Source organism: Nicotiana attenuata, unplaced genomic scaffold (assembly GCF_001879085.1).
Source record: "Nicotiana attenuata strain UT unplaced genomic scaffold, NIATTr2, whole genome shotgun sequence".
NCBI classification, from domain to species: Eukaryota; Viridiplantae; Streptophyta; class Magnoliopsida; order Solanales; family Solanaceae; genus Nicotiana; species Nicotiana attenuata.
In genome coordinates this window covers 310,524-382,612 of record NW_017670241.1, presented here as the reverse complement: position 1 = coordinate 382,612, position 72,089 = coordinate 310,524, and the positions used below count along the sequence as shown (strand labels likewise).

The following is a 72,089-nucleotide window of genomic DNA, read 5'->3' as shown; positions in this document are numbered from 1 at the left end:
TTCTGATTTTTTAGCAATATATAGGCAACAGATTTGCATATTACAAACCTATAGGCATGATCTCTAGATTGTTGGCGCAAAGATGTAATGAAACGACCCCAGAATCATGAATTAACAACGCTAATTTTATAGACAAGTTCCTTAGGCAGGTGACAATGTCCTGGAGGCATGATATCTAGTTGTTGGCAACTGAAATTGATTTTATATAGTTTTATCCCTATAGGAATGCTATCTAAGCGAAGCAGTACAAACGATATGGAGCAGCTGATTGATTATTAGACCTTATATCCATGGTATCTATATAAGCAGTACACTAAAACAATTGAGGCAATTGATAGATTAATCATTCGAAGTCCTATAGGCATGGTACCTAGGTAAGTAAAAATATTGCTTTGTTGCGCCCTATAGACATGTTATCTAAGAGTGCACAATAGCGGAAACAGGTATAGCAAATACTTGAAATAGCATGTATTGGCAAGTTAGGTGATGTGTGTGCGTGTGACTCCTATAGGCAGGCTTTCTACACATGAAACTAAAAACATGTAGAGCAAATAGCGAATAGATTACATAGATCCTATAGGCATGCTTTCTAACCATTTATGTGAGAATTAGAGTACCCTATCCCTTTTTTACTAATTTCCCCATCTATTTTTGTTTATAAATTATTACAAACCCTAAAATAATGAATACAAGTGCGAATATTACATATTGAAAGACTACAGGCCCAATAAACAGAGCAGACCCAAAAAGAGAAATAATCCAGTAACATCTGGGCCTTTAGCAAGCTTCACCTTTCACACGAACACTGAACCCATAACCCAGCACACCTCAAGAGTGAGAGTGTATCAGTTACACACCCAGGGCCATACATGAACTCATACCATGCTTAGAAGGGAGAAACCATATATGGTAACCAATTGACAATCCTAAAGTCTATTAGGAGTAATCAACATTCTTAGAAGCTAAGGGAACAAGATTGGTCAAACAAGAGGGCTTGAATATACCAACTAGGTAGACAGCTTTGACATAGCAAGTTTGACATAGAAAAACTAACACCATATTGAGCATTATTCAACAAAGGAAAGGGTGTAGCATGCTGAACACAGTTACACATTAAGAGGTCTTAAGAAGCAAGTCTGTTGAGTTAACAAGACAAATACACACACATGCTAATTTCCCAGAATTAAGTTTAGCACAAAATATTAAACAAATTAGTCAGAAAAGACTTTAAACAAGTGAGCCTTATTCAAAATAATTGTTGTTAGAGGGCTATGCAATTTCACATGAAGTCTAATAGAGGAGCCTATCATGACCACAAGCAGTATAGCAACAAAGTAGTAGCATGGTTTACAACAGACCATAACAGTGTCTTAACTCGTGAGAATATATATCACTTAAAGGGAACAAGACATGCAAGCGTAATCATTTGTACCAATTACATGGAAATTTTTCCTAAAAGCCATTCTAAAGATATAAGATTAACAAACCAAACATACAATAGAGCTTAAATGGCATACAGTCTCAGAGATCTATCATGTTGGGCAAGAAGAATTCGACAAGGTCTAGAACACAAACATAGAAAGACAGGACAAGGTAGGGAACACACATTAGTCTAGAAGTACTTAAGAAAACTGGAATCCATTCCGATAATGAAAGCATATTACATGTATTGAAGCCTACTGAATTCAACTAATAAAGAACATAGAAATGCAGGGAAGTGTTGGAACAATATAATGGCAGTAAAGAATACAGTATCAGGGATCCATGAATAGCAAGGAAGCTTAATCATGCTTACAAAGTTTAAACAACATAGCACCTAGAACACACATGTCATAGGAAAACAGAAAGAAAAATAGCTAAAATTGTAGGAATCAAGGACACTAACCAGTAGCAAAGTCAAACGAGCAAAATAGTAAGGAGTTCAGAATATTGGTAGTGATTCACTAGCAGTAATTTAAAGAGAACCCCAAATCCACGATACTTCAGAGTTCACAAGAGCCTCGAGAAGGGATCCGAGATTTTATTGCACCGGAGGAGGTCGTTTTAACAGTATTATGGCCTTGGCTTTCAGCCGGCCAAGAATTCAACAATTTCAGAAAACATTCAAGTGTCTCAGAAGAAGTGAACGAGTGAGAGAAGAGTATAGTAAGAGCAATAGCAGTAAAATTAGGTCCCATTAAAAGGGAAATCTAATGGGTTTATATAGTAGCCAAAATCAATATCCAAACTAGGAAACATAATTAACCGAACATAAATAAGGAAATAGAAGCATGCAAAATCGTTCAGAATCAATTTAAGAGAAAATCAAGTAACCCTAGTTCAAAAAGAAAGCACAGATGGTTGAAAATCTCACTGAATCGGACCATATAGCCTGGTAGTGAGTGCATATAGATGAAATAACGTCTAAATCTCAAAGGTTGAAGGCGGTGGCACCCGATTTGGGGATTGGTACTTGCTAAAATTGAGGCAAGTACTATGTAACACCATAGTCTTGTAAGAAATAATGATATGATCCATAAAGGTAAGAGAATCGTAAGAAGAATCCATGATTGATCGGATTTGGGAGAGATTTGAGTGAGGTGATAGGGTTTGAAAGGGAAGAGTATAGAGGATTTTAGGGCGGCGGTCTCAGGGAAATAGGGTTAGGGTTTCTGGTTTGGGTTAATTAAAAAGGGAGGAATAAACGAGCATCGTTGATCTTGAGAGATCAACGGCCAGGATTTTAAAAAATTGAACGGGGCGGGTCATGGAGATGGGTACCGACTGGGTTTAATAAAGGATCGTTTGGATTGGGCTGGAGGCTACTGGGCTAAGGATTTGGGCCAAATGTGGTCCAAAAATTATTTAAAAACTAGGCCATAGTTTAAATACACAAAATTTATCAAAAAATAATTTATAAAAGTAATTAATAAATAATAAAATATTACTTACGCAATAAATGATTGAAAACAATAACTTGACATATAAAAATATAAAAAGCTATTTTGGCGCAAATAATGTAATAAAATATAATTATACATGAATATAGGCTATTATTGCAAAAATTACATAAATAACTAAAATACAGATGCAATTGTATGAAATGAAGTAAAAATATTATTAAATGCACATGGGGATATAAATGATAAATTTGGATGATTAAGTCATCATAAATAATTTAAATGGGTAATTAATAAAAATTTAAGTGATTTAAATGCGAGAAAATTAATTTGAAAGCTCTAAAAATCATGAAAAAATTATAAAATATTTATATAAATCTTGTAAATTAAATAATGATGCAAAATAATATTTTGAAAGTATATATACCTATTTTAAAAATATGAGGGCAAAATTAGGTATCAACAGCTTGCATTGCCACCTAGTTTGTCGAGTGTTCATCTAATGTTTTATGTTTCCATTTTCTGGAAGTACTTTAGCGATCCGTCTCATGTTTTGGACTTCAGCACGGTTCAGTTAGATGGGGATTTGACTTATGATCTGGAGCAGATGGCCATTTTGGATCTGCAGGTTCGAAAGTTAAGGTCAAAGAATATAGCATCAATGGAGGTGCAGTGGAGAGGTCCGCCAGTCGAGGAGGACACTTGGGAGATCAAGCGGGAGATACGGAGTAGATATCCACACCTATTTGAGACTCCAGGTATGATTCTAGACCCGTTCGAGGACGAACGTTTGTTTAAGAGGGGGAGGATGTAGCGACTCAGCCAATCGTTTTGAGTATTTTAGCCTTGTTCCCCCATTTACTGCCTATTCTGTGCTTGTTTGTTGTTATGTGACTTGCCGGGTGGTTGGTTTGGATCCGGGCATGTCTTGGAATGGATTGGGACACTTAGTCCCAAGGTTGAAAGCCTAAGTTTAAAGAGTTGACCGGATGTTGACATATGTGTAAATGACTCCGGAATGGAGTTTTAATAGTTTCGATAGCTCGTATGGTGATTTTGGGCTTAGGAGTGTGTCCGAATATTGATTTGGAGGTCCGTAGGCGATTTTGGCTTGAATTGGCGAATGTTGGAAAAATAGAAGTTTGGAGAGTTGAGAAGTTTGATCGAGAGTTGACTTTATAGTTACCGGGCTCGGATTTTGGTTTCGAAAGTTGGAATAGGTCTGTTGTGTCATTTATGACTTATGTGCAAAACTTGAGGTCAATCGGAGTTGGTTTGATAGGTTTCGGCCTCGATTGTAGAAGTTAGAAATTCATTCATTTCAATATTGAATTGGGTGCGATTCGTGTTTTTGATGTTGTTTGATGTGATTTGAGGCCTCAACTAAGTTTGTATCGTGTATTAGGACTTTTTGGTATGTTTGGTTGAGGTCCCGGGGCCCTCGAGTGGATTTCGGATGGTTAACGGATTGGAATTTGGACTTAGAAGATTGTTGATTTTCTATGTTCTAGTTTCCTGTAGGTCCGCGATCGCGAAGGGTCTTTGAGGACTGTTAGATTTTTCTCTTCGCGTTCGCAAAGTGAGGGACGCGATCACAGAAAATAAGGAACTTGTGCTTCGCAAACGCGTATAGTGGATCGCGTTCGCGTATAAGGAAGCGATGTAGCTGGGGAGGCATGCGATGTTCTTTGCGTTCACGAATGTTGGACCGCGATCGCATAAGCTTGGGAAGGTGGTTATCCGCGTTCGCGAATGGGCTCATGCGATCGCGAAAGAGGATTTGTGAGCTGGGCAGAGTTGTTCTACGCGATCGTGATTGATGGTCTGCGATCGCAAAAGCCAATAACTGGGCAGTAGAGATAATTTTCAAAAACGAGGGTTTGAACTCGTTTTTCATATTTTGAGCTAGAGACCTCGGATTTGGGCGATTCTTGAAGGTATTTTCTAGGAGTTGATTGTGGTAAGTGATTCTAACTCGATTTTTGTTGTTATACATGAATCCATCGTTATTTTTGTAATTTAATTAGTGATTGGAGTTGGAAAATTTGGGGGGAAATGGTGAAATTTCTTAGACCGAATTTTGGGGATTTGAAAGGTGATTTGAGGTTGGATTTGAATAATTTTAGTATGGTGTGACTCACAATTGAATGGGTATTCGGATTTTGTAAATTTTGTTGGATTCCGGGACGTAGGGTTGGGGTTGAATTTTTTACTTGGGTTAAAGAACTTAGCTTTATCATTTGGAATTAATTCCTATGGCTTATATTAATAGTATTACATTTTTTTTGGCTAGATTCGAACTTTCAGGATATTGATACGTGTGGGAAGGGCTTGCTAGCGTAGTGATTTGATTTGTATGAGGTAAGTATCTTATTTAAACTTTGTTGAGGCACAAGTTGCCTGAACTATTGTGAGAGCTACATGTTATTGGGTGCGCACATGCGTGGGGATGAACCCATGTGCGGGGCACCGAGATTATTTATTCATGTTCGGGTTGTGCTCGGCTCTTATAAGCCTAGAATTTGACTGTTAAACCTTAAGCTATGATGCTTCGCCCCTTTGTGACATTGTTGTGAACTATTTGAGCCATGTTTGAGGCTACATAGGGGCTTAATCCCGGAATGAACTGATAAATGTTATTCTTTGATAAAATTGTCGGGTTGAGTTATCATAGTACAATTACACATGCCTACTCTTAGCATGTCGTTTATACCAGTCCTGGAGCATGAGATTTGTTATTCACTCATTTCATACATGTATATTTCTTTATTTTCTCTTGTATGATATATTTGGACTGGGGGCTTGTGACCATGCCGGGTGGATTATGTTGTTGTGCTTGTGACCATGCCGGGCTGATTGTGTTGTTGGCATGTGAGTTGTCCATGCGGGTCCATATATTGATATTATTAGCATGTGAGTTGTCCATGAAGCACATGAGTTGTCCATACAGGTTCTATTATTAGCACGTGAGTTGTTCGTGCAGCATGTGGATACGGATCCATCCCCCTAAGGTCACCCTCTCATGTTTCTCTCTTGATGGTGTACACGTGGATATTAAAAATACTGATCAGTGGCTTGGAAAGGACATGGAAAAGTGAGTGAATCTCACCAGTGTGTTGTTGGATTTTTCATTTCATATTTACTTGCGATTTCCTTGATCATTTATCTGATTTGATTGCATTTCATCTCTATATGCTAAGATATTGTCCGAGCAAAGTATTACAGAAGTTATACACATACACACACAGATGTTTTCTTCTTAAACTTGATGATTTGGTTTCAATATTGTTCTGTACCGGTTTAAAAAATGAAAGTACACAGGTGATAGCTAGTATCATTAATAATTTGTACTTCTTTTACCTTGCCGAGTTTATTTACGATACTTATTGAGTAAATTGGGTTTGTTGTACTCATACTACACTTTGTACTTAATTGTGCAGATCCAGGTGTGGGGACCAGTTATTAGCAGCAGGTTGCTTTTCGGACTATCTGCTAGAGGCGAGGTAGAGCTGAATCCTTGGTCGCAGTTTTGGCCTGTCTTTTCCTTTCATACTGTTGCTATAGTTCAAACAGTGTATTTAATGCTTAGTTTTAGACTTGTATCCCGTTGTAGTAACACGTGACTCCGTACTTACCAGTTTCTAGGGGATTTACATTGTATTAGCCGTTTCTATTGTATTGAGACTTCAGGTTTATGCTATTTCTATGAATTTCGTTATTATGTTGCCTTTGTTATCCTGTTTCGGCTTGCCTAGCCGGTGTGTTAGTCACCATCATGACGGATTGGAATTTTTGGGTAGTGACAGTGCTCTTGACCATTTTTTTTATCCATCATCAAATAGATATTCCTACACCCTCTTGTCAATTGTTTCAATCTCTGCCATTTGGTCACTGAACTCGTCAATTGTGTATGCTTTGGCCATTTTGAAGAATATTTGCGTAAGTTAGTAATAACTCTTATTGAACTTCGCCTTAATGTTGTTCCAGAGGTGAAAAATACAAAAACAATGGGTTACCTCTAGATAGATAGTAGAAGCTCCCTTTGTGATACTCTCATACCTATCTGAGACTATGCACATGCCATCCCTGAATTGGCTGAAGACTCATCCTCAGGATGCATCTTTTTGAATCAACCACTGAATAAACAAGAGGAAGAATTTTACTGTATAAAAAGATTTCAATTATTAAAAGTATATCATCAATTTAAGAAAAAAATAAACTTTATAAACAGTACAATATTTGATGATCTATATACTACCTGATGCATCTTGCGTGCAAGATGTGATTAAGGTTCCTTTGTATGATGCTTTCCAGAAAGTCTCATCAACTTCTAGAGTAAGCCAACAATATTGCCATCCTTAATTGTTGCATAAAGTGCCACAAATAGATACATGAAGCATCCATCTTCCGACTTATGTAGCTTGGTAAAAGATCTTAGATTATCTACATATAACTTGTAAAGATATTTCGCCAACTTCCCATATGAACTACTTGGGTTTCCTCTCAACATGTCAAGAGCCTTTTCCTTTGTTCTCCACGTTTGCTTGTTTCTCCAGCAGTGTATACTGACTTTGGGTCAGTATACTTGTATTTTACCAAGTTCTCTATAACTATTGAAGTATCCTGACGTGTATCGAACTTTTCATCAACTGGGCATGTGTGAAGTTTGTTAGGGTTGTGCATTTGGATCGGATATCCGAAATCCGAACCTATCCGCTCAATTTCAGATTTAGGATTTAGGATTTCGAATTTCGGATAGTAGGATCAAATTTCGGATTATGTTTATTAGAATTTTGGATATCCGGATCGGATTTGGATTGGTATAATTTTAACCCATCCGATCTGAAATCCAAAATTATTAGGACATGTATAAATAGTAAAATTTAACTTCGCATAGTTAGTACTTCATCTATATCTTCCTCCAAGTTATTACTTGTACAATTGCTAGATTTAGCTACATTGGCACCATAATACCCTTATAATTGTAGAAACATAATTTTTTCCTGTTGTATTACCTCTTATACAACGAAAATATAAGTATGAGTTTTGCAACTTAAAGCTATAACAACTCGAACCTCCGTAGAAATATTTTCTTAGAGATGCAATGCTGATAAAATGGATGAAAAAAAAAGAGATATTTGTATCACTATAAAGCACTAAAGAAGCAGATAAGGCAGATGCATTAGCCGATTAGATTAGTAATTGCCTTAGTAATACGTATAATCCAATCCGAAATCTAAATGTTTATTCGATAGATCCGATATTAATTCGGGTCGAATTCGGATTGCTTTGTAGAATCTAAAATGTGCTAAATCTGATCTGATCTGATCCGATCCGATCCATACACACCCCTAAAGTTTGTTGAAGCTTCTAACTTTGAAAACATGAGACTTGTTTAGCCTTGATGCTTTAAAACCCCAAGAAGAATTCTGATATACACAATCAATAAAGTACCTGCCATTTATATAGGTATTTTGTTAGTTTCTAACATATGCCAATTAAAATATGATATACTATCACAACTCTAAAAGTTAACAATAAATAGTAAACCTAACTTGGTGAAACTAAGACAACGAAAACTACATCAGGCAAAGCAGATTACATTATTAGCTAGTATCTTTGGTGGCAAAATCAGGTGTTGGTAAACTCATTCAAATTCTAATATCATACACACCTTCTCGAACATGATTTTCGAACATTAAATTGGAAATTATTCTTGATTGCTTGGTATTTCTTTACATTACGTATGGTCTCGTTATCTTTGAATAACTGACCCGCTTCAACCTTTTTGTGTAAAGCATTTGTAATTATATTCATATCATTGACTTCTATATTCTTATCACTCTCTGATTTGGCTGTTGTTAACATATCAACAGTTTCAACGTCATGGTGTGATGTTGCTTTCGTGGTCATGCTTTGTATTGTTATCTTTGGCGTTGCAACTGATCTTATAGTCGAGCAACTCGCATATGTATTTGTCACGACCCTAAATCCAAATCCGGTCGTGATGGCACCTCTCGTGAAGACAAGGCCAGCCGACACACCTCCAATTCACTTTAAACAACTAAAACAATAACTACTAAGTCTTTAATCAAAAATAAAATCCCAAAATGAGCATTTAACAGTATAACTTGCGAAAATAAAAACCAACACAGCCCGATATCAGGGTGTCACTAGTCATGAGCATCTACTAAGGTCCGAATAAAGCTAGAGTCAAAAATGTGCTAAATACGGTCTAATGAAATCGAGAGGGAGAAAGCAGTGCTGCGAACGTCGGGCAGCTACCTTGCTAAACTCCGATGACTCTGCCTCTGAGCAACCAATACCCGCTACCGGGTTCAAAAATACCTGAATCTGCACACAAAGTGTAGGGAGTAAAGTGAGTACTTCCAACTCAAGGAGTAATAAAAATAAATGAAGACTGAGTGATAGGAAATCACGAAGAGTACATCAACATGTTGTATAGAAGCAGTACAAAACCAGTAAGAAAGCAATGAAGCTGTGAAATCTCTTAAGCACCTTAGCCAGTTTAAACTTCTTCAAAATTGGCTTTTCAATAGTTAAGCAATTGAATGCAAGCAATTAGAACTTTTAACAGTTAAGCAAGTAAATGACAGACAACTAGAAAAGATAAGCATGTAAAGAACCGGCCCTCGGGCACAATATCAATAGAATCAGCCCCTCGGGCACAATATCAATAGAATCAGCCCCTCGGGCACAATACCAACAGAAGCAGCCCCTCGGGCAAACACATGGAACAATACCAGCCCCTCGGGCATAATAACAACAGAATCAGCCCCTCGGGCAATAACATAGAACAATACCAGCCCCTCGGACTATATCTCGTATCACAATGGGTACCCGCGCTCACTGAGGGTGTACAGACTCCGGGAGGGGCCCCTTACGGCCCAAGCACAATAACAAGCCATCTCGTGGCATAACCAATCCGGCCCTCGGCCTCACATAATAAACAAAATCATCACAGTGGGTACCCGCGCTCACTAGGGGTGTACAAACTCTTGGAGGGGCCCCTTACGGTCCAAGCGCAATATCAAGCCATCTCGTGGCATCATAAACAGGCTCTCGGCCTCATATCAATATCAAGCCACCTCGTGGCACACAATCTCAGGCCCTCGGCCTCATTATCATAATCAGTATATCACTGCTGCAGCGTGTAGCCCGATCCAAAAGTATCCTCATAATACAGGCCCTCGGCCTTACTCAGTCAGAATCTCATAAGCCCCTCGGGCATCAGTAAAATATGAAGCTCAGCTAAATATCTTTGAAAATATCAATTAATGTGTTTAAAACAGAATAACATAGCTGAGTTTTTAAAATAGTGAAAATATAGCATGACTGAGCACAAGTATGAAATCAAACAGTGAGGAAAATATCATTAACAATCCCCTAAGGGTTCAAACAGTTGGCACAAAGCCCAAATATGGCATTTAGCCCAAAGTATAATAATATCAAACAATAGTTGCCCATTATACAGAAAAATAGTCATTCGGGATGGACTAAGTCACAATCCCCAACGATGCACGACCCCACGCTCGTCATCTAGCGTGTGTTTCACCTCAATATAGCACGACGATGTGCAATCCGGGGTTCATACCCTCAGAACAGCATTTAAAATCATTACTCACCTCGAACTAGCCCGAAAAGCTACTCTGCAACACGCTTGCCTCTCAACCCAACTTCCGAGTGCTCCAAATCTACCAAGTTCAGATTTTTATCATCAAATTATGCTAAACGAATGAATTCCAATTGAAAAATATCGATTTTAAGCACAAAATCCGAAATCAGTCAAAACCCGACCCCCGGGCCCGCGTCCCGGAACTGGACAAACTTTATACCAAAATGTTCTTCATCATCTCACGAGTCCGTACATATAAAGAACTCGAAAATCGAAGTTCGTTTGACCCCTCAAATCATCCCTAGAAGGTCTCATAATCTCAAGCCCTAACTCCACCTTTTTCTACTAATTTTCATGTCTAAATCCGTGTAAGATCACATATTTAACTCAAAAATAGGAAGAAATCACTTACCTAGTGTTGCTTGGTGAAAATCCCTCCTTGAGCTCTCCAAAATCGTCCAAGCCAAATGAAAGAAATGAAATAAATGGGCTAAAACTCGTGTTTAAAACAATCTGCCCAGGCTTCATCGAGTTGTACATTGCGCTGTGCAGGTTGTACATCCTATTACCATTTTTCCCCGCTGTACACCTTCTGTTAAAACGCCCATAACTCCTTGTGGAAATATCCAAATGACAATCGGTTTAAAGATTTAGAAACTATACTCGAAGATCTTTGAGTTGATAGGTTGTACACCATATAATTCTCTATATATTCCGAGATATGAGCTTCTAAAATCGGCTACATGCATCAGAAAATTCTGTCAAAACTGCTCCACCAGCCATCTTCAATCGATCATAACTTTCTGATAAAATGTCCAAATCATGAATGGTTTAACTTTCTGGAAACTAGAATGCAAGGGCTACAACTTTCATGTTTTGCAAAGTTTCTGATTCCTTATAGATTGCAAGATATGAGCATCCAAACTCGACTCCTCGAACCAGAAATTTTCTGGTGAACAGCTGAAGCTCAAAAATCTGCAATTTTTCCAAAGAATGAAATAGTCCGTTTAACCACCCGAAACTCACCCGAGGCCACCGGGACCTCAACCAAACATGCCAACATATTCCATAACATCATTCAAACTTGTTCCAACCTTCGGAACGCTCAAAACAACATCACAACACCAAATTCGCATCAGATTCAAGCCTAAGAATTTCAAAATCTTCTAAATTACGCTTTTGATCAAAAACTCAACCAAACCACGTCCGAATGACCTGAAATTTTGCACACATCTTCAAAACCATATCACTATTTACTGTTAATGGTGGATAACCATCTTTATAACAGTATACTTGACATCAATTGTAGTCTTGTACTCCTTATGAAGATACTTTGCAATCTCGAACTGAAAATCATCAAAATTCCAAATCGATTTGATCAACATTTCATCAACTTCAAAATCTATAAATCGATTATCATCAGACTAATACCTATTGTGTTGTAGCAATGTAGGTATTTCGACCATTGTTATATTTCATCTCTGAATAAAAAAATTTAATTCGAAATTTGTCATAGCGTCAATTTTCCTCAAAATATTCGGCCAAATTCGTCTGCTCACCAACAAACGCACAGACAGTAGAAAATCAACGCAGGTATTTCAGCCATTGTTATATTTCATCATTGAATCAAAAAAATTCTCTCAAATTTGTCAGAGCTTCAATTTTTCCCAAAATTTCTACCAAGTTCCTCTGCTCACTAACAAACGCACAGACAATAAGAAAATTCTTAGGTTTGCAATTTATATCATCCATAGGCAACGAGAAATGCGCACAAAATCACGCGTATATCACGTTAGGGAAAATACGAGTATAAGTGGACAGATTTGGGGGTACCGACGGTAATTAGGGATTTTAGGGGTATGGCTAAGTTTTAATAGTAGGGTATATCTGTTACCCAAGCTGAAATGGGTTTAACATAAAACTTCAATTTTCGTGGCAGAGAAATCAATTTATGTTTGCAAAATTTATTTTATTCCTAGCAATGGTAGAGAAATGGCTTCAAGAAAAATATCAGTTAGCAATGGCATAAAGATTTTTTTTTTTTTTGGGTCAATTGTAGGGATAAAGGGAAGAGAAAGAATAAAAAAGGTCAAAGAGAGGAAGTCAACGGAGAATTGACGAAAGCCTCCTCAGTCACTTAAACTTGTAGCAGTTTGTCAACCTGGTGCATAAACTTATATTTTTCCCATTTGAACACTCTAACTTGATGAATGGATACTAATAAACTACTTTTGATCATTCATTGTGCTTATGTGGCAGTGACATAAGTGATGTGGACAGAATGCGTTTCAATCACGCAAAAAATACGCGCGAATATAATATTCCGATTTAAAAATAATAAAATCAAAAGGAAATTAAAAAACTGAAAACGAAAAAGAATGGGTAAAAGATCGCCTTTTTCCCCTTCTATAGTCCAAGTCTGGTGTCCTCAAGAAGTCTCCAGCAACGAATGTCTTCTCAATTTTACTCGTCGGAGTTCTTTTAAATGGCCATTCCATCCTCCTTCTCCGGTGAAGCACATCCATTCCCTAGTAGGCGGCGACGCGGCACCGTAAAACATGGTTTTCCGACGAATTTCAGTTGTTTTTTGACCAAAAGACTAGCTGATAAAAGCATCTTCTGTTTCACCACTGAATTTATCCCCTCCTCACTGCTAAACCAAAACTATTTGATGAAGATTTTTCCAGAACCTTTGTACTCTTTATTGGGTCTATAGGTTTTAGAACCTTTGAAAACTTTTAAATTATTCTTGTTTGATTTGGGTTCTTGAGATTTGATTGAAGAATATGCTCTTGACGAATCTCTAAGAACATAATTATGGAGAAACAGGGGCTGCCGACGATTTTGGATTTGGGGTTTGGTTGGAAACTTTAGGTTCTTTTACAGATTGCTGGGGGATGGGGTTTGAGTGGAGAAGAAAAGTAAAATCATAATAAAATTTGATAAATAAATTTTAAAAATGGACCAACAAATAACAAATGTCAAGCAAATAATAGTCTAACATATGACGTGTCGTACATGTCATATGTTATTAGTATTTGTTAGTATTCATTCCATCAAGTTAGAGTGTTCAACTGGAAAAAGTGTAAGTTTATGTATCGAATTGACAAACTAGTACAAGTTTAAGTGGCTACAATGCCATTTTGCCAAGAAAATAAAGGAAAGGATAGTTTTCCGATGGAAAGACAAAATAACCCCTCATTAAAGTATTGTTAATGTGTTATGAGGCGCATCTAAGGGAAATAACTAACATACTACATTGATATAGTATATATATCTTATTATTATTTATTTACGTATTAACAATGGCTTCACGCCCTCAAACTTAGCGTCGCGCACACACTGTCATGTAAGTTATGTGTGTCTATTAGGCGAAATTTTGGATTGAGCGGTGTTCATGGGTTAATCCCTTAGTTTAAATGTTTGGATAAAAAAAATTGACAGGTCTGAGGGGTTGCCGATGTATTCAGCCATCTTTTTTCTCTCCTTATAGAGTAGTTACTGGACTTCTCTATTGGTAGGATAAGAAGTCGCGAGAGTTGATGACAATCTTAGTAAAGTGCGCTTTATTTGTTTTCTTTTTCTGAATATAGCTCCTGGATAATTTTAAATTTTTTGAATCAATGCTAGATAAAGTGACATTTGCTGCAGTTTCACAAGTACAGTACTCAACAATCTGTAGGGAAGTACTTTAATACACTATCAATAGAAGAAAAAGCAAAAAAAAAAAATGAAGCTTACTTGAGGAAAGAAGATTAACTTATGTGCAACAACTCTGTTCTTCAAGTAAAAGGATCTGCAGCCTAAAGCGGCTTTCACTTCAGCGACATGTTTTATTAAGTCAGAGTTCCAAATTTGATGAATTCCATGTGCTAAAAGTGAACAATGCAAATGATACTACAGAAGTCATCAATAATCACTCCTCCAAAAATTGGGACTTGTAGATATCAGCTCCAGTGGTTGCTGCAGTTTTTGGGAAAAACCTTATGGAGAAAGAGTATGGCACGGCTGGAATAAGGTATTCGTCATGAACACAAGGGGACCAGCTATCGTCTCCTCCCAGACCCATGTGCCGATGGTCAAGATGCACCTGAGATGCAGAAAATCAATGTCAAAATCCTATTACATAATTTCAAGATTAATCTGATACGGCAGCACAATTTTTTTCATAAAAGAAAAATACGCTGAATCATATTTCAGCATTTGATTGGATATACAAGTCAATGGCATGTATAGTAGCGTAGGGTGGAGGGTGCAGCATGGAGTATGCTGTTAAGTGAATGAAAACAATGTTTACAAGTTGGTGAGAGAAAGCAACATGGGGTAATGAGAGTTGTAATACAAATGTTAACACCCTTATAGGACGTAAGATATTGATGTTAAATATTTTCTTCAAGAAACACATGTTCAAAAATATAAGACAACCAAATATCAAATAAAAAAAATGAGCAAGGGAAACATTGTTCGAAATACCAAATGGAGCCTTTGAAACAATAGATTGTAAAAGGAGAAGTAGCCGCAACAAGCTAAGGGAGCTAGCGTCCACCCCATCGCTCTCCCAGACACTCTAGGGAAACAAATACATTTTGTTTTTTTTTTCCTTCATTATGATTATAAACGCGTCATCCTATTAATGCGCAACTTAATTCCAAATGCATCCTTCAACAAAAGAGGTACGGTTTACTCTGCTTATATAGTTAGTACTTTTCTGATCCTTGAATCCAATTGATGGATAGTGTAATTCTTGCGTCAGAGACCAAAAAGAAAGATGCTCATTCTCCGAAATGGTCCAAAAAGTTGGTTTTGCTCCTCGACTAGTAAACCAAAAGCCTCGAGTAAATTGTTTAAGAGGCAAAAATAGCCAGTGAAAGCACAGATGAAGTGTACAAGAAAGTTAAAGTTGGAATGCAACAAAGCGTGCATAAGTCAGGAAATGAAGTACCTCGATGTTTTCACTTTTCTTGAGGTCCTCATTATGTGTAGTTCTCTCGAGCTCAGCGGTGCTGTAGTAGCTTGCATTCATTTGCATGGTTGGAGAGTCGCCATGCATGGAAGCATAAAGTCCCTCTCCATCTTTGTTTTCAAACGTCACCCATCTAACATCTGCTCTGCCTGAGCATTCCCCGGGAACAACATATGGCACATGCATTTCGCCAACGGTTTGCTCATAAATACTTAAATGAGCAGCAGATTTCCGGTCTGGGTAACATTCAAATGGCCCCCTTCCATACCATTTAACCTGGTCTATAGTTGAATCCAACTGAAATTCAACCCCGACACGTGGCAAAGGTGGAAGATCAGGACAGGGCTTTACATTGCACTCTAGCACAACATCTCCTGAACCATATATCAAATACGTCATGTCAACCTCAAAGAGAACACTGGAAGTTGCTGCATTTGAAGGAGTTTGCTCCTCTGCTTTTGCTATGCCATGATAAGTAGCTGATATTTTCACTTCGTGACCGTTCATACTTTCAATTGAGCAACTTTTGTTCACAAAGATTACCTTGTCAAGATTAGCAGCCTTCCACCTAGATAAGTAACTCAGAGACCCTCCCCCTTTGTCATTATCAGTTGGTGCTCTCCAAAAGCAGGGATAGATGCCTTTATTCATTACTGAAACTCCTTTAACCTGCATTCATTTGGGGATGGGTTATTTCCACATATGGTCATGTACAGCCCTCACTTCATGAGCTAGCTTTTGGGAGTTAGACTCAAGGTCCATTTCTTTAAATAATCAAAACCATATAGTTTTTGATACAATATTGTACCACCGCTCAATTTATTGAACCACAAAGTATTTACCTTCCATCCCTCTATACCACCAGTTCGTTTGTTAAATTTCAGCTCCCAGCAGTTGTTCTGGCCAACCTTTATCATGTCATCAAGAACTTCACCAAGTAAAGTCGCATCGGTGCTTTTAATGATCTAAGAAAATAACAGTTCTTAAAATTGTCAGTGATGTCTGAGAAAAAAGACTACTAGACTCAAGAAGACATGTAAATTAAGAGCGACGTACACGAGGGACAACTCTCCTTCTGTTAGGCAACAGAACTTGTGTGGACGAAATGAGGTGACCATTATTAGCCCACCGAGTAGAGTGCAAAATCTTTGCTGTAATTGTTAAACAAATTTCTGCTGCAGAAGATGAAGTCCATGCAGAAAACCATGGGCCAGATTCCCATTTTGTTTCATGGCTTCTCTGGGGTTCTATGACAGGTAGAGGGAGGATCCCAGAGCCAAGTTCACACCCATCGCCATGAAGTACCCAGTTAAACAACAACGCTTGTGTAGTATCAAAGAAATGCATGTTTGTTATCTGAACAGAAAAGACTATTTATTGTGTAAAAGATATTGATATAAGTGAACAGAAAATTTAAGTGGTATACAATATTACCTTAACAATGCCTTCTTTAAATGAGACCTTGATTGGCTGGTAAAGAAACTTAACCTCTGACAGCAAAAATGTTAAACAGTTAGACATGTTCAAGTTTAGCAAGCACCAGTACTTTTGTGAAATTCAGTTACATCGTCCAACGCAGATCACATGCTCAGGCATGTTTGTAAATGCTTTGTACATAGTGCCCAATTGTTCCCTCCTTCGCCCTCCCCATAAATTTCCAGACATAACGGGAAAAACTTGCAAGACTCCCAACATGTTAAAAGCTTTACCCCTAAAAGTATGTAAGAGAATACACAACTGAAACAACAATTACTTGTTCAACATTGCTTAATGTTCCATATTCATACCCTACACTTTTTGGAAAAAAAAAGGTTAGTTAATGTGACTTATTGCTATTAGTCTTGCAAAGCTTTTTGTAAGACAAGGGGTAAAAACAAATTATTAAACAAGAGAACTGTCGACTCACCATGTAATGCAGGATGAGGACTTCGATCAGGCCATACAATGCCATTTAGGCAGAAGTTTAAATCATTAGGAATGTCCCCAAAATCACCTCCATATGCCCAGCACATTTTTCCACGCGGACCTTCCTTCAATATCCCCTATTGGAAGTGCCAAATGATAGTGTTCAGTTAAAAAGGAAGCACAACTGAAATAACGAAAGATATAACATCTCCACAACTACTACTTTCAGTGCAGGAGTTGAAGCTTTCAGCAACTGTATAGGCTTCAAAATGTCACGCAACAATTATGCAGACAGATGGTTTTAGTGTGGTTCTCCGTGTGACAATGTTGCAAATAGCAACGACATGCCTTTCACATCAAAAGTTACCTTGAAGCACAGAATGCTAGATCCAAAATCAAAAAACGTGTGTCTTCTAAACAGGATATGAACCAATTCTGCTTTTTGCAATATACACGTAGACTAGAGGGACACCCACCAAGTTCCTTTTTCATCTAATTAGAGCAGGCATTAGTCGTAGTATTTGAATTTACATTCAACTATCTGTCTTGATAGGAATCTATCTTACATAGGGTTTACATGTCTAAATATCTTAGGTCAATAAACATACATTTGCGTTTAACTCAAAGGAACAGCTTGAAGCCATAGAAACAGAGTAACGATAATGTTTTGGGAAACCAACAAACTGGGAAAGATGTTGAGAGAAACAACTGCAATGCAAAATTATATTGGTGACTGCATTAACTCCTCCAGGCAGTCAATATTGTTAAAATATGTCCTAAGTTACAGGACCAATCCTAAATCATGAACAAACCTGATCAGCCCAATCCCATATAAAGCCTCCTTGCAGACCAAAGGTACTATCTATTGCTTCCCAGTATTTATGGAGATTCCCGTTGCTGTTTCCCATTGCATGTGAATATCTGAACAGTTTTACACCAACAATTTTCAAAGTAAATTAATTGCATACTTTTCAAAATTAAGGAGCAGTGAAATTGACCAAGAAAAAAGATATGGATAATGGAAGACCATACTCGCATAATATCAAAGGCCGTTGTTCAGTTGGATCTTTTGCTATTTCAACTATTTTGGACACACGTGCATACATGGGGCACACAATATCTGTTGAAGATGTCCTCGCTCCACCACCTTCATAGTGCACCAGTCTTGACGTATCTTTTTCTCGTACCCAACCTGGAAAGAGTCTCTAACTTGGTTGGTGAACATGACCAACTAAGGAGGGGGTTTAGATACAAAGCTTGCATAGACGGACCCAAAAGCTAGCTTGTTTTATAACTTGACACATCAGGAAACAAGTGTGTTAATGTCTTTTGACCACCTAGATGATCCACTATAACACAAATATCACATGCAGGATAATAAAGTATATTACGCACTTAGCCTCTGGTCCTTGATTTTTACTTTCTTCAATTGAGCCTCCAAAACAGAATACTTGGAGTGCAAGTTCGGTGACGAGAACCGTAATATGGACGTGGTAGTGTCGCTTGAAAACCAAGTTTTCTCCAAGAAAGGAAGTTTCAAATACGTAGGATCAGTAATCCAAGGGAATGGGGAGATTGACGAGGACGTCACACATCGTATTGGAGCGGGATGGATGACACAGAGACTCGCATCCGGTGTTTTTGTGATAAGAATGTGCCGCCTAGACTTAAAGGTAAGTTCAACAAAGTGGTAGTTAGATCGACTGTTATATGGGGCAGAGTGTTGGCCAGTTAAGAACTCACATATCCAAATGATGAAAGTAGCAGAGATGAGGATGTGGAGATGGATGTGCAGACATACCAGGAGAGATAAGATTAGGAATGAAGTTATACGGGACAAGGCATGAGTGGTCCCCGTGGAGGACAAAATGCCTGAAGTGAGGTTAAGATGGTACGGGCATGTGAAGAGGAGAGGCGTTGATGCCCCTGTGAGGAGATGTGAGAGATTGGTGTGAGGTAATTAGGCAGGACATGTGTAACTTCAGCTTAGTGAAGACATGACATACATAGGAGGTGTGGAGGTCGAGGATTAGGGTAAAAGATTAGGGGGTAATTGAGTGTATTCCTTTGTCATCCCAGTGGCAGTAGTATAGTCTTGTATTCTTTTTTCTTTTTCTCTTTCTCTTTTTTCGTATAGTCTTGTTATATTTACATCTGTTATATCTTTCGCTTCAGTTATTTTACGATATCGTTGTTGTTACTGCTTATAGCTCCTTTTCATTTTTTCCTTGAGCGGAGGGTCTTCGGAAATAGCCTCTCTACCTCCACAAGATAGGGGTAAGGTCTGCATAGTGCATACACAATACCCTCCCCATACCCCACTTGTAGGATTATACTGGGTACGTTGTTGTTGTCAATTGAGCATCCTCCTGATTTGGTTCTCTAAGGGGTATTTACAAACATTAGTCAGTAATTTTAGTCATTCAGATATTTGTACTGTTCTGTCACGGGTTCGAGCCGTGGAAATAGCCTCTTGCAGAAATGCAAGGTAAGGCTGCGTACGATAGACCCTTGTGGTCCGGCCCTTCCCCGGACCCCGCGCATAGCGGGAGCTTAGTGCACCGGGCTGCCCCTTTAGATATTTGTACTGTTCTGATCATTAAACTATAACCAAATCTACCTAGCAATTATAGATGTAACCAATATATCAAACATGCCTTAGGAATGTTAACGAAGTATATTAAAAGTGGTCCCTTCAGGGATGGTTTTGTGGCTAAACTACTGTTCCTCTATAAGTAAGACACAAATTAATTCTCCTATAGCTCAAATGGGGAAAACTGAAGAGAAGCATCTGTTTTTGAAATTGTGCCCACACGTATATGCACAAGAAGCAGTGTCCTTACATCCCTTGGAAAGCTTATTAGCACTTTACTTTTTGAAGAACAAAGGGTTCTCAAAACAGAAAATGGACAGTGAAAATAATGAAAAGGTATATACCAGAAAGTGCTGCATGATTCGGTCCATAGCTTGCCTCATTCCCTATGGACCATATTATAATAGAGGCATGATTTTTGTCCCTTTCAACCATGCCGACCACACGATCCATCATGGCAGCAGCCCAACAAGATTCTTGTGTAGGATGCTTATAATTTGGATAATCAAAAAAACCGTGTGTCTCGATATTGGCCTCATCGATCATGTACATGCCAAACAGATCACACAACTCATACCAGCGTTGATGCTGAGGATAATGGCTGTTCCTGACAGCATTAATATTGTTTTGTTTCATCAAAACCAAATCCTACAAGAAGTAACAGGATAGTGTGATTTGTCTTCAACAGAAAATAGGAAGATATTAAAATGATAACCTATAAGTACGCCTGCTATTTGACAGTGAAGATCAACATATCAAACGTTTAAACAAAAAGAAAAAAGAAAAAGGAACTAACAAACAAACCTTGACCATGCAGGACTCCAAGTTTGTCTTTCCAAGACGTGGATGGTGCTCATGCCTGTTCACTCCTCTTATTACTACTGGATGCCCATTTACTAGCAGCTGTTTTGGGGCTTTTGATATTTTTCTCATACCAACCTGGCATGATTCACAATCAACCAAGTTCCGTGATGCATCTTTTAGGGTGACAACAAGAGTGTAGAGATTTGGCTGTCAGCAGATAAATGAAATGGATAAGGCATTTCTTCAAAGTTGCAGCAAGTGCATTAGAGTAAATTAAATCTATTTGAGGTCAGAGAGGACCATCTGAAATTCAGTCCTGATAAATTGAAAGACTGAGCTCAATCCCTAGAAAGCGATGATAATAGGGTCAATTTCTGCAACTACAAGCCAAGTCTCATCCTGCCTAAGCAACATGTCAAAGCTGACTTCCTAATACAATGTTAATTTTCAAATGTGAGATTGATATAATCATGGAGAAGGCTGTACATTCAGTATCATGGTGTACTTAAAACCCAATTTGCTAAGGGGACCTAAGAAAGAGCGAAGTTTATACACGGGGTATCAAAAGTCTTCCATCATTTCCTAGTTATAACTGGAAATACATCATGCAAATCTTAACTAAAGCTTCGGAATTCAATATATGACAAGGCCATTCAAAATGTAGAAGTCGAATTTCATGATAAAGCATACAGGAGAAAGATTCCTGGCACTCTTAAGCTTCCCTGCAAGGGAGTGCAGGAGAAAAAGCAGACTACCAGATTATAATAAATGATTAACATTGTACTACTGCTACTATTATGTAATGGAACATAGTATAAGTGCTAAACCCGAACCCTATTTCAAATGAGTCCGAGTGTAGCATCTGATGAGTGTGCAATAATTGCGTTTAGATAAAAATGCCCTATATGAAATATCAAACAAAGAAAACAGCATTGTAAAACATTATCATGGTTTGGATTTAAAGTTGAGAAAAATTACTTACTTGCTCTGCAGACCAAAGTTTAGGTGCTTGCACCTTCCCCACAAGCATGTAGCCTTTAAATCCCAAACAAGGATCAGAAGACAGTACTAACTCTAGATCCGCAATGTTAGCAGAAAGCAAATCAATATGGTCTGAGCGGCTAACCCAATTTCCGCTGTCATAGAGTGAAGCTTCAATAGTGAAGTCGACAATGTCGTTATTCTCGAAAGAATTATCAATTTTTACTTCCACCTGCATAATGGACAGAATAAGGTAAAATCAGCAAACTTATGTCACAAGCTTTCAACTCCTTCCCATAAAAATGACATGCTAAAGTGACAAAAATTTCTCGTTGTAATGATTAAACCATTATAAGCTGTTGCTACTTTATATTTTGTTAAATATGGCAAGAATTGATACTATGTGAATATGAAAAGATACACAAATCCCTGTAATCACACAAATCCCTGTAATTAAGTAATTAGGAGATTTTGTAGGCTTGTAATTGTAGTCTTTCCTTATTTGTATTTTTGTCAAAGGTTATTTAAACCCAACAGCTTGAGGGAATAATCAAGCACTCTATTCACCATCTTTCTTCTCTTCTTTCTCATGGTATCAGAGCTAGGGTTTTGAGTCTCTGCTCCATCTCATTTTTCTTCCTTGAATTAAAAGACTATAGAAGAACCAGATCCTCCTTGGTCGACTCATCAGTTTTCTCTATTTCTCTTGTTTTGTAGTTACTCTCGTCCACTACTTTCAGCAGTTCCTGTGTAATGAATACAACAATGGGAGATGATAAAGCAGTTGAAAATCAAATTACTGGAAAGTTGATTTTTTCCTCTTCACCATCTCCAACAATTACTACTGTTAAGTTGGATGGTAGTGGAAATTATACCTCTTGGGCAGCTTCTGTACAATTGTGGTTTATAGGTCAAGGATATGAAGATCACTTGATCAAGAATTATACAGAGATTGGAGCATCTGATAGACCAACTTGGGTTAAAATAGATGCTCAATTATGCAGTCCTCTATGGAACTCTCTTGGAAGTAAGTTACTTAAATCGTTTTCAGTCATGTAAGACATGTTGCAGGGTTTGGAACAAGGCCAAAACCTTGTATACAAATGACATACAACTTATTTACAAGGTAGTTTCAGACATTGTCCACCTGCAACAAATCAACAAGACATGGCAAGCTATCTTGGTCAAGTAGAATACTTAAAGGATCAATTTGATTCTCGTATGCCTTTTACTGACAAGTTGGATGATCAGGAGAGATAGAGAGATAGATTTTTTATGGTTCTAGCCTTGATTGGATTAAGATCTGATCTCTCCTCAGTTCGAGACCAGATTCTTGCTAGCGCATGCGTTCCTACCTTGGAGGAAGTATCTGCCAAATTGTTGCGCATCACATCTACACCGGAGGTAAACTCATATGATACTTCTATACTGGCTGTACAAACTAACACTTTTCAAAATGGACCCAGAAAAGGAAAAGGGAAAAGCACTAAACATTGCACATACAGTGATAAGGGAGGGCATACACGTGATGTTTGTTGGTCGCTTCATGGTAAGCCTCCACGTAACAATGATCGTCCTCGACATGCAATCAATGTGGCTCACAACGGAGATGGTATTCTACCTACACCAGATGTCAAGGATAGATCATCTCACTCTATCACTTTGACTGGAGCAGATTATAATGATTATCTTCAGTACCAATCATCAAAGCAACAGTCATCTACCTCATCTAAAGCTTGCACAGTGCAACATAGTAACTCTTTTGCCTATGTCGCACAGTCTTCCTTTCCTGGACCATGGATTCTTGACTCTGGTGTTACTGATCATATATCTGGTAACAAAAATTTTCTTTCTGTCCTTAATCTCCATCTGTCTTTTCTACTATTACCTTAGCTAATGGATCAAAGACTGCTATCAAAGGAATACGTGCAGCTCACCCTCTACCTTCTTTACCTTTAACTTCAGTTCTTTTTGCACCTGAATGTCCGTATAATCGTATTTCCATTATAAATTAACCAACAACCTCAAGTGTCTTGTAATCTTCTCTGAGGATTCTGTTTTTGTGCAGGACCAGAGTACGAGACAGGTGTTTGGAAGAGGACAAGAGTCACACGGTCTGTACAAACTATCCATTCCAAAACCACCAGTTGCCTTCACGTCCGCTATTTCCTCTGATCTGCTTCATAATCAATTGGGACATCCAAGTCTTTCAAAGCTACAGAAGATGGTCCCCAGTCTATCTAATGTGAGTCATGTCAGCTTGGGAAACATACTCGTGCTTCTTTCCCAAAGCGTGTCAATAATAGGTCTTCCTCTATGTTTGAAGTTGTTCGCTCGGACATATGAGGTCCAAGTCGTGTCAGTTCTTCACTAGGATTTCATTATTTTGTTACATTTATCGCTGATTATTCTCGGTGCACTTGGTTATTTTTAATGAAAAACAGATCTGAATTGTTCTCTATTTTTCAGAACTTTTGTACTGAGATTCGCAATCAATTTAGTGTTTCCATAAAGAATTTAATCAGTGATAATGCCCGAGAATACTTCTCTTCTTCTCTTTCTTCCTTCATGTCATCACCAGGGTTTGTTGCTCAGAGGGAGTCTGGATTAGTCTGTCGACTTCGTCGATCTCTTATGGTCTCGAGCAGTCTCCTAGGGCATGGTTTGGCCGTTTCCGAACTGTTGTCCACCAATTTGGAATGACCCGAACAGAAGCTGATCATTCAGTATTCTATAGGCATTCATCTCATGGCAAATGTATCTTTCTAATTGTTTATGTTGATGATATTGTCATCACAGGTGATGATCATGAAGGTATTATCCAACTTAGGCAACATCTTTCAAGTCAATTCCAGACTAAGGATCTGGGCAAACTAAAATATTTTCCCGGCATTGAGGTGGCACAATCTAGCAGCGGCATTGTCATCTCACAAAGGAAGTATGCCTTAGATATTTTGGAAGACAATGGTATGTGAACTGCAAACCTGTGGACAGTCCCATGGATCCAAATACTAAACTTGTTTTGGGACAAAGGAAGCCTCTAAAAGATCCAGGAAGATATCGAAGACTTGTTAGCAAACTCAACTATCTTACAATCACGAGACCTGACATCTCATTTGTAGTAAGTGTGGTTAGCCAGTTTCTCCAGCCCCCTACGACAGTCACTGGGATGCAGCAATTCGCATCCTAAGATATGTCGAAAGTTCTTCGGGACAAGGTTTATTGTATGAAAACAAGGGACATGCAAACATTGTTGGGTATTCTGATACATATTGGGCAGGTTCTCCCTCTGATAGAGGGTCCACTTCAGGTTATTGTATTTTAATTGGAGGCAACCTAATATCCTGGAAAAGTAAAAAGCAAGATATGGTGGCTAGGTCAAGCGCAGAGGCAGAATATCGGGCTATGGCATTGGCCACTTGCAAGCTTATATGGCTAAAGGGGAACTTCTACGGGAGTTAAAGATTGGAGGGGACAAGCCGATGAAATTGATTTTTGATATTATATATCGCTTCAAATCCAATATTTCATGAAAGAACGAAGCATATTGAAGTAGATTGTCACTTCATTCGACAAAAGATTGAGTTTGGGTGCATTGTTACGAGTTTTGTCAACTCAAAAGACCAACTAGCAGATGTCCTCACAAAATCACTCCGAGGATCCAAGATTAGCGATATCTGTAGCAAGCTAGGAGCATATGACTTGTACGCTCCAACTTGAGGGGGAGTGTTAAATATGGAAAGAATTAATACTATGTAAATATGAAAATATACACAAATCCATGTAATCACACAAATCCATATAATTAAGTAATTAGGAGATTTTGTTGGCATGTAATTGTAGTCCTTTATTTGTATTTCTGTCAAAGGTTATTTAAACCCAACAGCTTGAGGGAATAATCAAGCACTCTATTCATTTGAATCTGAAGTGGCATTCTTTCGTATTGTACTTTTTACATTAGTAACTTTCTTTAAACTTCTCCTCAATATAACAATCTATTCAAATATTTCTTACTTCGTCAAAAGCAAAAATATTAACAAAATAAAACAAGAACAATCTATTCAAACATTTTGCTCTTACAGTATTACAGTCCGTGCAAGTCAAAGTAGATCTAAATATTAGGATGAAGGAAATGGATTTTAAAACTAACGGTGTAACAATAATTTCAAATTCATGAAATAACCATTGTGATTTATATGTTAGTAAAAAGTATAAAGAACTTCTAGTGCTTTTTGATTTAATTTTTATTTTAACTTGAATAATATTGGACAGAGATAAACTTAAATGGAGCTACATATGGACAGTGAGGATTCATATAGCTGACACCAAATTGCTTAGGATTGAGGCTCAGTTGCTATTGTTGACTAAAGAGATCCAATCTCTGGACATGTCCACATTTTAAGATAACTCTGTTGACCGGCAGGATACGAACATAGGCAAGAGAATTTAATTACTTATTTTGTCAGCAGCCAACCGAAAAGAACAAAATAAAGCCAACCAAAAAGGCCTAACCCGCGCTTACCTCCGCATCCCAGAAAAATAAAAGAAAATAAATTTCGCAAAAACAGAAATAAAAATAAATGGAAAGTATGTAAGGTAACAAAATAGAAGCACAAGACTTTGATCCTCTTCACTAAGGAAACAATAACAAGGGAAACCAATTGATGGAAATTGGTTGTGTGCTGCATGACACAATGTGAACATAAAGACATAGCAAAAGTTATCCTTATAATCACTTCCTATATGGACTAACTTACATTTTTCTTCTAAGTCAAAACAAAATCATAATGTCCATACAAAAGAATCAGCCAGGAAATGAGGACCAACCGAAGTTAGTAAAACATTGGGGAAATTCTTAACCTGAGATGCTAGTAAAGATTGACAAGATATATTGGCACACAAAAATAACACTTTAAAGTAACACAGTAAAGCCCCAGGGCTTTGGTCTGGTAGTAAGAATGCAGCTTGTGGTATGTGGAATAGGCGCACGTCACGAGTTTAAAACCTCCGACAAAAGCTTGGTATTTAAGTGGGGAAGGGTAGAGGGGCATCCATTATCCACTGAGTTTTGAACCATGCGCCACTAGTCCTCGGAGATTTCTCGGTTATCCAAAAAAACAAAAACAAATAAAGTAAAAGTCAAAGGTTCTATCAGGCTTAACATTTATTAGCAAAAATTCAGATCTCTACGCATTTTCTCACTCAGCCACCTGCCTCTCTGCCTTCTCCGCATCTAGTAGGGTGATGATGGTTTCTAAATTCCAGCAAATTTCCACAATTCGGTGACAAAACTGTATACATTTTGTATAATCTACTGCACAAGTAGGACAGTGAAAAAGAAAAGGGAATATAAGAAGCCATTGGCGTTCTATGATTACCTCTACGTCTGCATAAGAAAAATCTTCGGCCATGTTTGTTCTAAAGAAATAGTCGGCAATAAATGTCTGCATCAGAAAAGATAGGTAAGAAGTCAGCGATGACCTAGCCAAAACAGAGAAATTCCAATAAAAGACAGAGAACACTGATGATAGGCTATAATTGCATATTTTAGTCGCTTATTACACTCTAATTTACTGCACTTTAGTTGAGTTTGCGCTTTAATAGCTAGTGTTTTGCACTAACGGTGTGTTTTATGCCTTGTAGGAGTGATTTCGAGCTATATAGATGTTATGGAATGAATTCAAGTGATTTGGAGCTTTGAAGTCTGAGTAAAAGCCCAAGGAATTAAGCCGGGATCGTATTCGGGGGTCAAATTTGATAATTAAGTACGAACGAAGACTCGAGGAGGCATGTTGCGCACTGTCTAGTAAAATAGACATAACTTTTCGCTCAGAACTCCATTTGGGCTCCACAATATATGGTTGGAAAGCTAACTCAAAGGGATACAACTTTCATGTTTTACGTTTTTCCAAATTCCAAACGGAACAGGATCAAAAACGCGATTGAAACTGCGACTGCGGACCTGACGCGGCAGAACACTGCTGCAGATTCTGAAGGCCACTCTGGCCGCGGTCCTGGCGTAACCGCGGTAGGACCGCGGCAGGACGCGTAAACTTCAGGGACCAAAGTGCAAAACACGGAATTTTAAGCCCTAAACCCTATATTAAACGAGGGAAGCCGGCCAAGAAAGGAGAGAATGATTTTTGGAAGTGAAAAACATCAGAAGGAAGGGCAAGAGGCAAGGAGGATCATTGGGCATCAATCTTTAATCTTCTTCTTTGTTCTTTTACTTTTGAATATGAATTCTTTTGTGATTTTTGTTATTTTCATGAGTAGCCAACTTTTCTAATCTAAGGTTTTGGTGAAACCCGTTGGGGATGAATTGGTTGTTATAAGTAATATAGATTTGAATTAGTTTAACCTATATTTGTTCAACTATGTTTTGATTGTTGTTAATTGAAAGGATCCTCAATTAGTCGTTCCTATTTATTATGTATCTGCTTGAGAGAGAGTACATATTTAGGTAGTTGTTTGAACAACATCACTCCCGGAGTATAGGCGAGAGTCATAACCGAGGGTTTAGAGGTTGGATTAGAGATAACGATACCTCGGGTGCGATCTAAGTAAACTGTAATGCGAATCTAGCTAGCGTAGCTTGAGAGAGTGCGTCTAGTAAATTATCATAATTGCTTGAGAGAGATTTATGATAGCTGGAGAGTTCATGATTGATAGGGGCAACTAAGTCAACGCTATAAGAAACATACAACCAAGGAAATCAACAACGGGGGAAACCATTACTTTAGACCTTTATTCTAATTGTTTACAATTCAAGCATAGTTAGTTTTCAGCTGTTTATTTATTTTCAATCTTGTCTTCTTGGTGATATTAAACAGATACAGCTAAGCCTTAGTTCTCTGTGGGATTCGACTCCAGACTTTTAGACCGGATTATATTTGCAGCGACCGCTTATCCTTTTTAGGACTAGAGTTGGGCGTGATCAAACACTAAGAGGGAGAACAAGTCAGTCATGGTGATATAAAGAATGGTAAAAAGGACATGAGCTGCTCTCAACCAAAACATTGCATAAAGTCTTAATAAAACAAACTTCCCACGATTCCTATACACTTGCCTAAAGTGTAATGAAAAAGAGGAAAAACTGCATAGGATAAACAGAAATAAATATGGTTCAAATGACTAGGACTGATTCTCAAGCTAAAAGAACTGCATCATTTCCCGATAGAGATAGCAAAACCTTCCGACACTTGATTCAAGGAGAGAAAAGTCAATCTTGACACTTCTGGTATTGCACTTTAAGCAAATGCAACATGCTATTGCTAATAAAGCATCTCATTAGTAAATTCCTACTCCCCTTATCCCAAATTTAATATCAATATTTAATGGGATGGTCTCATGATAAAGTCCATTTTCTGAAAAGCTATGTTGCGCAGACTCTCCAAAATGTAGCCGCACCCGTGTCGGATCCTTCAAAAATGCACTACTTTTGGAGGATTCGACACATATCCGGCCACATTTTCGGAGAGTCCGAGCAACATAGCTGAAAAGGAAAAGTCTATGCGTTTTTTAACTTTGAGAACTATTGGGTAATCGATTATTACTATACAACAACAACTATGCCTCCCGAGCAAGTTGGGGGAATCAACTCTTACAGTCTTACCATAGTTAACTTTAGTTTCCCATAACTTTAGCTTTCTAAAAACCAAAAGATAAGTAGCAGTCCTTTTGCTTTCTAAAAACCAAACGGTAAGTAGCAGTCATAGCATATTCACCTATTTAGTGTGCCACATTAAAACAGGAAATTAGTTTAATGGAAGGATCCCCATTCTTGCTACAGACGAAGTCACAGCAGCTAAAACTCATCAACTGAAGACATTTAAGGGGTCGTTCGGTTTAGATACAAGTTATGCAGGAATTAGCAATGCAGGTATTAGCAATGCAGGTAGTTATGCAAGGGCTATACTGTTGGAATTTTGTTTTTTGTTTTTTTTTGTTGGATATTTAGCTTGATCTATTACAAATCAATATATAGTGTATAATTTTAAAAAAAAAATTACTTGCAAAGGAAAAGCTTGTTCACTATTATGAAGGTTAGTTTTGTCATTTTAATGTTTTAATCCATGTAGTATTTAATACCCATAGGCTTATTCCACATTCTACCCCACGTAAAGTACATAGATTTTTCATTAATTTATGTCGGTATTATGTATGAAGAAAAGAAGAAAGCCAACGAGCTAACCAAACATTTTATATGCTATGCTGGATTCTATACCAAGATTAACTCTCCTTAAAACACCAATCAAACAATGTACTATATTATGCTGATTTTTATTCATAGATCAACTCTCTTACAACACCAACCTAGCGGCACCTAAATTTATGTATATTTTGGGACAATGATTCTTAAATTTTTCGGAGTTAAATTTTACACATTTAGAAGCTACATAAACATATTAAAAAAACACAATTTTTAAAGTTTAAAGTATTCAAAAACTTTAAATTCTTGTAGTCAAAGAAACAATTGTTTTTTTTATGAAGTGGAATATCATCAATTGAAAGCATTCAGTGGATGTAAAAGTTACAAATCAAAGAAATAATTGTTTGACTCCCAAATGATAATATTAACATTCTTTCCTGGATGGAGTACAAACAAAAACCAGGTCAATCAATTTCAAATCCATTTAAACATTCCGATCCAGATGCAAAGATGTAATTTTGAGTTTTCCCTTTGAATTTTGTGTTTACTTTTCTTACACTAAATTTCTAATTTCTTGTGCTCACTAACATAATCATCCATAACATTTTTTATCAATTCATACATTACTTTGCTAGCTACATTGTTTAGTTCTGCCCTCCTCTATCAGATGGACTCTATGAGTGCTGAACCATTGGTACAACACAATTACACTGAAGTCCACCAAACCGAAGCGAAGCCCAGCATGAATTGCACCTAACTTCAGGGTTTAAGTGTGCCTCGAGCACGTCATAATTCAAGACTTCCAAGTCACATTTGTACTCTACCATGGCTAAATCCATACCTAGCCACAGGGGCGGAGCTACAGTAATGAGTGTGGATTCGGGCGAACCTAGTGGTTTTTTTACTGACCCAGTAACTTTATTGAAAATTTCACTGAACCTATATAATCTTTGAACACCGAACCCAGCAACAAGGAGGCTTTGGGTTCAGCGATAAGGGCTCTGGGTTCTAAGGTCACCCATGTGGGTTCGAGTCTCCCAAAATGTGTTGCCAACTTGTCCTTTTTAACGATGTTTTTCTTTTCTTTTTTGAAAAAGAACCACAAACCAATTAAGGCAAAGAAGAAAAGGACAGAATCTCCAACAAAGAAGGCCCATCTCCCCGTCCTTCAATTCTTTGACAATTGACCATACCGAAATCAAAAGAAAAGCGAGTGAGAGAGAGAGGGTTTTAGCAAAAAATTGGCATTGTTCAAAATCAATCTAAAGCCTCAGCTGGTCACATTTTTCTTCAAGGTCAATCACTGATTTTTCTTGTTTGCCTTTCTTTTGTCTTTTAATTTTTACGTAGATTTTACTTTTATTTTAAAACTTTTGATTCCAAAGGTTGAATCTTATATTTGTATTATCATGCAGTGCTTCCCCTAAAATTTTAAACCGGTCTTTTCACTTTGTGTCTCACCATTGCCATGTGAATATGATTTGTGTATTAATCGGAGGCTAGGGACCATATATTTTATTCTTTTTCATTTCTGATTTTCATAAATTTTAATAGTTTATTATGCATGGCCTCACAAGTTTAATAGACAAATATTAAGCAATTTAAATCTTCAATTTTTTTATTTTTTTTTATGATGCAAGATCAAATTAAAGTGAGATATTCAACTTGTAAGGGTAGACAACAAATAGTTTTCTTAAAAAAAAAGGGCCGTTTTGTATAGCAATATTTGTTTAGACTAGAAAAGGATGTGCGCATTAAGCTGGCGAGGGAACTTTGCACATCTGATAACTTTCTTCATATATTAGCTAAAACAGAACCTTATTCATATCAATAAGGAAAAAATAAAGGAAAGGAACAAAGTTTTTCTATGCAGCTACTATCATATGCAGTGAACTATAAAATCAAATATGCACAAGATATGGAGACTTGTTTATTTGTTTATGTTTGATATTATATGTCGCTAATGCAACGATGAAAAGTGTTCTTTTTAAATGAAATTTATTAAAAATGACTTGCATTGGTAATAACTTTTTAAATGATTGTTTAGTTTGATATATAAAGAATGAAATATTTGAAACTTGAAAGTGCCTAATGCTGCAATCATTTATCGTTCTACAAAATATGACAAGTCATCGAATGCAATTGTATGATAATATTAAAATTCATATATTATGTTTAAATGGTTCGTTACTTATTGAATATATACTACTCCCTCTGTTCCAGTTTATGTGAACCTATTCCCTTTTTGGTCGATATATAAAGAATGAAATATTTGAAACTTGAAAGTGCCTAATGCTGCAATCATTTATCGTTCTACAAAATATGACAGGTCATCGAATGCAATTGTATGATAATATTAAAATTCATATATTATGTTTAAATGGTTCGTTACTTATTGAATATATACTACTCCCTCTGTTCCAGTTTATATGAACCTATTCCCTTTTTGGTCCCTTTCAAAAAGAATGACCCCTTTCTAAATTTGGAAACAATTTAGCTTAAACTTACAATTCTACCCTTAATGAGAAGCTTTTATAACCACACAAATACTCTAGGGCCCTTTTTAACTTGTTTAGGACCACAAATTCCAAAAGTCTTCATTTTTTCTTAAACTCCGTGCCCAGTCAAACAGGTTCACATAAATTGGAACGGAGGGAGTATTAAATATTGGTACTCGCTCCTTGTCTTGTTATTATTGTATATTAGCTTGATGTCGCGTTCCTGTCTTAAAATTCAGAACCTATACACTTATAATCTTGGCTCCGCCTCTACCTAGCCACCATTTATTTCTACCTCTACTTTTATTCAAATTCACGTTCATCATTTAAGTGACTCTTCCTTGTTATTTCTATTGCTTGTATTTATTACTTTTTCTTTGTAATATAAGCAGTAACATTCCAAAAAATCAAGATACTAGATAATCTGAACTGAAACAATTGCTTTCTCAGGAAGCCTTTTGCAGGTTTTGGCAAGGAGAGCATTTTAACTTTTTCTATAAGGAGAGATTTTGCCTTCACCTAGGCGGATAAAATGGAAGAGAAAAAGCGGAAGGTGGTGAACACAAAGAAGGTGATCATACTGAAGGCAAGTAAGATAAGAAGGACAAAGTAGCTGGAGTCAGTGGATGTGAGGTAAGTCTTTAGCAAAAGGGGGTACAGTTGTTTTTTCTGTATTTATATCGTTAACATTCAGAAAAACACCTTGGAAGTTAGTTTTCTTATCATCTCCAGTATCCAGATTCCAAAAATAGTTCCAGAGAAAGAGGAAATACGAAACTCATTTAAAAGGAAAAGTTCACACCTTAGGCTTTGCTAGAAGAAGCACGTCGCGGTGTATGCCCGACAACCACCAATGATCCTGATCTTCAAGATAGGAACCATCACACCATCTCATCACTTGAACAGCCAGACAATTTCTTTCCTCCGACCCACATGGATGGCAAAAACCTGTGATCTCAAATTCGGCAGGGAGCCTGCTATCCTGACTGAACCATTCAATAAAAGTTACATCAATCATCCATTACAAAGATCCATGTAACTGAGACTTTCGTCTGTACTTTAGCTTCAAGCCTCTCAGTTCAGCATGAGATAACATCATAACTGTACCAAGTTCGAAATCAAATGAAAACAAGTAAAAATCAAACAGCAAGTAAATATCACCATAGCTGAAAATGGAGTCGTCGAGATATATAACATTATTGATAGCATAATGAAGAACCCCAGAAACAATCCATGTACTTGGAATGCGTTAGGAGTCAAAGTCAAGAGAGTGATTATCAACAAAAATACAAGAAATAAATGAATAGGGCATGCTTTTAAAAATTGATAAGTTAGGTATTTTATGGTTCTTTCACATCACAATTATCACTTTCCTATGCTTAGATTCATGATGATAACAACAACAACAACAAAAAAAAAAAAAAAACCAATATAATGTATAATCCTACATAGTGGGGACTGGGGAGGAGGTAGTGTGTACGTAGCTTTACCCCTACCTTGTGGAGATAGAGAGGTTGTTTCAAATAGACCCTTGGCTCAGAGAAGCATAAGCACCACATTAAAGAAGAGAAAAACAAGAAGCGCAACAATTAGAAGGCATGTAAAAGAAGCATAAATAACAACCAAATAATCAGGTGACTGCAATGAAAGAAATGACTGGTAGTCTTAGAAATCTAATGCCAACAGAATACTAAAGTATGTACTAATACTACCGGTATGACAGGGAGAACACTAAACTAACTACCCTACTACCCTAATCTTCGACCTCCACACCTTCCCATCGCGGGTCATGTCCTCGCTCAGCTGAAGTTGTGCCATGTCGTGTCTAATGATCTCACCCCAATTCTTCTTCGGCCAACCTCTACCTCTCCTTAGGCCTTCCAATGTCAACCTCTCACACTTCCTGACCAGAGCGTCTGTGCTCCGCCTCCTCACATGTCCAAACCATCTAAGCTTCACTTCCCGCATCTTGTCCTCAATTGGGGCCACACCTACCCTGTCTCGGATAATTTCATTCCTAATCATATCTAACCTTGTATGCCCGCACATCCATCTCAACATCCACATTTCTGCTACATTCACCTTCTGGACATGGGAGCTCTTGACTGGCCAACACCCAGCCCCATACAACATAGTCGACCTAACCACCGCTCTGTAGAACTTACCTTTAAGTTTTGCTGGCAGCTTCTTATCACACAATACACCGGAAGCAAGTCTCCATTTCATTCATCTCGCCCCAATACGATGTGTGACATCTTCGTCGATCTCTCCATCCCCTTGTATAACAGACCCAAAGTACTTAAAACTTCCTCTCCTAGGGATGACTTGTGAATCCAGCCTCACCTCCCCTTCCACTTCCTAAGTCACCCACTGAACTTACACTCCAGGTATTCTGTCTTAGTCTTACTCAACTTGAAACCTTTAAACTCCAGGGTCTACCTCCACATCTCTAACCTCATGTTAACGCCGCCTCGCGTCTCGTCAATCAATACAATGTTATCTGCAAATAACATGCACCACGGCACCTCCCTTGGATGTGGCACGTCAATACGTCCATCGCTACAGCAAACAAAAAGGGCAAAGAGCCGACCCCTGGAGCAACCCTATCATGACCAGGAAGCGATCCGAGTCCCCTCCTACTGTCCTTATCCTGGTCTTAGCTCCATCATACATGTCCTTAATCGCCCAAATGTAAGCAACAGGTACACCTCTAGCCTCCAAACATCTCCACAGGACCTCCCTCGGGACTTCATCATAGGCTTTTTCTACGTCGTTGAAAACCATATGAAAGTCCATGTTCCTCTCTTTATACTGCTCCATCAATCTCCTAACAAGGTGAATGGCTTCCGTAGTCGAGCACCCCGGCATAAATCCAAACTGGTTCTCGGAAATAGACACACTACTCCTCACCCTCAGCTCCACCACCCTCTCCCAGACTTTCATAGTATGGCTAAGCATCTTGATACCCCGATAGTTATTGCAATTTTGTATATCACCCTTGTTCTTGTACACAGGAACCATCGTACTCTACCTCCATTCATCGGGCATCTTTTTCGTCCTTAAAACGACATTAAATAATCTAGTGAGCCATTTCAAGACGCCCTGCCCGTACTCTTCCAAAACTCCACCAGGATTTCATCTGGTCCGGTAGCTTTTCCCCTGCTCATCTTACGCATAGCCCCCTCGACCTCCTCAACTCTAATCCGCCTACAATATCCAAAGTCACAACGACTCTCGGAGGATTCCAATTCCCCCAGCACAACTCTCTGCCTACAATATGCTTAGATTCATGATCTTGGAGAATATCTATGTGCAACTTTCCAATTATATTGAATATGGAATTCTAAGAGGGAAATGAGCTTTAAAAAGGAGGACTACCAAAGAAGAAAAGATCAACTTTACGGCCTATGCGAAGTTAAGAGTGGCTTACCTTCAACAGTGTTGATGGAAACAATGAAAGAAAGTGAAACACTGCATTGGAAGAAGCCAAAATTCCACAAAGTATTCAGCAGCCGTGATGTAGCGCATTAGAAGAACAGTGAGGCGCTGTGTGTTTAGACGATAGAAACTTCAAGTCACTTTCATATATTATAGAAGTGTCACGACAAATAATGGTGAGGGACCCATCAGAAGACAGAACATTTGAAATGAATCTTGGATAGAACTGAAGCTACGCTAGAAAGGAGAGTCACGCGTTGCGTGAAGAATAAAATTGTCCGAGCTAGCAAGGGTAGTGATGTTGTTCGTGAAAAATTAGTATTCGCTATAAATAGAAATTTGTACACTTGTACTAGAAGATCAGTGTTGAGTCCCACATCGGTGGGACATTTCTTTGTCTCTTTATATAGTCTTGGGCAATTCTCACCTCATGAACAAACTTTTGGGGTTGAGTTAGGCCCAAGGTATTTAACATGATATTAGAACCAGTCTCATCCCAATTTATTGTTACCGATAGTGGGCCCCCATTTATGTTGTCCACGCTCCAGTTTGCAGGCCTGGGCGTGAGGGGATGTTGAATCCCACATCGGTGGGATTTGGGTTTCTTGGTCTCCTTATATAGTCTTGGTAAATCCTCACCTTTAGAACTAGTTTTTCGGGTTGAGTTTGGCCCAGGGTCCATTAACAATCAGCTTTCACACGGAAATGGTACTTATCAGTTAACAGTGAAGATTGAAGAAGTTTTCCAAGCATGGGATACTTAGTTTGCAATTTCTTCTCTCTTACTCATTGTCATTCATGGGATTTATATTCCGAATGCCTGTAATTCTTAATTCCATGAGTAGCTAAGTTTTGTGCTTAGGATTTATGATGAACCCTCGGACGTAACTATGTACTGAATGTGATAAATACACACAATTCTTAATGGGTATTTGATTAGATGCTCTATTTGGCATTATTAATTTGGTACGAGCTCTACTTAAAATGTTTCTAGACCATTATTTGACTTGAGAAATGAGAATTTGAGTTGGAAATGGAATAGGGCAACTAGACCAATTAATTAAGAGATTAATTAGGGATTTAGTGACTTTGGTATACACACTTCAAAGCACTCTAAAGCGGTTCACTAATTCAATGGACATTCCCGTCTTTTCTTCCTTGGTTTTAAGTTTCTCCTTTCCACTTATTAAAAAGCTCGACACCTGTTGCACCTTTTTTAGCCATTATCGTCTCTTCTATAATATATTAGAGCAGTAAGAGTTTTCCTTCCTCTTCCATCTTTCCCCTTATAGAATTATGTAATTATCTCATCTAAAAGGTCTTCAACTTTTAGAGAGAGTATACCTTTATTTACTTAATTATGTCTTCGCATGGTCCCTTACGTGCACGCATAATTCTCTTTCATGGATCAAGCATGTGAAATGCCTTTTGATAATGGGTGGTGGTGAAACTTGAACGCAGGACATTTGCCTGTTCTTATACCATGTTTACTTGTATGACCATCTCATCAAAAAGCTTAAGTTGTTATAGAGTATATGTATGACCTTTGCTTGTTCTTATACCATGTTGACTTGTATTACCATCTCATCTAAAAGCTTAAGCCATTATAAAGCTAGGTTTTTATTTACTTCATTATGCTTCAACACCCCTCACCCTCTATTCCTTCCCACGTCATCTCCCTTTCTCCTCCTAACTCCCTCTTCTTTCTCCCTTCTTCCTCGCTCGTTATCCCTATCTCCATCACCTATTTCCCCTAAAAATCTCGGTTTGGAACTCCCAATACAACCATAGCCTAAACCATGCTTATCGTCTTCAATAACTACCGAATTGGGTTTCTCCCTCCTCTGCTCTCAACACCTTAATCCTAGATACATTAGACATGCTACACATGACATTCCCAAAACCTCACATACGTTCCCTATCATCGCCAGAGATGTGTTGGAACTCTAGCTATGTTAATGATATAATCCACTCTCCTCTGTTGCCCGGGCTTCCACACACAAAGTTCACTTACTCCATTATCACAATTTTAAGAATTATCTCCCCATCCATCTTGGCCTTCATAGAGGACTCTCCTGGCTTCCTTTTCATTGGCAAAGCGAAAGAGGAACCTGGAGTCCCTATCAGCCAGAACTTAAGGCCCCTTCTTAATTCTCCAAGCCTCCATTGCCCAGAAGACCACAACTTCCGACGATTTGACCATTTAACGAAGCCTTCAACCAAGCAAGTTATCAAAAAAATTATCTTCTGTGAGTATTCATGAGGCACACAGAAAATAGGTTCTTTTTCCAATTTTCTACAGCTTCCGTCCACGTCTAGCACTAGCCATGTTAAAGCATCCTTGTACGTAAATGGCTTGAGCTCAAAAAAAGCCATCCTTTCTAGCCATTTCAATAAGCTTTGCTATCTGCTCGTTTTGCCGTGGGTAGACATGGGCGACGCCAAATGGGTCAATCCATATGAGGAGTCAACATGCAAACAGTAAATACCTCATTGGAAAGTGGTTAGAATCTGCCGCACAAACTGGCAAGTATAGTAAACTCGTCGAAGTTCTCTTCTCGGCATGTGAAGGAGCGTAGGGTCGCTGGTAGGGTTGAGCTTGGTTGGGTTAATGGGCTTAAGTTGCACCACTGCTCCGAGGCCGTTGTGGTGCCAAAACACTTGTGCTGCTGAAATGTTCAACTGATGTTACTGGAGAGTTCGCTTGTGTTCAGGTTCTCCCTCCTTCAAAGGTCATATTTTTAGAGCTCACTACACTCACCACAAAAGTACAACAATAAGCACAAAAGACCCTAAACTTTAATGGATAAGTACTCATCACATAGCTTGGACGAAACAACCACTGTCTTGGGAACAAGAACCTCACGTGGAATGGGTGCAATCTCAAGCTCGGGAACGTGTGCCTTTGGTTCTCTCGCAGGATTCCCCCGTAGTGAAGGAAAACGATAAACTCTTGCTTATTTCACCAATGGAAATTACAAGCCAAAAAAGTAGAGTACATGACTCACCTCAATGTAGAAACACCTATGATAATATGTTCAATAGCAAGACCACTAAAAAATGAGAGCCTAAAATAGGGATATCAAACAAGTATTTAATTAGAAAAGAGAAAAAGAGCCTGGAGATATCAAAATGCAACACAAACCTGTATCCAACAGGAACTCCATTGACCCAAGCATAGAAGGCTGAATCAACTGCTTCAAAATGTAGAAATATCCTGCGACCTGTAAAAAAGCAGCTGAAGCTCACATAACATTATTGGCAGCCAAATGAAGATAATGAAAATGCATCACATTTTACTTTAAAAAAAGGATAATGAAAATGCAAATGTCCACATACGCTTGTTGTAATGAGTGTGATGAGGATTGAGGACAAAGGTGTAAAGATCAATCCTCAAAGGACTATTTAATAATCAATAAAATACCATAAAAAGGGACCAGAAAGTTTTACTCTCCAATTATCCCGCCTCGAGCATCTTTAACCCTTGGAGCATTAGGTTTATTGATGAACATGGACATTAGATTGGATGGCAACCCAATCCAATGTCTGGTCCAAACGTAGGGCATGTGACTGAAGGGGGCAGCTCGTTCTCAACTTGGTTTATTCCTGTCCTTGTTATTACTTAGCCATGAAGGGATTTGATTAGTATTTTTATTTTGTAACTATACACTTGCCAAATGTGTACACATTGTAATAGCTATAAATTCCTAACCAAGCTTGAGGGAATTATCATTCAAGCTTTTCTGTCTAATTCTCATTCTCTACAATATGAAATAGGTGAATCTATAAGAGAGATGAGATTGGAATAGGAAACAAGCAGTAAATTTTAGGGTGACACAAACTGAAGAAGCATAAAACCTCACCTTCCCACTCTTCTGGAAGGAAGAAAAAAGTTCTGTAGCAGCCAGTGGGATTATCATCTGGAACTTTAGGTGGATTGAAAGCAAATGGATATATTGTATTTGTGTAAATAGGCCGGTCGTATCCATGCATCTGCCAGTTCGAAGGAACTGTATTGATTAGAAAAACACAAAAGTTAGAAAGATAAACCCATCCAAAAGAAAAGTCAGAAAGAGAAAAATGGCCTGCTAAAGACAGATAAGTCTACTAGTAGGTAGTTTCCAGCATAAACATGAATGTATATCATAAATGAACAGGAAAAAAATAAACAAACAATTAGAAGGGAAAAAATAGATTAGTTTTGTGAGGAAAAGTGTTTTGACAGCTTCATGCATTTGAAGATATTAGTTTTCAAATGCATTAAAATTGTTTCTATCATGCACAGATGTATGACAACAACAACGAACCCAGTGTATTCCCATCTATCATGCACAGATGTATGGAGATCCATAATATTATTCTCGTGGCTCGAATTAACAATTGACCAAAATAGCCACTCCGTCTCTCTTTGATCTCATTATCCCCTGTCACATTTGTTGAAAATTGTTTTTTATACATTTCACCTTGTTTAAGTCCTTACTCATCTTCTCTCAGTCGTGCTACTTTAAAAATTTCTTTCTCCCCTTCTCGTAACCCTAGCTTTTGTGTAGAGACTCTTTTTCAGAAAAAAGAGTGTTGATATTAGATCTATTACAAGGATCCTCTTTCACCGTTGACTATCGCTCCAGAGTTCAGTCAAAACTAACAGAAGTCCAAAACATACAGTACACTTTAGTGAACATTATGAAAGCGGTAGGGCCTCTCAAGGCTCGTAAATCCTCCATTTTGACAAATCTTATGAGTATCACCGAATCAAGCAGTCACAAGTTTTCTGATCACCCAACACAAAATAAAAAGGGTAAAGGGCTTTTCAGGGATTAAAAGGTTAAGCAAGCTTTACACTCCATATCAACTCATAAGCAAGCAGGCTAGTGGTTCCAAAGTAGGTCGGGTCGAGGAAACAAAAACCATTAACTCCACAAGCAAGCAGGCAATACCATCCAATCATTTCTTGGTGATACACACTTCTTCTAGCAACAGCAATTGTTAATTGTTAGTTGTCAGGTCTGACCCTAGATGTGTTACTTACCACAGGATGGAAGTGTTGAGGAAAAAAATGCCATACATCAATCAACTTTAAAGGTGCTTCATAAGGATTTGCTGAGAGGTTTTTGGTTAACTTGTTCATGCTATTTCACTAAATGGGCCTTCCATGGTGAATGCCTTCTATAGTTTGCCGTTTGAACATATATGAGTGTGTAAATATAGCCGATTGCAACTTGTTTGGGATTGGGGCAAAATTGTTGTTGTTGTTGTCTGTGTGTGTTTAATTTTGTTTAATACTCGTAAGTTAGGAGAAATGCAGATGAAGAAGACAGAGAAGGGCAGTGCAAAAGAAAAGCTAACAGGAAGCCGCATAATCCGTTAAAAATGGTAAAATCACATTTGTCACTCTACCATCATTTTCTTTGAGGAAATCCAATGGTAGATCAGGAACAGTAGCGACTAGTTGTTTTATTGAGAACCAAGTTGATGAAAACCTTAGAAGTTTGAGCGTATATTTGTAAAGTCCAACAATTTACATCTCCAAAAGCCAACATATCTACTATTGAGAAAAACATCCTAATAAAGGAAAAAATATGGAGGCTGTCCGCAACCAATAGAGGTACTAATAGCAATGGAGAAATAAGTGCTCAAAAAATTCAATCATTCAAGATACTGAAGATCAGTGAAGGACTATGAGCTGAGCCAGGTACCATTTTTTTTAAAGTGAGTAGAGCTCTATCATACCTGGTATAGTTCCCCATGAAGAATCTTGAAATGAGATATCATAAAAATTCAATGGAATGTCGCTAGGGCCAGGAGACAGCCAGAATTTCCAAAAGCCAGACAAAGATTTCACAAAAGGTAAACCATTAACCCAGTAAGCAGCACAATCAAGAGCTCTAGAAACAGCATCATCATCCCAAACTGCTGATTTTGATGCCAATAGATCTACTTTGCTGTGCTCATTCCAGTATCTCAGAGATCCTAAATAGCAACAGAGTATCATTAAAAGCTATGACGTCGGAGCATCAAAAACAAATAATCCAATAAAGTAGATTTTAAAAATGATAATCAAGTCTATCAGTAAAAAGTCAAAAGGTGACACAACTTATGGTGTTTATATTTCTTCAACTACCAAAAGTTTTTTTTTAAAATAAGTAAGAGAATTTCATTAAAAGGCATCAAGAAGATGCATAGCAAAAATATACAACATAAGAGTGTCTGCTCATGTACAAAATCTTACTGAATAACTAAGGAGCAGATACAATTAAAGGGACCTGATTGGACCAACTAAAAAGGCTGATTATACTATTAGCTTTAAGAGTGTGAATAGGAGAGAAATCCCATCAAAGCATCTACAATTCGTCTCATTCCAAATGAACCAAAAAATAGAAGCAGACACCATTTCCCAAGTTTTTTTGATGGTCTTCCCAACTCTCCATGAACACCAGCTCTCATATGCATCCTTAATACTGCAAGGCATGAACCAGGCAAGTCCAAAAACTGATAAAAACATACTCCAAATGCCAGCTGCTACTGTACAGTGAAGAAACATATGTCTCACATTCTCAGATCCCCCTTGACACATATAACATCTATTCACCGTAGGAATGCTTCTTCTGCTAAGGTTGCCTTGAGTAAGGCAGGCCTCGTACAAAGTTGTCCAGCTAAAACGGTAAAACCAATTACTTTTATAGGGAGTTTGGTCTTCCATATAAGTTTCCATGGCCATTTATCCATCAATTCCTTGTTGTAGCATAGATTTTCATATCCACTCTTGACAGTGTAGCTTCTATCTTTGGATTCTCCCCATTCCAACCTGTCCTGCACCTGAGAGTTTACCTTAAAATCTGATAGTTTTGTAAGCCAACTCAGCAGGTCATTTCGCTTCAGCTAACTCAACAGGTCATTTCATCTACCACGCTTATACAAGCCAAAATCAATATCAGGCTTCATCTACTTTCCTAGAACATAATGATCCCGGGATTGCATTATGGTCCTATTTAACATAAACAGGAGAAGAGTTGTAAGCACTATGACAGTGCACAATCTTCATGGCGGGTACTGTCAAGAACAGAAGATTTGTTCAAAGATAATGAAGATGGAAGAAAATAAGACTTGGCAAGTGCAAGGACTCTGGAAGCGCCAGAGACCCTGATATCTTAGGTAAGTTTCTAGCATGTTGTGAGACCATTCAGTCTTATCTGTTAATTGTTAAAACACTACTTGACAAATAACAAAGGTTTGGATGTGTGCAGCTTCCAATTGATCTTCATGGCTACTATTGGAAGACTACTTATCTGTTACTCATGGATTATATGGGTATTAGCAGGTCGCAGCAAGCAAACTCGCTATTCAACCTAACAACTTTCTTTCAAGAGGATCAGAACATCAGAACTGACTATTTAAACAATCAAACAGTGTTATCAAAGGCGCGCTTAAGGCGCGCTTAAGCCCTGAAGCAAGGCTCAAAACATGTTGAGCACTTCGCCTCGCTTAATGGGCGCTTCAAGTTGTCATCAAGGCTCTAAGGCATACTTTTCCTTGCTAACGAGCGTAATCCAGAAGAGGCGACACTAACAATTGATATTTCACTTTATTATAAACTTTCTTCAATTTATTTGTCCATATATTTGGTATTCATGCTTATAGATATTGGTCTTGGACTACACATACATATTTGTAGTTTTTCTCCATTTGCGCCTTTCTTCGTTAAAGCCCCGCTTTATTTGCGCTTTGCGCTTAAAGCCCCAACAAACCTTAGAGTTTTTTTGCGTTTTTCGCCTTTGATAACACTACAATCAATAGAGCTTGAAGCAATTGAATGGAGAATTCTGCTGTTTCGGGCAATCAAAAGCGACCAATGGCGAAAACTCAACCATGTATTTATGAAGCCACCTTATAGTTAGTTATGCCAAGTGAGTCAATTGTCCAAACTATGGCCTCCATGTTCTTGTTTCATGTATCAGATCTCAATTATTACCAGGATTAGAAGTGAGGAAAGCAAAACCAGCACTCCCTATAGGATTTTAATGGCGCTACCACAAATTCTGATTCATCAATATATTCAAAGCAACAAAAGGAAAAGAAAATTCAAAATTTGAAGTCCAATCTATTATCAGTGCAATCAGCAATGTATTGTCTGAGCTCATCACAGTAATCCAAATTATTTCTTATGATAATATCTCAAAAGTACATTTAAGTTCATCTCAACACTAAGCTAACCTGAAGAGAAGCTCCTTAAATCTATCATAAAGGTATTTAGATAAATCCTATTTGGAAAGGGGACAGTAAAGGATGCTTCGTTGAAAAATCATTCTACAAGTTTCTATCAACAATAGAAAACCAAGCTAATGTTGGTTTTGGAAATATCGACGAAGGATAAAAGATCCTTATAAGATATCTTGTTTTGCACATGAGAACCTTCAGAAAAGAGGCTATTAGTAAATGGTACTTGTGTGACAAAACCCAGAAAGTAGTCATTTATTTTTGCTTTGTCTTGTTACACTTATTTTGGCAGCTTTTTGGAACATCCTGGGATTCTGCTTGGTAATTCCTAAAACTGCACAGGGCCTACTCAGATGCTGTAATAGAAGAGGCCTTAACCAGGGCATGCAACAAAATATGGAATATCATCGCTGGCTGTATATGGTGGACAATTTGGAAAGAAAGAAATTTAAAATCTTTTGAAGACAAAGCCAATTCAGTTCTGAAGATAAAGTTTAACTGTATGGTTTTACTGTATTTTTGGAAGCAGGAAACGATGAATGAGGAAGAATCGGTTTTAGAATTCATAGATTTCCTCCAAGGATAGATAGGGAGGCTTTTGCCTTTTGGGTTCATTCCTGTACACTGTATATGATAGAAACCAGAAGTAGATAATAGAATAAATAGAACAAAGAAGTTAATATTATTGACAATAGTTTGTGCAAGAATCTTAAACACAACTACACCAATAAAGTTGTCCATATGGAGAGGACAATGTCTAAAATAAAGTAGTTTTGATTCTGATAATGATGCCTACACATTACAGGATCTATTACTTATATAATAGGCTGACCATAACTACTGCATAACCTATTAGGATAAAGATAAATAACTTCTAATAACCATAATAAAACTGCTAAACAGATAACTTCTAATAACTGAAAGCTCCAGGAATTATCTTCTCCTAAATTTCTTTGCTTCTTCTGGAAGATACGTGGCTTATCAGTACACCCCTCCTCCCCTCCTGGAAAGACGACTTGTCCTCAAGGCGAAGTTCGAGAAATTGTGCCCATATGAATAGGAAACATGTCATTTTTGTTGTTATCTTTCACAATTTGTGTGTCGTTCTCTTCTTGCATCAACTCCAGATGAGCAAAAGTCCCAAGTTTGCAGTGATGACCAGGGCTAAACTTTTCTCCACAACAATTGCAAAGGCCTTTGTCTCGCCGAATTTGTTGTTCAGGATCAACGGGCGAGTGTTTGGAAGTGCTAGTGGTTTAAAAGGACGTGTAACTTGTTGGCGAGATGACAGAAAATCGAAGGATTCTCGAGCCAGTGGAGATGATGTCCCAACTGAAGGAGGACGTGATACATAAGGCAAAGTGGGTGCCTTACTGGACTGAATAGGTCCCTGTTTTCCTTCATATTCTAAAGCCAGACTCATTGCCTTATTCTTTCAGTCCACTGAGGAAAACTCCAAGCAAACAGTGTTCTGGCCAATTTTGCACACGCACTGCTCATTTTGCAAATTCTTGCCTATACTCAAACACTACTTCAGTTTGTTGGATATCACAGAGATGTTCATTGGGGTTTTGAAACTCAACAGGTCCGTAATTATCTTGCATTACTTTCACCAATTCGTCCCAATAGTAAATGGTTCGCTCACTGTTGATCCAAGCGAAAAGATTGCATCTCCTTCTAAGTACATGGAAGCCACATCAACCATGCATTCCTGTACTGGAAATACTTCTCTGCTTTTAAAATCCAACCTCTAGGATCTCCTCCCCCATACTTTGGAAATTCCATCTTTGTCTGTGAGCGCCGGAAAATTTCTCGATGCCAAGTGTTGTTAACCTCACCTTCTTCTGGTGTGGCTTTAGCTTTCCCTTTATTGCTGTGATCTCCATTGTGCTGTGCTTTTAATGCAGCCACATCAGCGACTAAAGCATCTATGGATCCAATTTCGCTGCTATAGTCGTCAATTATTGGGAAATCGGATCAAAAGTAGGAATGGTGGGTTCACCGTGGGAAGCGTTGGTCCATGTGTTCACCATGGCAAATCATACTGCTCTGATACCAATGATAGAAACCAGAAGTAGATAACAGAATAAATAGAGCAAAGAAGTTAATATTATTGGCAATAGTTTGTGCAAGAATCTCAAACACAACTACACCAATAAAGTTGTCCGTATGGAGAGGACAATGCTCCAGAATAAAGTAGTTTTGATTCTGATAATGATGCCTACACATTACAGGATTTATTACCTATATAATAGGCTGACCATAACTAGTGCATAACTTATTAAGATAAAGATCAATAACTTCTAATAACCATAATAAAACTGCTAAACAGATAACTTCTAATAAACTTCTAATAACTGAAAGCTCCAGGAATTATCTTCTCCTAAATTTCTTTGCTTCTTCTGGAAGATACGTGGCTTATCAGTATAGTGTATACAGTTACAGCACTTTGCCACTTTCTTAGTGCTGATTGGTTCCAAAATAAATTAATAATAATAATAATAATAATAAACCTCTCAGCTACTTCTTGCGATTTCAAAAAAATAATAACAATAAATCTCTCAGCTACTTCTCTCAAATTAACATCTAATTTCACTGCAATAGGAACGTAAACTGCAACAACCCAAAAAAAAAAAAAGTATCGACAAAATAAATGAACAATACAGCTAGTTATTTGTCACAATAACATTGTAAGCTTCAATTCTACTCGTATCAGTAAACAAAATCATTGATAGGCATAAGAGGAGAACTCAAACAAGAACACTCCCTTAGATGCAATTGAGCATTACCTTCAACTGATTCATGGCAATGGAGTGGGACATGAGAATCTCTTTTCCTCCACTTGAAAAAATTAGGATCTTCCCATGCCTTGTAACCATTACTTGATGGAAGAACCATTTGACTGATTAAAGAAGACATCACTTTATTTGGAGTTACACCTCTGCAAATACAGATTTATGTCTTTAGCCTTGAAACTCTGAATAAAACAAATGTACAGGATCTCAGCTACTGATGAAGCTTGTAAGATGGATCTTCTCATAACCAAAACAAATTATGAATAAAACACATGTACAGATTTATGTCTTTAGTTAGGAATAAAGATCTTCCCATGCCTTGTTAACCATTCCTAGTAAAGCATATACCTTCACATGTTCTAATCTATGTAAGTATTTATGTACATCCATGTTAACTGTAAAGTCCACAATAAAAGACAAACATATAATTTTATTTTATTATTGATAACAAAGAAATCCCTGAGGCCCAATGGCACACGGTTCGAAACTCGATGGATAATAGGCACCCCGCTCTACCCTTCTCCGCTTGAGCTTTTGTCCGCGGTTAGTGGCCGAGGCAGAATTTCCTCTAAGGGGGTTCAAAAAAGAAAAAGTTCAAAAATTAAAAGAGATTGTGGCTAGTGGAAATTGAACCAACAACATCATAAAGGTTTTGAACCCCCTTAACCACTTAGCTATGCTTTTGAGTTGTGTCAAGGGGATTCAAAATATAATATATATATAGAGAGAGAGAGGGGGGGGGGGGCACAAAACGGATTTTGCTTTATATGTACAATGTAATTTTTTTATGAATGGGGCTCCATCACATACACCTAACTCACACAACACGGGTTGTGCTCTTACCACTAGACCAATGCCCTTGGGGCAACTTATAAATTTTTATACTGGGCTGTTGGAGCTTTATGAAGGGAGCTTTACGAGAGGGGAGCCTTGGCGTAATTGGTAAAGTTGTTGTCATGTGGCCAGGAGGTCATGGTTCGAGCCATGGAAACAGCCTCTTGCAGAAATGCAACGTAAGGCTGCGTACAACATACTTTTGTGGTCCGGCCCTTCCACTGACTCTGCGTATAGCGGGAGTTTAGTGCACCGGGTTGTTGGTGCTTTGTTAGGTGGGTATACATGTAGTGCATAAATAAGAACATAGCTTAAAAAATTTTATACTGCATATTATACAAGCAATATACCCATTTTAGGGATTACATTGACCAATACTCATGCATCAATAAACGTCTTCAAATGGACCATATATCATTAAGTAAATCTCTATAGACACATAGTATTAGATAAAGGCACACAGAAAATGGGTATTAAAAATTATCCAAAGGAAATGAAGTATGGATATACACTTCTTCTTGAAGTTGCCACACTGAATAAGAAAATTGCTTCGTATGTCAGTACAGGCAAGTGATGAATGTTCTTAATAGACCATCTAAATTGTTTATAATTCTTAAAAAAAATATCAAAAGAATCAAGAACAGTTCCAATGGATATTCAAATGTAAAAGGACGGACGAAGACTGCTATAGATCTAACTTATTAAGATTCTTACCCAATAATTGAACAAAACTAAGACGAATTAGAGATGGGATATTGTGGGAAAAACAATACTAATAGAGAGTTGACACTTACCCAGTTGCCACTTTGGAAGTGGGGGGCACAGCAGGTGGATGATGGAATATACTGAACGGGTGGCATCTGCAAGTTAAACGACTTGTTGCGTGGGTGACCCCACTTTAATATATGAAATTAAAAAGATTTAAGGATAATACATAAGTACTTTTTTAACTTATCCGAATTTTTCTAGTGAGTACCGTAAAACACTCTAATCAGTTACCTATTTAAACTATTCGGTATCCTCAAACCCCTCTTAAATTATATTTCTCTAGTATATATTAAAATATACCTCGTTATTTAAACAGTACTATATTTTTCTAGTATATATTTTTCTAGTATATATTCGTTAAACTCTTAGAAATACGTTTGGTACACGCTCTTAATTAACTAAAAACGTGCCATGTGGCACTATACGTAGCTATTTAACTCAGCCTAAAATCCTCCAAAATTATTATCTTTATTAGTTACTTACTTAAACTATCTAGTGTCCCCAAAATTTTTTGAACTATATTCCCGTATATAGTAACCCACACTAAAGGTGTGTGTATAATTATATTAACTTGTCTTTTATACTAAGTATTGACATAGTTTGCTCGTGGTGTATTACTCTTGAATGAATGATTTTAGGCTTTAGCCAAAGTAGGATCTAATGCAATGTGTTGTATAACTATATTAACTTGTCTTTTTATACTAAGTATTTGATGTGGTTTGCTCGTGGTGTATTGCTCTTGAATGACTGATTTTGGGTTCTGGCCAAAGTAGGTATAATGCAATGTGTTATTATTAGTTTTAATTGTGGTTGTACTTTATTTTAGATTCTTGTTGAATAAATATTCGTTTACATTCACTTTGCAAAAGAAAAATAAATAAATCAAGGCGTGTTTTATTACATTTTTTGAAAAACCATCTTATATTACACAAATAAAAAATCAATCAGCCATCACTTACATTCTCTAATTTTAGATTACACAAATAAAGTCCAAGAGATTCAACTTCATTCACTATAAAGTGTTGGATTTAATAACATGATTTAAAATGAATATTCTTTCAATAATATGGATTAGAAACGAAAGAAGATTAAAGCAAGAAAGAGAATAATAATTTCAGAGGAAACGGGAGAGATAGGGCTGTTCATTCGGATCGGATATCCGAAATCCAAACTGATCCATTCAATTTCAGATCTTGAATTTCGGATTGGATCGGATTTCGGATTGTGTTTATTAAAATTTCGGATTTCGGATCGGATTTTAGATTGGTATATTTTAATCCGATCCGAAATCCGAAATTATTAGGCAATGTATAAATACTACACTTTAATTTCGGATAGTTAGTACTTCCTTTACATCTTCCTCCAAGTTATTACTTTTACAATTGCTAGATTTAGCTATATTGGCACCATAGTACTCTCACAATTGCATAAACATGAATTTTTCTTAATGTATTGCCTCTTTTACAAAGAAAATATACATATTAGTTTGCAACTTTGAGGCATAATAGTACGATCCGAATTCCGATCAGATCCGATATAATTCAGATCGGACTCGGATTGCATTTTCTAGAATCCGAAATTCGAAATTCGAATCTGAAATGTGCTAAATTCGATCAGATCCGATCCGTGCACAGCCCGAGAGAGAGAGAGAGATTCAGAAGGAACCTATGGAGAACCGAAGAAGAAAGGTGAAAAAACGAAGAAGAAATGTGAAAAAATAAAGAAAAAATCCTAGAATATTAAAAGAAATTAAAAAAGTTCAAAAAATAATTTTTAAAAACAGGTAAGCTTAGTTAGTCATTACACACGGTTAGGAAAAGCCATTTGATGGCTATCTTCATCCACCACGCGCCTTTTGGCTAGTCATATTGCATATTTTGCTAGATAATCAACGGAGAATTTTTAATATATCGGAGAATATAATTCAGGAGTGTTAGACGGTTAATTTTGGCCCTCCTTTTTAAAATTAATTTATTTATACTTAATAATTTACAATAAATATTTTGAAAATATTTTCAATTAATAAATACATGTTTTTTACAAAATTAACTAAGTATTAGTAGTTTTGAAATTAATAATTTAGTATTAATATTATGTAATTACAAATATACTTACTATTTTAAGATTATTAAAATAACTTTTATATACATCACATAGGATATTAATTTAACAAATTACTTCTTAATTCTAGTGAATTAGACTACTATGTTAATAATTCGAAATTAGTGTCATACTTTAGAAGACAAAGTATTTACAAATAATTAAATTACAATAGTAGTATATTTGATAATTATAATTTTACTACTCCATCTGTTCCAGTTTATGTAAACCTATTTTCTTTTTGGCCCCTTCCAAAAGAATGACCCCTTTCTAAATTTAAAAATAATTTAGCTTAAACTTACAATTCTACCCTTAATGAGAAGCTTTTATAACCACACAAATACTCTGGGCCTCTTTTTAACATGTTTATGACGACAAATTCCAAAAGTCTTTATTTTTTCTTAAAATTTGTGTCCAGTCAAATAGGTTCACATAAATTGGAACGGATCGGGTATATTTTATTGAAAATAATTAAATTTATTTCAAAGAGGTTAAAGACCAAATGTCTATAATTGAAATTGCACTCCTAAACACAAATTGGCCATTTTCTAAATTAAAATTGGCCCAAACACAAGCCCATCCGTAATTAACCCAGTCCAGGTCCACCTTCACTTTTCACCTTGGAAATCCACAACCTCATCTCTAAGCCAATACGCTCGTGCCACGTCACCTCTGCATAACTATCACAAAAGAAGCACAGTGGATCTAAACCATATGTTCCTTAGATCAACGACTCACAATTTATCTCCATTTTCTCTTTAATTTAAAACACTCGTCAGATTTCATCCCACCGTCAAAGTACAATAATCCGACGGCCACCAAAATTCCTCTTCAAAACCCCTTAAGTGCTCAAATTATCAGGGCCGTTGATCATCATATCCAACGGCCCAAAATCGGCCTGTCACGACTTGTCACGACTCAAAAACCACAAGTCGTGATGGCACCTAACTCAACCCGCTAGGTAAGCCAACTAACAGAAAATACAGCTCAACTGAGATTATAAGAGAGTAGAAAATAGATAACTGAACATTTACGAATTTACCAAGACCTGGTAGTACGAATCACGAGCTTCTAAGATTTGGAATTTCAAAACTGATACAAATAAATACACGTTCTGTTTGAAGGTTACATAAACAGATTAGCAATAACCTAAACTACCAAGAACAAGTGGCAGCTATATCCAAACGCACGAACATCTTCCGAATCAGCACCAGATGTCACCAGCAACTCCGCTCCAAAATCTGCACGGGACGTGCAGAAGTGCAGTATCAGCACACCCGACCCCATGTACTGGTAAGTATTTTGTCTAACCTCGTCGAAGTAGTGACGAGGCTTTTAGTTAAAAAGATGCTTATTTAAATAACATGTACATTAGATTAACAGTAAAGCAGTTCACAATATAACGGATAAAAGTATCAAATGCAACCCGGCGAGTCAGATAATGAATACTGTAAAGAACCACAATAGAATATTTACGATCTTTCCTGGTACGAGATATATGTCAAAAATGTCAAATCACATGGCACGGCAACACCCTTCGTGCTTTTATCTCATCCTCACCATGTATAAATGAAATTATGTAACAATTCAATTAGCACGGCAACACCCTTCGTGCGTTCAACTCATCTTTCCCAAGTGATCGTATAACAGAAACAACCATATCACAAGAACACAATAACAGGAACTTCTAAGTAGGAAATACGCAAGTAGCAACTGTGGACAAGGATACACATGTGGGTCACAGTAAAGGACTAAGCGGAAAGCACGTGAGTAACAACAACAATTGAAAAACAGGAAATATCAACTTCAATTAACTAGCATGTTGGAGGCCTAAGTACAAATATAACAATTAAGAGGAAAAACACATGTTCTTTACAAATTAACAAGTAAGGGCATGAATGGCTAGCATAGTGGAAGGCTTATGCTGAAGTGCAACAGAATAGATACAACATATAATATAAAAGCAGAAATGGACATGGTAACTGTAAGTTAAGCAAGTAAAAGACATGGACAGTGCAACAACAATCGAGATAAAGGTCAAGTACAGGACAATAACAACAAGTCACACAAAATATGTAGATACAACAATAACAACTCAAGGTAAGGGCACAAACGTATACACAAGAAACAGATATCACATCATAATGCATGTCCCTCGTCCTCACCTGCACAGAAACACCCTTCATGCCATGACCTCACAATAACATACAAGCATAACAATATAAATGAAATGGCACGGCATCACCCTTAGTGCTTTTACTCTCAAATGATATGGCACGGCATCATCCTTCGTGCTTTTACTCTCAATAGTGTGGCACGACATCAACCTTCGTGCTTTTACTCTCAATGATGTGGCACGGCATCACCCTTCGTGCTTTTACTCTCAATAATGTGGCACGGCATCACCCTTCGTGCTTTTACTCTCAATAATATGGCACGGCATCACCCTTCGTGCTTTACACTCTCCCTCACATGATAATGTATAAACAATGGCACGGCATCACCCTTCGTGTTTTACACTCTTTCTTACCAAGCATATAAGTATTAATGACAAATAAGGCAAGAAGCACAAATAACATCAAGGAGAATGCTTAAACGGATATTCCAAACACATTCCAAATCACAACTTTCCAAGTCAACAATGGTTCAACAACCCTCAAGAACCGTATTATTCAAATACTTCCACGAATCTCATAAATGATCCACAACACAAGTATAGAGCCTAACATCTCAAGAAATTCGGTTGTAGTAATGTAGTAATGATTTCGCATAGAGATGACCGAATTAGACACATCAATGTATTCTTACAATTTCCATCAAGTTTGATCAAGTTATAACAAACTAAGTCTTGATATCTATTTTTTGATATTATTTCCTTAGTATCTAATAGTCAAACAAGGCATTAAGCAGAATGTCACAAAATCTACAAACACAAATATAACATAATCCACCCCCCGAGCATGATTAACCCTAGCACATACATATAAGCTCGTCACCTCATATATGTATCACCCCCGCATGTAGCAAACAATGACAAATAGGAGGAAAAATTCTCTCAACAAAGCTAAGCAAAACACTTACCTCGATTCGGCTAATCCAACACTCAATTTAGCCTTTTCCTCTATGAATTCGCCTCCACTCGACTCAATCTAGCCAATGACGACTTGAATACACCACACAATGCAAGAGAAAACAATTTCAATTAATAAAGCTATGATTTTTATTCAATTTCTAAAAAGTCAACAAAAGTCAAACCCCGGGCCCGCCCGGTTAAAACCCGGGTCCAAGGGTAGGTCTTGACCATCTACAGCCTCACGAGTCCAAATATGTGTTTTATTTTCAAATTCGAGTCATATTCGACTCTCAAATCTCAATTTTTTATTTTTCAAAACTTTGACAAAATCCCCAAATTTTTTCATAGATTTCTCATGAATTTGATGTTAAATCTTGTATAAAATCATGAAATATAGTTGGAAATTGGTTAAAGATACTTACCCACTGTTTTGTTATGAAAACCCCCTCTAAAAATCGCCTCACCTCGAAGCTAGGGTTCAAAAATATGAAAAATGAAGCAAAAATTCGGAATTCTCAGCACTTAACAGGCTGTAGAAGTCGCATTTGCGAACAAAACTTCGCATTTCCCAAAAAACACTGTTCATCCGCAATTGCCATAACGCCCCCCATTTCCCCTTTCCTCTTTATTCTCTCAACTCCCATCACCCTAATCAGTCAAGAAAACCTTGCAAAAGTTCGTGCAAGGTCTCCAATCGCTGAGAAATCATCATTTCTGTCTTCATTACCCACGATTCTCGCTGAATGTTTGCCCGTTTCGTCTTTGAGATTCAAGCGCCCAAATCCGAGAACCTTAGCATACCAATGAAACATCAAATCGCTAGACTTCTCTTACACGTATTTAAATCTATGACATGCATGTCTATATATGTAACAATCCGGCCGGTCATTTTGAGTGTTGTATCCCCGTTCCCTCATTTACTACTTATTTTGTGCTCAATTGTTATTATGTGACTTGCCGAGGTGGTTGTTTTTATTTCGGGGATTTTTCGGAATGGGTTGGGACACTTAGTCCCAATATTGGGAACCTACGTTGAAAGAGTTAATTGGATATTGACTTATGTGTAAACAGCTCCGAAATGGAGTTTTGATGGTGTTGATGGCTCCGTAGGGTGATTTCGAACTTAGGAGTGTGTCCGAATATTGATTTGGAGGTTCGTAGTCGATTTTGACTTGAATTGGCGAAAGTTGGAAGAATCAAAGTTTGGAGAGTCGAGAGGTTTGGCCGAGAGTTGACTTTATGATTATCGGGCTCGAATTTTGGTTCCGGGAGTTGAAATAAGTTTGTTGTGTCATTTATGACTTGTGTGCAAAATTTGAAGTCAATCGGAGTTGATTTGTTAGGTTTCGATATCAATTGTTAAAGTTGTAAAATCATTGGTTTCAATGGGCTTGAATTAGGGTGTGATTCGTGATTTTGATATTGTTTGACGTGACTTGAGTCCTCGAATAAGTTTGATATCGTATTTTGGGATGTGTTGGTACGTTTGTATGGGGTCCTGGGGGCCTCGGGAGTGATTCAGATTGGAATCGGATTGGAATTCGAACTTATGGTTGGGCCCGGGGTTGACTTTTGACTTTTGTTAAAGAACTTAGTTTTGTCATATGGTATTGATTCCTATAGCTTGTGTCGATTGTATCGAGTTGTTTGTGGCTAGATTCGAGGTGTTCAGAGGCAATTCGCGAGGCAAGGGCTTATTGTGGTAGAGATTTGCACGGTTTGAGGTAAGTAACACTTCTAAACTTGGTTATGAGGGTATGAATCCCTGAATTACGTGTTAGGTGGCTGGTGTTGAGGTGACGCACATGCTAGATGATGGGAGTGTGGGCGTACACTGTAGAAATTGTGACTCAATCGATTCCGTGGAACTGTGTAGTCGTCTTATCTGAATATTATTAGCGTACCTTATGTGTTAAAGAATTTGAGCTGTGATTTATGTTAGAAATCATGTTTAGGCTATGTGCTGATAATATTGGGACCCACGGCGGTCGTTCTTTTGCTGTTGAGTTATTTGCTTAAATTTCAGTTATGTACTTAGCCGTATTCATCATTGCATATCATATTTCAGTCTCTGTTATCATTTATTGTCACATCATGCATCATTATTTTGTGCTGATTGGTATGAGTGTTGTGAGCCTAAACGACTTGAGAGATTGATGACTGAGTGAGGACGAGGGCCTATTTGTGAGTGATATTGATGGGATCGGGCTGCAAAGCCATGAAAGCCTTTGTAACTGGTAACGGCAGTTTGAAGATTCCTTCCAAATCGTTTGAACACATTTTGACACAACTTGCTACTTTCTTTCTGATGAAGTCTACAAAGCCTTGTAATAACTTCATCTCTTAATTCAACTCTAAAGTGAAACACATCGTATCAATACAATGCAATCAACTATTGTAAATCGATGAAATCATCACCGAGTATTGATCAGTAACTTCATTTATTTCACCTTGGCGTCAAATTTTCAGAATACTTTCTGGATTCCTCCATTCTGACCGAACGGATTGCAAGCAAAGAGAAATCTCTCACAAATTAAATTTCTTAAGATTGTCAATAATCTGTGTTCGAACCAGAAAATCAGGTGGTTTGTGTGTCCTTAAGGAATTTAATCCCCTCACTGTTGCCCAAGGTTATGGCTTCCTCCCAGGATAGAACGGAATAACTATTTTGTAATAGCGGCACTACAAATCACAGAACTTCAGCGAACTCAACAAACGGAGCAAATCACACTTGACACTTATGTTTATTTGGAAAATAATGCAACAACATAAAAATAGGAGAGAAGTTTTTCAGATTTTTTTGTACTTGAAAAATAAGGCCAAGCCTCTAAATTTATAAACAATGAAAGAGTGAGATGAAAAGGTACAATTCAAATTAAAAAATATTCAACAAGTGGAAAGCAGAAAATGCTGAGAATGCATTTGTTATGTAGGAAAAACTACACAGCTTTGGGAGATCGATTGACATATATTGCATATGTACGGATACATGTGTAATCACAAAGATAATTGTGGGTAAACTGCACATACGTAAATCCTTCATTCTATTCCCCAACAAGACATTTCAAAAAGGAAACAATTAATGTATTTTCATTACTTTGCAGGAGTGCGGCAACAAACTTATAGTTATAGATTGTATTACAGATTAATTGGTCGAAGTTGAATCCTCATTGTGATTTTACTCTAAGAATTAAAAAGATAGTAGTATTATTAATTGCTCTAAAAGAGATAAGGAGAAACAAAAAACAAAGAAAGGAAACAAACAGAAAAGCTCTAGACAAAAAAAGGCAGAGCTAGAAGTTCTTTTTTGTTTAGGAGAAGTAAAACAACTTTGAGTTTATTTTCTCTCTTAATACTCTCTCCGTCCTTACTTATATGGCATTGTTTGAATTTCGAGAGCCAAAGAAATTTATCTTTGATCGAAAAATTTTAATATGCTTCTTAAATATTTTTAATTATTAATAATTATGACTAATAGTACATGTTACGCCGTTTTCAAATATATAAATTTTATCTTCTAAAAAAACTTTAAAATTCATGCTGTGTATACGGGTGAAACCCATCATGCCATGTTAGGATAGTGAGTACTATGTATAGGGGTGAAACCGAGCCCGCTGAACACCCCGATTTCCTGGTGAGGCTAATGGAGCAGGGACGTGACCGTAAGGAATCGGAATCAGAGCGAGGAGCCCCTCGTGTCGGGGCTCGAGCAAAACACCTGCCCTCAGAGGCATCAGGACCACATCCTCCAGGTCCGGTTCGAGTCCCAAGATTTCGGAGAGCAATACCAAATGACCGTACACGACTAACAAAGGACCGTGGTATCCGTGCCCAACCGTATGTCATGGAGTAAATCTCGGCCCATATCAGCGATGGATCAGCGATTGGCGAAAGGAAAGATTTTTACCTTTTTTAGAATTGTACTTAGGGTAAAACTCCCCTGCTATATAAAGGGAAAACTAATTATTCATCAAACACATATTGTAACACGCATACCAAGGCAATATACTTTTGTTTCTGAAGGCTATTCAAAGTTTTTGTTCATGTTCATAAGTTCTTCACAAGTGTAAGCTCGGAACCGAAGGCAGGCCCTTTATTAAGCCTTTAATCGAGCTCGGATCCATTATTATCATTGGTTTGGTCCTTCGTTACGTCCTTTATTTGCTTAATTTAACGTCATAGAATCCTTTGTATTAAACTAATCCATGTATCCTTAAAACCGCGTATGAATTCAATATCCATTATGAGAGGTAAACAGTTTGGCGCCCACCGTGGGGCTAAGGATAATAGTGGTAATTTGATACATAACACACTCTGCTTTACGCTTGTTCTTTGAGATTTTAATTTTAGGTCAATTTAAGAATGTCAAACTCTCAATCTGCTCACTTGAACGTTGATGCTGAGTCTGGCCACCACAGCGAGAACAACAATATAGTACCCAGCAACGAGGTCCCCCCTGTTGACCCCAACAGAGTCCCGGTAGCAGACCCAATCGATGCCAACTCACATGTGGCCATCGAAGCAAACTTGCCTACCAACCCAGAGAACAACGTAACAACGCTTGTCCTACCAACCCAAAGAACAACTCACATGTACCCACGACAGTGGAGGCGATGGGATCAATTTGCGGGTGATCTTCAAAATGTTACAAGCTCAATAGGTGGCGATAGCCCAGTTACAGAACCAAAGTCGCGCCCCCAGCAGAGTTGAGCTGAACCATCCCGGGAAAACACCCGAAGAAATGAACAAACTATGGAAAGGCCGGGTGAAATTGAACCCGGGAACAACCCCGAAATAATAAAGATGCTTGAGGAACTAACAAAGCAGGTGGAATCGGGGGAAAAGTAGATCAAAGCCAATGACAAAAAAGTGAAGACCTATAACTCCAGGGTTGATCAAATCCCAGGAGCACTCCCGATATTGAAAGGCCTGGATTCCAAGAAATTTGTCAAAAAGCCTTTCCCTCCGAGCGCGATGCCGAAGCCAATCCTGAAGAAGTTTCATATGCACAAAATTCCAAAGTATAATAGAACAACAGATACAAATGAACTAGTGACCTCCTACATGTGTGCCATCAAGGGGAACGACTCAGAAGACGACGAAATCGAGTCTGTTCTGCTGAAAAACTTCAAAGAAACCCTACCTTGTCAAAAGGATCTATGATATGGTATCACAACTTACCCCCTAATTCTATTGATTCGTTTGCTATGCTTGTAGATGCCTTTGTAAAGGCACACGCCGGGGCCATCAAGTTCGAGACCAGGAAGTCAAACCTTTTCAAAGTAAAGCAAAGAGATAACAAGATGCTCAAGGAATTCATGTCGAAGTTTCAAATGGTACAAACGGATCTGCGCCGGTCGCAGACGATTGGGGCGTTCAGGCAATCACCTAAGGACTCAACCCCCAAAGCTTCCTGGCTTCATAGCAGTTGAAACAAAATTTGAAAGAATACCTGGCGGTAACGGGCCGATGTCCATAACAGGTACCAATGAAAAATCAGAGTTGAAGACGATCAGCTCGGGGCCCCCTCCGGGTTTGTATATCCCATCAGAACTAGTGATCGATCTAAAAGATTCGTCGATCATGAACCAATGCCGAATAGAGATCGATATCAACCGTATAACGAAGATCGAAGGGGTAACGGATCCGGGTGTAACCTTACGAGAAATGAAAAAATGTGCGATCGAGGCGATAATAGTCGGGGACTCACGGTTAAACACGGTTTCGACAAGCCGCTCGGGGCCAGGGAGGCACCGAGATTATCGGAATACAATTCTAGTATCGATGCCGCCAACATCGTATTTGTTATCGGATTGTAACGATCCGGCCGATCGTTTCAAGAGTTGTAGCCCCGTTCCCCCATTCTACACCTTTTGTCTCTAAAGCTGTTATATAACTTACCGAGTTAGTTGGTTCGGATCCGGAGAGATTCCAGAGTGAATTGAGACACTTAGTCTCTTAATTGGAAGCTTAAGTTGGAAAAGCTGACCGGATGTTGAATTATGTGTAAACGACCTTGAATTTGAATTTTGATGTTTCCGTTAGCTCCGTTAGGTGGTTTTGGACTTAGGAGCGTATCCGGATTATGATTTGAAGGTCCGTAGTAGAATTAGGCTTGAAATGGCGAAAGTTGGAATTTTGAAAAGTTTGACCGGGAGTGGAATTTTTTACTGTAAATCATGTTAGAAATTTTGTTTAGACTATGTGTTGGTACTATTGGGACCCACTGTCACGATACAAAATCCGACTAGCCATGATGGACCTAACCTTACCCGCCAGGTAAGCCAAATAATAATAATCCGATTCAATTAATATTTAACTGACTCTAATACACTTGCCAAGTACTGGTAGTACAAATCATGAGCTTCTAAGACAAGAACTTACAAAGCTGGTGTGAAATAAAAATTCTTCATCTATTTGAAATATACATGAATAGATTAAATATTCTAAAGCTACCATGAACAAGAGGTAGCTGAGTCTGGATCGCAGGTACATCTTCAATGCTAGCTTCCGCCATGCACAACAACATCGGCATCCAAGATATGTACGCAATGTGCAGAAGTGTAGTATGAGTACAACCGACCCTATGTACTCAATAAGTAACAAACCTAACCTTAGGTTGAAAGTAGTGACGAGCTTGTACCAAGGTTAGAGTCCACACCAATATCCAGTAACATCTCATAACAATATAATTAAAGCAGCACAAAGAAAAACTCAATAATAAAATGCTCAGCTCGTTCACAGTTCCGGAAAAATAAACATTTTCTTTTCAAGTATAATAGTAAAACTCAATTCTTTTCACTAAATCACCAAAATATGAGTAAGTCTGAAAACTGTGATTTTTTTCCCGTAAAAATTTCTTCCACAACAAGAATTTTTTTTTTCAAAATGGCGTGAGGAAAGAACATCTCTATGCCTACATGTCAATGTGCATGCTAATGCAATACAACATAGTGATAAAACCATATGCATACTCTCAGAGTATCAATTCACTCAATCATCTCAGTTCTCAGTCACTCAGTCCTCCCAGTCACTCAATCCTCACAGTCACTCATGCCTCACAGTCACTCAAGCCTCCCAAGTCCTATGCACTCGCGCTCGGCACTCGCACTCGGCACTCGCACTTAGTAGGTACCTGCGCTCACTGGGGGTGTGTATAGACTCCGGAGGGGCTCCTTCAGCCCAAGCGCTATAACAAGACATTCATGGCATTAATCAATAAAACATTCTGCTAGGGGTGTGCATTCGAATCGGTTTATCGATAAATCGAATCGATTATTTGTTATCGGTTTATCGATTTATCGATTTCGATTTCGATTTCGAAGTTTTCCTTATCGAGTTAGCGATTTCGATTTCGATTTTGCAAGCCGATTTCGATTTCGAAGTTTTCCTTATCGAGTTAGCGATTTCGATTTCGATTTTGCCCTCTTCGGTTATCGGTTTATCGATAAACCGATAAGATATACTAAAAAGACAACAAAAAAAATTTAATATTTTTTTTTACCCTTATTCTATAATACCCTTTCCTTTACCCTAAGTCCATAGCCCTATTATTTCCTCTACCACATTTAAGGAATGATCATATTTAAAGCTCAAGGGAATGAAGTTCAAACTAATGGAAAACAGAATTAGCCGTGATGATGTTTTTTATACCGTTGGAGTGTTGGTGGCATACATTTGATCCCTTACTTTAGTTTCGTTGCATGTGCTTGTTGACATAATTTTTATGTTATAAACGGTGTTCGTCTTATTTTAGCTTCTTTTTGTCCATATTAGTTAGGCGTGTTTATAGCGATATACTTTCTGTGGAATCCCGCAAATTTTTTTATTGGTGTAATCGATAACCGAATCGATAAGCCACAAAAATCGATAAATCGAAATTGAAAAAATAGAAACCTTATTGAAACGATAACGATAAGCATATGTACAAATCGATAATCGATAAGTAATTATCGATAAGGGTCAAAATCGAATCGATAAATCGAATGCACACCCCTACATTCTGCGGCGTGCAGCCCAATCCCATAATCATCCTCACAATCAGGCCCTCGGCCTTACTTAGTCATCAATCTCTCCAGTCTCTCGAGCTCAAAAATATCATGAAGAAATCAGCCCAAAAATGATTATATGATGCATCAATAAATAATAACGGAGACTGAGATATGATATACAATGAAGGAATATGACTGAGTATGAAATATCAATAAAATCAGTGACATAACAGCAAGAAACGACCACTATGGGTCCACACAAAATTGGCATAAAGCCTAAACATGATATCTAGGACGATTGACAGCTGAATTACTTTATCACATGGTGAAAACACATATATCAAACAAATAAGGACCACTATCAGTGCCATGTAAACACAAGTCACATCACAAGGCGCACGCCACACGCCGTCACCNCATGACACGAGTAGTGCACACATAGGGTACGACTTAGAATTGAATTATAGCGCCTTTAAATCCAATAACTTTAATATAGGTAATCGGGTAGGAGGAGATGATAGTCTGTGCCCGCTAGAATAATATGAGGAACCCCTACCTTAAGGGAGTTGCAAAGTATTATTTATGTTGCACGGGGTGATCCATTAGGCTAAAAAACTTAGGAACCCCCCCCCCCCCTTTTCTTTTATACACTTGTTATTCGTTTAATATAAACTAATGTAGTTATACCATTATAGTCATTAAGATCTGTACTAATTCCCGTGTCTTATATTAAAACTCTTCGAATTTTATATTTCTTTGTTCAGTCAATATAATTTATAGGAATCAATTCCATATGAAAATACATATTTTTCCACAAATTCCGAAATTTAACTAAAAAATTGCCCGTGGGGCCCGCGTCTCGAAAGCCGACGAAACTTACAAAATCTGATAACCCATTCAATTACGAGTCCAACCATACCAATTTTATCAAATTCCGATAACTACTCGACCTCCAAATCTAAAATTTTCGTTCTTGAAAAGTTCTGNATTATATGATGCATCAATAAATAATAACGGAGACTGAGATATGATATACAATGAAGGAATATGACTGAGTATGAAATATCAATAAAATCAGTGACATAACAGCAAGAAACGACCACTATGGGTCCACACAAAATTGGCATAAAGCCTAAACATGATATCTAGGACGATTGACAGCTGAATTACTTTATCACATGGTGAAAACACATATATCAACAAAATAGGACCACTATACAGTGCCATGTAAACAACAAAGTCACAATTCACAAGGCGCACGCCCACACGCCCGTCACCTAGCATGTGCGTCACCTCAATACCAATCACACAACACGTACGGGGTTTCATACCCTCAGCACTAAGTTTAGAAGAGCTACTTTTCTCAAACCGTGTCATTCTTTACTTCTCTATTCCTTTGCCTCGCGAATCGGCCTCTGAACGCCTTGAATCTATCCATAATTAATTCAATTCAGTCAATATAATTTATAGGAATCAATTCCATATGAAAATACATATTTTTCCACAAATTCCGAAATTTAACTAAAAAATTGCCCGTGGGGCCCGCGTCTCGAAAGCCGACGAAACTTACAAAATCTGATAACCCATTCAATTACGAGTCCAACCATACCAATTTTATCAAATTCCGATAACTACTCGACCTCCAAATCTAAAATTTTCGTTCTTGAAAAGTTCTGCAAAAATCTCGATTTCTTCCATAAATTCACGGATTCATGATGTAAATGAGCCTGGAATCATGAAATATAATCAATATAGGATAAGGAACACTTACCCCAATCTTTTCCCGTGAAAATCGCCCAAGAATCGTGCTCCAAAAATCCAAAACGAAATGAAGGAAATGACCATTTTTGGTCCTTAAGTTTCTGCCAATCCGTCACTAAAAGTCCATTTTCCGTCACTAAAAGTTCAATTTCCGTCACTAAAAGTACACCAGAACTAGCTTGCACCAGTAGTTATTTTTTTCACTAAAAAGGCTCTAACTCCATCATACGAACTCGGAATTCGACGATTCATGTTCCTATGAGTCAAAAATAATAATACGAACCTAGTCGTTCAATCGGAACTCAATTCGGAGCTCATTTTTTCAATGCGATACCAATTTCGGTCATTAAACAATTAACTCATGTTTCGCGTAAAACCCAATCGCGACTTGATGAAATTAGACCAAAATTTCCAGATCACTCCTATAATTCATTATCAAAAATCTGGAAGTCTCGAAATCGAATTTCGATCTCTAGAACTAAAAATGGACCTTTGGATCATTACATGCTTATGCTCAAAACACCAAATTCTTCCAAAAACTCTTCCAAAACTCATCCAAGCCCCATGGGACCCCAACCAAGTATACTAACAAGTCCCATAATATGACACGAACTTAGTCGATGTATCAAATTACATTGAACAACACTAAAACACGAATCGCACCCCAATTCAAGCCTATTCAAAACTAACAAATTCCAAATTCTACATTCGATGCCAAAACCTATCAAATCAATTTGGATTGACCTAAAATTTTGCAAACAAGTCATAAATGACATAACGGTTCCAATTTCCAAAATTGGATTTCAATCCCGATATCAACAAGTCAACTCCCCCGTCAAACTTTCAAACTTAAATTTCCTATTTTCGCCATTTCAAGCCTAATTTTGCTACGGACCTCAAAATAAATATCCGAATACACTCCTAAGTCCAAAATCACTATATGGAGCTATTGGAATCATCAGAATTCCATTCCGGAGTCGTTTACACATTATTCACCATCCGGTCAACTATTTCAACTTAAGCTTCCAAAACAAGAAGTGTTCTTTCAATTAAATCCCGAATCATCCGAAAATCAAACTTGACCACCCTCGCAAGTCATAATACACATTTCAGAGCTACTCGAGACCTTAAGCCACCGAACAGAATGCTAATTCTCAAAATGACAAGTCAAGTCGTTACATTCTTCCCTACTTAAACATACTTTCGTCCTCAAACGTGCCAAGATTGCACCTTATCACGCACATACCCAGGAGTGATCCCATGCCACCCTATTCCATATAGGCTTGACAACACAACTTAATTGAAAATCATTACTTTAACCCTGGCCCATAAACCTTGGAACCCAATTTCTAACATCCAAAATTCTTTTCAAGACTCGGATCTCACAACTACACTCTATATGAGTCTTAACAAGCTGTATTAAGCCTTAGCCATAACTCTAGATGTAATCACATGATATACCACACAAACCGCATACTCACAATAGTTTCTAATCACTATAGCTGCTTAAAAACAAACCCGATACCGGCATTAAACCCCATATCAAACACACTTCATTCTAAAACCTTCCTACATCGCCGATAATGAATGAAACATGCGAAATTTCATGATGATTTACCATATCAACAAGTCACGGAGCTTTCCCTCGTTCAACAAGTACCATAGCCAATTATTTAAGCCGAATTCTAAATTATCCTTCAAACACGCTGTAATCAAACCTGATAGTTTCCATTCTAGGTCCAGTGACCTTATATCACTAAACACTACTATTCTCGCTATTCCGGTGTAATCTTGCCTTTGCGACACATAACGCTATTTAAAACCAACTCATCAAATTCCGTGAGAAGAACATATATGTGTTCATGTGCACAATTTCCTTAAATTGCCCTGATCAAGCAATATCATAGCATGTAGAGGAAGGAAACAATTAATCAGATAAACGATCGAGGACTCGCAAATTCCACACGTTGAACGGATAACTCACGTGCTAACAATAATACCCGCACGGACAACTCACGTGCCAATAATATCAATATATGGGTCTGCACGGACAACTCACGTGTTAATAACATAATCCGCCCAGTATAGTCCCAGGCCTCTAGTCCAAACATATGATATGGGAGAATTTAAACAGGTATATGATGAGTGAGATAAGATTCTCATGTTCCTGGACTGGTATAAATGACATACTAAAGTGTAGGCATGTACAAAGTGTGCCATCGTAGCTCAAATCATAAATCTTTCATCACCAAGGCATTTATCAAGTTCGTTAAAGGATTTTAACCCCTATGTAGCCTCAAACACAACCCAAATAGCTCACGCAATGTTACAGTTATGAGAAACATCATAGCTTAAAGCTCAACAGTCGATTTTCAGGCTTATTATAGCCCAAACGCAATCTGAGCATAAATAGCCCTCTAAAAAGTCCTCAATGACTTTTTTTTTGAGATGATAACATAAAAAGTCCTCAATGACTTAACCGTAACACATACTATTATCTAGTTAACTTGGCCACACCTTCACAGTCCGCGGCCCCGAAACAATTTGCTTCTGAGAACTCATAGTCCCCAAATTCTTAGAACACATGAACCACCGTAACTGATCATAACTCCAACACTCGAATGACTAAAACATCCTTCATGCGCGATCATCCCACTAGGAATACTTCCATAATTTCTTCTGTGCCACATAACAATAATTTGAATATCAACAGTCTATCAACCAGGTGAGTACCGCAATACCAATGAACATCCATAAGTCAAAACACAATGCGCCTTCTGAAATTCGCACCATTCTCAGGAATTACCGAGTAGTTATAACATTCATCTAAATGTCTGAAACTGACCATGTTGTCCATAATTCATGACCTTCCATTCAAAACTGAATTGCCACCCTGTACATGCAATTCTCAGTTCCGCGGGACTCACCGCCTCCATTAGACCACCATACAAAAGTATGAGAATTTCATATCAACTCTGAGTCACCGGTAGAATACATAACTGATTAGTTAGAAATCTTCCATCTGCTCCCTTCCTGGACATCACAATACACAACATGTTCCTCATACCGGTAGAAAATATCCGGCTCAAACCATGGTAAAACCATCAAGAACACTTTGAAATCTGTTTGCACATAACCAATCTATCAAAACTGAATTCCTCTAGCTCGACTAGGCCACATAGGTTACCAAACACAAGAATATTGCCACCAAAACATCTGTAGAGCATCACCACATCATAATTACCCAAAAGAACAGAGCATACCATTACCATATTAGTCTAGCCTACTACCCAGTTGTCCTATTTTCTCCGAGTTTCTTCTGAATTACCCTCAAGTTGACACTTCTCCTTGTCAAAAATGCTATGATCCTTACCCAAAGCTCACTACAAGACATCCTAACGTAAAACGACACCACCCTGAGGCCCATAAGCCACTGTATTCTTCTTAAGAACCCCCGTAAGTACCACAACCGAAACGCCCACTCTGAAAGTACCTTATGTGAATTAAAATTATTATTATTATTTTACCTTCCTTATACTGGAATGTAGAATCTGTATTCATACAGAATTACCACAAGTCTCAGTACCATCCAATGTAAATAACCGATTCTAGCGATATGCAAATCCAAAATTTTTTCAATTGCTACATATACATTTTGAATCCATTAGAACCCTCTCAAGAGTCATCTATTCTGCTCAAATCTAAATTGCATTGCCCAAACAGGCCAAAAGACACATGCCCCATTAGTACAACAACACTCAAAGAAGCAACCCTGCCTTAACACCACCGGTCGAATTCATGTTCCATGCGCACTACATTCTTCGCAATTAATAACTTAATCATTCCATGATTTTCATATACCCATAAAGCGCAATATAACCCGTATTAAGGAATTTCATTATTCTAGTCTTCCTCGATCTCAACCTCTGCAAGTCATAACTAACCTACAAGTATGTCTCGAACCAAAACCTAAATTTAACATATAACCATGAAATCGAATTGTCAATAGTAGGCTCCACCACTTGACTCAAAGCCATAGATCAAAACATTCAATAATTCACAATACCCATATTCAATTACTGCCATAACACCGTAGTGAGAACTAACTAAATTCTTCCCAAGCTCATGCAACACAACCTATATGGTACCTCAAATCGTCTACTAAGCTCGCCTTCATTTCCCGTGACGGTCAAATCAACTTTCTTGACTAATTCAAATTCAAATCTCAATACATCTACCTTACTGATAAAAAAGAAGATTCTCCACACAAGATTATAAAGATCACACCTCTATAGTTTATTCCGCAGGTGATAACCCGCATGTTTAGCCTCAAATCGACATCTTTCTATACCCTTTTTACTGCCTAAACTACTACGTAATCACTTAACCTTCATGAGTTTGAACTCATCAATAAGACACAAAAATTTAATTTGTTCCACAATTATACCATGCAAAAGATCCTTCAACACATCCATAACTCGAGACTCTACGTCAAATCGAGACAGAAGTCAAATATCCAATAGTTCTTATTACATCTCAAGCAAACATTTTTATCCAGTCACTTTTAAACCATTTGAGCACATCCCGCAGTCACAATATAATCATCATATGGTCATCCAGCCGTTCATCGAGCCACAAATTGCACTCATAGGGACACTACCGACATACGAGTCCAATTGTACAAGTTCAAACAACTGAAACTACCGAGCTTGAGCTACGGTCTAATCCTGGCCTCTCCGTACCTCATTCATAGAATCACAAGCCGTCGATGCACAAATAATACCGAGCGCTCACATACGCATACGAGTAAGTGAAACAAATTCAAAGAGGTACACTTCAAGCTGAATAAATGTCACACGATAAGGAAAGAAAGATGGAAAGTTTATCCTAAATGCCCTGTAGCCTCTCGAAGATAAGTATGGACGTCATCATACCGATCCGCAAGATTCTACTAGACACTTGCTCATGACTTGTAGAACGTATGAACCTTGAGCTCTGATACCAACTTGTCACGAACCAAAATCCGACTAGCCGTGATGGCACCTAACCTCACCTGCTAGGTAAGCCAAATAACAATAATCCGGTTCAATTAATATTTAACTGACTCTAATACACTCCCCAAGGATTGGTAGTACAAATTATGAGCTTCTAAGACAAGATACAAAGATGGTGTGAAATAAAAATTCTTCATCTGTTTGAATATACATGAACAGATTAAATATTCTAAAGATACCATGAAAAAGAGGTATTTGAGTCTGGATCGCAGGTACATCTTCAATGCTAGCTTCCGCCATGCACAGCAACATCAGCGTCCGAGATCTGCACGCAATGTACAGAAGTATAGTATGAGTACAACCGACCCCATGTACTCAATAAGTAACAAACCTAACTTAGGTTGAAAGTAGTGACGAGCTTGTACCAAGGTCAGAGTCCAGACCAATATCCAGTAACATCTCATAACAATATAATTAAAGCAGACCCCAAAGAATAACTCAATAATAAAATGCTCAGCTCGTTCACAGTTCCGGAAAAATAAATATTTTCTTCTCAAGTATAATAGTAAAACTCAATTCTTTTCGCTAAATCACCAAAATATGATTAAGTCTGAAAACTGTGATTTTTTCCAATAAAACTTTCTTCCACAACAGGAATTTTTTTTTCAAATGGCACGAGGAAAGTACATCTCTATGCCTACATGTCAATGTGCATGCCAATGCAATGCAACATTGTGATAAAGCCATATGCATACTCTCAGAGTATCAATTCACTCAATCCTCTCAATCACTCAGTCCTCCCAGTCACTCAATCCTCACAATCACTCATGCTTCACAGTCACCCAAGCCTCCCAAGTCACTCGTCACTCGCGCTCGGCACTCGCACTCAGTAGGTACCTGCGCTCACTGGGGGTGTGTACAGACTCCGGAGGGGCTCCTTCAGCCCAAGCGCTATAACAAGCCATTCATGGCATTAATCAATAAAATATTCTGCGGCGTGCAACCCGATCCCATAATCATCCTCACAATCAGGCCCTCGGCCTCACTCAGTCATCAATCTCTCCAGTCTCTTGGCTAAAAAATATCATGAAGAAATCAGCCCAAAAATGATGATATGATGCATCAATAAATGGTAAAGGAGACTGAGATATGATATACAATGAAGGAATATGACTGAGTATGAAATATCAATGAAATTAGTGAGATGACAGCAAGAAACGACCACTATGGGTCCACACAAAATCGGCATAAAGCCTAAACATGATATCTAGCACGATTGACAGCTCAATCACTTTATTACATGGTGAAAACATAGATATAAACAAAATAGGGCCACTATACAGTGCCATGAAAACAACAGAGTCACAATTCACAGGGCGCACGCCCACACGCCCGTTACCTAGCATGTGCATCAGCTCAATACCAATCACACAACATGTAATTCGGGGTTTCATACCCTCAACACTAAGTTTAGAAGAGTTACTTATCTCAAATCGTGTTATTCTTTACTTCGCTATGCCTTTGCCTCGCGAATCGGCCTCTGAACGCCTCGAATCTAGCCATAATTAATTCGATTCAGTCAATATAATTTATAGGAATCAATTCCATATGAAAATACAAATTTTTCCACAAAATCCGAAATTTAACTCAAAAATAGCCTGTTTGGCCCACGCTCGAAATCCGACAACCCATGCAATTACAAGTCCAACCATACCAATTTTATCAAATTCCGATAACAACTCGACCTCCAAATCTAAAATTTTCGTTCTTGAAAAGTTTTGCAAAAATCTTGATTTCTTCCATAAATTCACGGATTCATGATGTAAATGAGCATGGAATCATGAAATATAATCAATATAGGATAAGGAACACTTACCCCAATGTTTTCCCGTGAAAATCACCCAAAAATCGCCCAAGAATCGTGCTCCAAAAATTCAAAACGACATGAAGGAAATGACCATTTTTGGTCCTTAAGTTTCTGCCCATCTGTCACTAAAAGTCCATTTTTCGTCACTAAAAGTCCACACCAGAACTTGCTTGCACCAGCAGTTATTTTTTCACTAAAAAGGCTCTAACTCCATCATACAAACTCGGAATTCGATGATTCTTGTTCCTATGAGTCACAAATAATGACGCGAACCTAGTCGTTCAATCAGAACTCAATTCGGAGCTCATTTGCTTAATGCGATACCAATTTCGCTCGTTAAGCAATTAACTCATGTTTCGCGCTAAAAACCCAATCGCGACTTGATGAAATTAGACCAAAATTTTCAGATCACTCCTATTATTCATTATCAAAATCCCGGAAGTCTCAAAATCGAATTTCGATCTCTAGAACTAAAAATGGACCTTTGGATCATTACATGCTTATGCTCAAAATATCAAATTCTTCCAAAAACTCTTCCAAAACTCATTAGAGCCCCATGGGACCCCAACCAAGTATAATAACAAGTCCCATAATATGACACGAATTTAGTCGATGTCTCAAATTACATTGAACAACACGAAAACACGAACCTCACCCCAATTCAAGCCTATTCAAAACTAACAAATTCCAAATTCTACATTCGATGCCGAAACTTATCAAATCAATTTTGATTGACCTCAAATTTTGCACACAAGTCGTAAATGACATAACAGAACTGTTGCAATTTCCAGAGTCGGATTTTGATCTCGATATCAACAAGTCAATTCCCCGGTCAAACTTCTAAACTTAAATTTCCTATTTTTGCCATTTCAAGCCTAATTTAGCTACGGATCTCAAAACAAATATCCGGATACACTCCAAGTCCAAAATCACCATACGGAACTATTGGAACCATCATAATTCCATTCCAGGGTCGTTTACACTTAATTCACCATCCAGTCAATTATTTCAACTTAAGCTTCCAAAACAAGAATTGTTCTTTCAATTAAACCCCGAATCATCCGAAAACCAAACTTGACCACCCTCGCAAGTCATAATACACATTTCAAAGTTGCTCGAGACCTTAAGCCATCGAAGGAATGCTAATTTTCAAAATGACAAGTCAGGTCGTTACACCCACAGAGGCTGTGTTACATGTTGAATTACCTACTAAATGCTATTTGTACTTGGTCTCAGTCATTACTAGCATATCATATTGCAGTCTCTGTTATTCTTGTTGATTATCATATTATTTCTGTTTGGGCTAATTTTTCTGATTTCTGAGAGCCCGAGAGACTGGAGAGATTGATGACTGAGTGAGGTCGAGGGCCTGATTGTGAGGATATATATGGGATCGGGTTGCATGCCACAGAATATTTCATTGATTTATTCCATAATTGGCTTGATATAGCGCTTGGGCTGTAGGAGCCCTTCCGGGGTCTGTACACACCCCAAGTGAGTGAAGGTACCTATTGAGTGCGACTGCGAGTGCCAAGTGCCAAGTGCTGAGTGACTGTGAGAAATGAGTGGCTGTGAGGAATGAGTGATTATGAGGTTGGAGTGAATGAGAGGACTGAGCGATTCTTGCCCTGAGAGGCTGTATATGATTTCATTGTTGTTGCACATAGTTGCCATATATCACTGTTTCGAAAACTTATAAAAGATACTTTATCCGGTTTTACCTGAGCTTGGCATGTATAAACTGATTTGACTAAATTTTGCCGGATTTGAAAGCATGACTACTTTTCCTTGTTGAGACTACTGAAATTAAACCACAACTATGTAGCTCGTCACTATCTTTCAG

The 72,089-nt window shown here is 37.8% G+C and overlaps 1 protein-coding gene across 4 annotated transcripts; it reads right to left on the bottom strand.

The window, feature by feature from the left end:
• Positions 1-14,192: 14,192 nt before the first annotated feature.
• LOC109236510 (beta-galactosidase) lies at positions 14,193-48,568 on the bottom strand. Of its 4 annotated transcripts, none has more exons than XM_019402701.1 (18): positions 48,487-48,568; positions 46,853-47,004; positions 41,580-41,819; positions 39,713-39,859; positions 38,995-39,073; positions 33,214-33,397; positions 27,140-27,205; positions 21,763-21,993; positions 20,781-20,987; positions 20,321-20,624; positions 18,416-18,575; positions 18,196-18,304; positions 17,385-17,520; positions 16,913-16,968; positions 16,535-16,834; positions 16,321-16,443; positions 15,458-16,147; positions 14,193-14,605 (listed from the first exon to the last, which is right to left on the bottom strand). In XM_019402701.1, the coding sequence occupies exons 2-18, from the start codon at positions 46,980-46,982 to the stop codon at positions 14,432-14,434; spliced, it is 3,336 nt and encodes a 1,111-aa protein (XP_019258246.1). In that variant the 5' UTR covers positions 46,983-47,004; positions 48,487-48,568; the 3' UTR covers positions 14,193-14,431. The 4 variants fall into 4 exon arrangements, with proteins under 4 accessions (XP_019258246.1, XP_019258247.1, XP_019258248.1 ...); XM_019402702.1 differs by having other exon boundaries at positions 14,235-14,605; positions 46,853-47,040; positions 48,487-48,547; XM_019402703.1 differs by having other exon boundaries at positions 14,235-14,605; positions 48,407-48,488.
• Positions 48,569-72,089: the final 23,521 nt, after the last annotated feature.

Excerpts from the sequence above, each read along its gene's own strand:
- LOC109236510 (XM_019402701.1), bottom strand. The coding sequence starts at position 46,982 with ATGTCTTCTTTAATCAGTCAAATGGTTCTTCCATCAAGTAATGGTTAC. Across the intron at positions 20,988-21,762 it reads AACTTTGGTCTGCAGAGCAA|CCAAATCTCTACACTCTTGT; the intron begins GTAAGTAATTTT and ends ATCTGCTGACAG. Across the intron at positions 20,625-20,780 it reads TGGAGTCCTGCATGGTCAAG|GATTTGGTTTTGATGAAACA; the intron begins GTTTGTTTGTTA and ends TACTTCTTGTAG.